The sequence below is a fragment of the Leptinotarsa decemlineata genome, unplaced genomic scaffold (assembly GCF_025532065.1).
Source record: "Leptinotarsa decemlineata unplaced genomic scaffold, Ldec_3_MD MMD2_P_RNA_scaffold_2, whole genome shotgun sequence".
Taxonomy (NCBI): Eukaryota; Metazoa; Arthropoda; class Insecta; order Coleoptera; family Chrysomelidae; genus Leptinotarsa; species Leptinotarsa decemlineata.
The window spans coordinates 22,267,163-22,322,626 of NW_027412529.1; the positions used below are offsets into that span (position 1 = coordinate 22,267,163).

Below are 55,464 nucleotides of genomic sequence, written 5' to 3' on the forward strand. Positions count from 1 at the left end.
CCACGGCCAGAAAACCCGGTAAATAGCAGTTATCTCCAGCCGTGAAAGTTTACATTCTATTGATATCTCATTTGAAAAAATGAGTTTTTTACACCATTGAATTCTACGTAAAAAAAAGATTTGTAAATGTTTTCATATAAACAAGAAATTTTTGACAAGAAAAAAGTTACAGCAACTTTTTGAAAATGCGCATGTTTTTCGAAAAATATGCTATAACTCGGAAACGATGATAGATATCAATATCACCATTTTTCACCATTAAGTTTGTCATAAAATCTGACCATCAGACACAGCCATCAGTTTTCATCTATCTAGTTCGGAAACAGGAGTTTACCTTTAAAAAAGTCCATTTTATTATTAGCAAATATGACTTATTAACAGATAATCCGGTTTGCACTCCACATAAAGCAAAGCTTGGTAGTTCGTACTGGGATCTCTGGCGTAAATTTAATCTATGACTCAGTCATAATGATCTCCTGGGGACGTTAAATCGGTTAGCGAAACGCGCGTCGAGAGACCATAATTTTTGTTCTGGTGTTGGGAAAGTGTTTTCAATAAATAAAGCAAAATGTTGATTAAAAGAAATATTTTTCATCAATTCAGTTCGAATTGTATAAAATAGTTTTTCTTATGTTTTTGAAGATATGTCGATTCACATTGATATTACAACTTGAAGCAAAAAGTTGAAGGCGGTGGCAAGTAATTGCGCGAGGTTCTTTGCCTCCGACACGAGTCAATTAAGAACGAGGCATTGAAGATGTTCCTGAAACTAGCAAGACTGATATACAATTAAGCACTGAAAACAACGTTTTACCCATGTTGGTAAGTTAAAGTTTTGTCGTTTGATTCAAATAAATCAATATTGTTGGTCCCTTGTATAAGCATTGCGGTAGTCAATACTAATATAGGAACTCACTCATAATATAAGTATGACATTATATATCTAAAATATATATTTTTAGGATGCCAAGTTATTGCATCAACGAATGCTGATCTGACTACTATAGATCCAGTAGAAGATCCTATAGGGCTAATGGATGTAAAAGCTTGGGTTAATGAGCTGCCGGATCTGTTGCTTCCAACATTATTTACCGACAAAGAAAGCACTAATGAAAATGTTACTAAAACTAGAAAGACTGATTTGACTGAACTACAAGCACTCTCTGATGATGAATGGGTGGAATGTGAACAACTGTAAACTCAAAGGCACTGAAAAATATAACACACAGGCAGTTGTTCCCAAGTATCGGAGGTTAACATTGAATTTTAAAAAGGAAAAGAGTATGCAAACAATTTTTAAAAAACACTTTTGACCTATCGGACATAGCTATTCGTACAACCTTTGAAGAAACAGACAAAAGCTCAGGTGTGCTAAGTTTGAAAATGAGGGGCAAGTATGAAAAGGATAGAAAGTTAAATAAAGAATTCGTGAAGAGTGCAAAGGTTCACATAGAAAAAATTCCCAGAATTCCTAGTCATTACTGCAGATCTGAAAGTTCTCAGGAGAATATCAGTGGGGGAAAATATATCGCCGAACTTCACATGAATTATATGAAAGAAAGGAGTCAAACCTTGCAGGAATCAGCCACTCCCAGTACAGAGCTATTTTCAAGTCATACAACCTTTCTTTTATGACACTGAAGAAAGATCAGTGTGATGTTTGTCTCGTTTACCAAAACACAAAACAAAATATGAGATTCATTGGGAGAGAATAGTTTCAGCTTTCTACTATAATCCATACTACAAAAAAAAATGGAATCTTCCAAAGAAAAAAAGAAAGCAATCAATTTCAAAATAAACTTCACAAAGATGTGTAAATCGTGCAAAGAAGTAACTTTCAGGCACAAACTGAAAAAAAAAGCCCTTTCGAAACAAAACTACTTTCATATAAACATTGAATTACACGAAACAATACTTTCGAAACCATTACTTTTATATAAAATTACTTTTATATAAGCATTTACATTGCATGATCCACACATCTCATTTTTAAATTGATTTCTTTCTTTGTTTCTTTGGAAGATTTCCAAATGTTTTGTATAAAGATGCGATCTACAGGTAGTGCTGTCAAGTCCGCAGCACTACCTGTGCTGCGGACTTGACAGCTAGCCGTTCACAATTTAACAATTGCCGAGCTGAAGGGCGACAAAACAGTAAACTGTTACATTTGGGATAAGATATAGGGAAAAATAGGCTTTATTGAGATTGGGAGCTGTGTTCTGAAATATCTGCAACATTTAAATGACCAAGCTGACTGTCCAATGCAAGACTATCCTCTTATACAGCGAGGATAGAGCTTCTCCTTGGGCCACACACACACGTTTTTTTTTGTCACTTCACTATCAGTTCACTATTCACCTGTATTTTTTTTGTGTGGCATGCGACCGCAACGCCTACTTTATTAGTAAGCCATACAAATTGTTTTTTTTTCTGTCACTTTGAAGGGCGCACAAATTGATTTGAAATGGTATTCTCACTCATGTATCAGTTCTCTATTCATCTGCATTTTTTTTCGTTGTGGCACGCGGCCTCCTCCTATTTCATTGGTGAGTCACACTAATAATATTTTTTTCACTGTGATGAGCGAACAAAATAATTGGAAGTGGTGTTTTCACTCGACCATCAGTCCTCTATTCAAGTGTATTTTTTGAGGCACGCAGCCCCCTTACCTAGTTTACTGGTGAGCCACACACATTTATTTTTCTGTTATTGTTGAACAAAATGAATTTGGGGGAACATTTCAACTCAACTGTCAACACCTTATCAAGTGGATTTTTCTAACCACCTTTATTTAGTTTTTCTGAACCTGAACGATCCAAAGCTTGAATCGGTATTTTAATTTTTGGTAATCGCGAAATATAATCACTAAACAATTATATTATGTGAAAACCAAATCTAATCTCATCACACAAATCTAATCTCTCACAGTCCAAACGGACTGTGATGAAATATTAAATTAATGGACTAGAAAACCAGACGACCATATTGATATGCAGAGAAACCACAATAATGATGATAATAATAATATGATGATGAACTCAGTTTAGTTTTTGACACTGAGCAAGGTGATCGCAACTATGTCACCGAGTTGGAGACCGTCCAGCAAAAGGGTCATAAAAAAGTCGCAGAGATCACATTGAAGACCTCTGCTTATCAAAGTGCCTGACCTTTGATATTCTCAGGTCTAGTGGGCTGCTAGGATGGTGTCGTCAACACCTTAGTCTACCGCGGTCGCGTGATTAGTTCAGAGGTTCCTGACCCAAGGTGCAGGGCATGCCGCGAGGCGTCAGAGACCCTAATGCATTTGCTGTCGGCATATCCAGCATATGCGGTCTCGGCCTATATTCATAGACATAACGCAGCTCTGAAACTGCTTTATTACCACTTACGGCACTCTTACGGTATTGACGAGACACCGGTGTTGCCCTATGCTTCGGGGGATATTGAATCCGTTGTGAGGAATGAAAAGTGGCACATTTATTGGAACTACTCGCTCCTCACCCTCAGGCTCGCGCAAGCTAATAAGTGATATAGTTCTTCTCGACCATCAGAGCAAGACGATATTTGTCATGAATTTTTCAGCTCCTTGCGAGACAAATATCGTCAGAAAAGATATTGGGAGTGCTTGGTGGAACGATGTCCTCTCTACTCTCGAATCTCAAGATCATGCTAGCTTGCCGCACTAAGGCAGAAATCTTGGTCAGACAAATGCAGACGGCTCTCATTCTTGAATCATTGTCTGCCTGAGGCACATGATTCTCAGACCAAATGATCCTAATGGTTATTGGTTGATGAAGCTGAAGCGCCATCCTGAATGTATCGGGGCTTCGAAAACAGGACCCAGTCAGCTTAACCTTCGGTAAATAAAATAATTATTCCATTATGGTCACTGCTTCATGACATTTAAAATATAAATGTAATTGAATTTGAATAACACATATCCGAAACATTCACATTGTGCAATTAAGTACAAAATAATATGTTACCAAAGATGTGTGGATTCCTAACACAAACGTGTTACTCCTAACACGAGTTGGACGATAGCAAGTGAAAATCGATCATTCAAACTAGGGCTTGAACCACCGACCAACACGGCAGTCAATTCGAGTGAGTGAACAAAGCACCGGCGTCGAACCGCCTGGCCACCGACCGACCAAAAGGAGAGTACTTTAAATTTTGGTAACTCCATCTTATTTGAGGGTTTAGAGATTGGAAGAGTCTTTCAACTTACAAATCATCAGTACATTTTCTGAATGTCCAGAAGTTCATGTGACCATTATTGTAATTCGGTAACATCTTTGAAGTAGTTCACTGTGACGGCGGAGTTGATACAAGAAAGTACACAATTATGGTGATTGCAGGTGGGTCTAACGTATAATTTAAAAAATTTCTCAAATAAAGTCCTGTAACATCCTGTATATATAAAAAAAAAGATTATTGAAACTTTCTCTGTTTTTAATCACTTTTATTTGTAACTAACGTTACTGCAGTGTCGTCCTATTTTCAAACTATTGATTACATTAGCCCTTATATAACACCACTGTATATATTTTGGCTATCCTGAATATTAACCGTAGACTTGATGAGAAATCAATGATTCAGTTATCTCTCAACAAAAAAAACTCCCAGACGCTGGTACTGAAAAGCCAATTGAGGAATTAGCTAGTCTTAGATTTCTTTTTCAATCATAACATATAACAGCCAAAATATTGGGTCATAATATTTAAAAAAATATGCCTGTGAAGAGTCAAAACCACTTCAAAAGGAAAAAAACGGGAGTTTCAAGAAAATCGTGTTTGGGCCAGAAACTCACGCAGTTCACTTTGGGCATAGTATTCAGCTTTGAAAGAAAAATTTTAATTCTTGTTATCGAAGAATAAACGATTGATTGAGTTGTTTTCTTTATCGTTTATTCATATTCAAAGTCGAGTTTTGAGTTGGGTATTTTTTTGGCATCGAGTCAAATTTTACTTCATTTTGGAATTTATTTGTAGGCCGTGATTTGATTATTCAATCAGGAGTTTCGTTTGTTTCATTCTTTGTGAAACACAAACAAGAAAAAGAAGACTCTTACACCTGAAGAAAAGGAAAATGGGTCAATGACCGTAGAATTCTGAATTACTAACTTCAGGGGTGAACTTTGTTTTTCTTTCAATTTAATGTACTTATTTCCACTACTGATATTGGGCGTGTTGTATATTTGGTCACACCAATGTTTTTTGGGAGGTATATTGGTCTCTCATCGTCGTTTGAATATAATCAGTTTCAAATAATTAAAATTTTATAATCAGTGAGACAATTAAATTTTGAGTTTTTCTCATTCAATTCACTTAATTTTTTCCTTCGAGTGTTGGGTATATCATATGAAATAGAAGAAAGTAAAGGCACTGTATAACTTTGGTATGACCTTGCTTTTGTCAAGGCTGAATTCGATTCCGGTGAACTCTAGTATACAGGATGTCATTTTCTAGTGACAATAGCCTAATAAACTAATCATTATCGATATTGAGTTTTCCCTTGATCAAACATCTCATAGTATGTGATTATTGAAAAGTAAACCACCCCTGAACCCTAGATCCAAAGAGGCGTGCATTACAGTCCATCAGATGTAGGAAGGAACGACGGGATTGAAAATATGATTCTGTGTTCAATTAGCATTTTTTTCATACCATGGATAAAAACTCCTATTTAGAAATGCTTATTTTGCAGAGTATTCCAAGACAAATAAACATTTTTATATTATAACATTTTATCATATCTTTGACAGTTTGTTTGGGACATATTTCAATTATTATATATCTTTATTATAAATTAATGTCGATTTTTTTAAAGAATAACAGGAAAAAAAATCAGAACATTTTCAAAAGAATTTTATCCTAAACAAAAAAGATTGCTCATTTTATCGTACTATTGAAAGTTGAGGTTATGTTTTCACGAAGCACAAAGGTTTTAAATTCTTTTAACCTTTGTGCTTAGAACTTAATGAGGTCTGCGCTCCATTGATATTCAGTTGAAAAAATATTAATAAATATCGTTGCTATAATAACAATCTGGAATAAAATGCAAACAGAATTTCATCATCATAGTAGTGGTCATATTTAAAAAAATTATATTTTTCCAAAATTGAAGGTGCACTCTCGTATACAGGGTGTCATTTTCTAGTGACAATAGCCTAATGAACTGATAATTATCGCTATTAAGTTTTCCCTTGATTCAAAAATATAATTATTAAATACATAAAGTATGACTTATAAAAAACAAACTGGACAATGTTTGATATAATGTGAATTAGCCTCAAGGTAGATGTCAGAAATGTCAATGACTGTAGGCAGATTTCCATATTAGTGAAAAACATGTCTCTCTATGTCTGAACACATTCATAATAATGTAGTATGTAGTTGTACTCACATAACTATTATTAAACGACTAAGCATCCATTTCAAGTAATTCATATTATTCATAAGTGTCTTATCTAACACCCCACACGTTGAACAGAAGACAAAGCAAACAGAATTTTGTCATCATAGTGGTGGTCATGATATTTCAAAAATTAATAAACAGGAAATACCTATTTGTATATAATTAAATAATAAACTTAAAATATTCATTGCTGAACTTTTACCTAAACAAAGATAATTTTCTAGTACTAGGAATTCGACCTTCACTATCTATGAGTCCTGCTTGAATATAATCTAATGATGGCACTCTTCTAAGATCTCCTCTGGCTGCAACGGCTGGTTGAGAGGAGAGAAGCCTTTTTGCCACATGAACAATGTGGTCCTTAGTTATTTTCTCTGGAATGTGATGGATTTTTTTAAGAAAATCATTTACGTGAACTGTTCAAAAATCAAGGTGAATGTTCAGATTTTGTGTACTACGTACATTCGATTTGCGATTTTTTAAATTTTTTTATGTTGGTACACTCGTCTCGAACATAAGTGCACAGTTTCAGCTGTTTAGCATGTTTAGTTTGGTGAGAGTCATGAAAGTTAGAAGTGTTTTGCGTGTTCATCGATTTTCTGCATTCAAAAAAATTAGATCAAAGAATTTGCATCAAATTTTTTGTAAGTGCTCATAAACACGTGAACTGCTGACAGTGGTATACCGTGATTGTACACTGAGTCATAAAAATGTTTACAATTGCTTCAAGCTTTTCACAGAAGATCCAGAAGATGTGAATGAGGAGACTCGCCCTGGACGTCTGAGCACATCAACAACTGATGAAAATGTTAAGAAAGTGAAGAAAATTGTCATGGAGAATCGTCGAATCACTTTCAGAGAAGTTGCTGAGGATGTAGGTATATCGGTTGGCTCATGTTATGCAATTTTTTTTCGGAATTTTGGGCATGACGCGTGTGGCAACAAAGTTCGTTCCAAAATTGCTGAATTTTAACCAAAAATACCATAGCATGAGCATCGCAACGGCGATCCAGATTTGCTTAAAAGGGTCATAACTGGTGACGAATCATGGGTATATGGTTACTGTCCCAATGGAGGGGCCCAGGAGAGCCGAGACCAAAAAAAGCACACCAAGTTCGATCAAATGTCAAAGTTTTGCTCACTGTTTTCTTCGATTACCGTGGCATATTGAACCAGGAGTGTTTGCCACATAACCATACGGTCAATAAGAAGTATTATCTTGAAGTTATGTATCGCTTGCGAGAAGCAGTATGAAGAAAACGTCCGGAATTGTGGAAAAAGGAAAAACAATTGATGGCTTTTGCATCACGATAATGCACCTGCTCATCACTGGTCATTGCTTGTTCTTAATCTTTTGGTCAAAAACAATACTGTAATCATGCCCCAGCCACCGTATTCACCAGATTTGGCCACCTGCGACTTTTTCCTGTTTCCAAGATTGGAGAGACCCATGAAAGGACGGCGTTTTGCAACGATTGAGGAGATAAAATCTGAATCACTGAAAGAGTTTTGAAGGGAGAAAAATAGAAATTGATGAATAAATAAATATTTTTTGAAGAAAATGAAAATTCACCTTATTTTTTGAAAAGACAGCGTATGTAGACATAATAAAGGTAATAACGTATTACACATGAGAGAGTAAAAGTTGGGTGTAATTGAAAATATGTTTTTTGGTGTCATTTGGGTTTCTAATTTTCCACAATCTGAAAAATAGATTAATATAGATCGACAGAAAATCTGCTCAAATGTAATAAAGAGCAACTGAAAAGTTCACCCTGAAAAGTTACTGCATAATATAAACCTTTACAGTATTCAATTAGTCAGTAATTTGTTGTATTCATGAGTTTTCGGAAACCCAAAAAACATCAATAAACATTAACTCCTCCATAAAAAAATTATCTTTCAAAATTATTCAGAAAATCAAAATGTTAGTGTTGAGAAACAAACAACATACCGATTTCATCAATGAAATATTTAGGTCGCTTTCTATGACCTGAAGCCAGAACTTGGCGTCCAATGTCTTCAAACATTACTGGTCTTGACTCCAAATTCATTAGTAACATAGACTGCAACTGTGTTTTGGCTCTCTGAAATTCAGAAAACATAATTTGTTTTGTTTATTCTAAGTATATATTTTTCAATTATGTTGAAGCATACCTTTCAACAATATTATAAAGCTTATAATCATGTAGCACATCTGCTGCTTGGTACAAACAAACAGAATTATGAACAATGTTGAATTCACAATGAACATATCATACAAATATTAACAATAGAAACAATTGCAACAGTATGATTCACTTATTTTCATTTCGATAATACTAATTTGAATTTTCCGTGATATACAGTCATACCACATAAGTTTTATAATTACTTTTAATAAATATTGCTGATTCTATTATTTTCCAAAAATTCTCACTAGTTCTTTTAGAAAAAAAAATGTTTTACTGTTTCTGTCAATTTATTCCAATCAATGTTTGAGGGGGTATACATGAATCTTAATTATTCTGTCCAATTCTTAGTGATTGGATGTACACTCACTGTACATATTTCAAACCTGTACTTATTTAGCACCCAGCTGCGTAATATCCATTCAAACATTCACTTTACATCGAATCTACAAGTCCATAACTACATTACCAGAAATAGGCAACAATCACGGACAGCTGCTATGAAGACTTCCGCTGGTCAGCAGACTATTACACATCAAGGCGTCAAATTCTAGAATTCAATTCCCGGGAATTTAGGGACTCTTGGAGTTTTTACAATTTTCATATTTTATTTTCTTCTGGTCGATTTATAAATGTGTCAATTTTATGACCTATATCCTTGAGCTCGAGGCCTATAACCATGATATATACCTTTTTTGAATTTCATACACATACTGTAATTTATGCAATTGATGGAATTAATAAATAAATTAATAAATAAATAAACAAATAAATATTGGACCACTATGGTGTTTCGACTGAAAACCCCCTATTTCCCCAACATAAATTTGGTGAGAGGGGTGTGAGATTTTCATCAGCAGAAAAGAAGAAAATTTCCTGTTAGTGCTTCCCCAAAATTAAAAATCATAAATTATATACATCGAGGAGAACATACGAGATCTGCACAATCTTGATCTGCTGAATCTATTTGTTTGGAAGGAAAATACTCGCTGTACCACCTAAAGATTGCAGTATTTCCTAAGTCCAGACAGTATACTTAGCCAATGCCAATCATTAAAATTATTGGCTGAGACTACCTATGCTAAGGTGATAACATGGTCAGACAAAAACCATTTAATAATTAATAAATCAAAGACTAATGCCTTGATGTTTTGTTCAAATAGTTGGGAACACCACCAGCTTTTGTTGTTTGAAAATACCAATAACGTCGTGTCTTCTTCTGAATCTATCAAAATGCTAGGAATTACCTTTGATTCAAAGCTCTCATAGATTTCACATATTGATATTGTCTGCGGCAAACTTAGAAAAGGATGTTATGCACTCAAGTTTATGTCGAGTCATTGCAGTGAAAATATCCATCTGCCTTTATACTTTGCCCACTTCCATTCTCATATGAGATACGGAATTTTAAACTGGGGAGCAAGTTCCTCTGTACAAAGGGTGTTTTTATTACAAAAATACGCAATCAGAATGATTGCAAAAGTGAGTAGAAAAGAGTCATGCAGAGAGATTTTCAAAAAATTTAATATTTTTACTGTTAGGGGCACATACATCCTCGAAGCGTGTTGTTTCGTTTTCAAAAATAAGGCCACTTATAATGCCATCAGAACACACCATGAACATGATACCAGACAAAAAACCTTATTTTACCCCACCGGCATACCACCGTCCGGTATCAAAAAAACTTTGAATATATTGGATGCAAATGCTATAATTCTCTGGCAGATCACATAAAGAATGCAGCTTCTTTAACAATTTTCAAAAATCTCCTGAAAAAACACTTACTCCGCAAAAACTGCTACACCATAGAAGAATTTTTTAATTAGCAAACTTGAATTTTAAATGGAATATGTAGGCAATATGCTTTTCATGTATATGCGAATTAATGTATTCATGTATGTAAACATGTATGTGTGTTTATGTGAATATCTATAACAATTTTTTCAATCTGTATTGTATTATGTTGTTATACCTATTACCTTTCGACATTTTTCACAATTTTCCTGTATTTTTTCAAAAGTTAATTGCTGAAAAAAAACCCTTCCTGGTTAATGGTGTTCAAATTTCTCCCTACTCTGTTGAGGAGCTTTTAGCATATTCTATATGAGTGATAGATACTCCTATTATGTAATGTACATACATCATTTTCAACTTTAAAATTTTTACTCTTTTACTGTGTAATTAACTTTTTATTGTATTGTATATTGCATTTCACATTTTATATGACTTGTTTTCTATGTAATCATCAAATGAAAATAAATTGATATTATTATTATTATTATTATATCAATCCGGGCGCACGCATATGGCGCAGAATGTGACTGCTGTTTAAAGCAGCTGCAGCGAAACGCTATTCTGTAAAATGTGATGAAGTCCTGTATTTTTAATATAATAATAATAATAATAATCATCATCATTTATTGATGCTAATATACAGCAGTATTTACACAAGTCGAAAAGAAAAGAAAAAAAAATACGTTATTAGATAAAAATTTACAATAAATGCATATAAACAAGTATACTTGACAACTAACACTTACAGATATAAAAAAAAATGATGTACAGACATTGTTAAAAAGAATTAAGTGATTTAATGCATGTCCCTAAAGTTATTTTGAAGGTACTCCTCAGTGCTATAGAACGCTTTTCTTTTTAGGTATAGTTTTATTTTGTTCTTAAACTGTGTGAAAGGTAAGTTTTTTACTTCTTCTGGAAGGACATTGTACATATTTATGCAATGATAGCTAGTTCCGTCTCTAGTACGGGAGAGTCGCAAATAGTTTTGTACAATTCTTTGACTGTTTCGAGTAGAATAGTTGTGTAAATCGCAATGTCTACTATACATGTTTTGATTTTGTTTCATATACAATAGACATTCCAATATGTAGACACATGGCAGGGTAAGTATACATAGTTCCATAAACTTTTGACGACAACATTCCCGGTAACCTATGTGAGCTATAATTCTGATGCATTTTCGCTGTAAACTAAATGCTTTGGATGCGTGGGTTGAGTGGCCCCAATTTAGTATAGCATATGACAAAGCTGAGTGAAAAAAACTATAGTAAGCTGTCATTAATACATTATGAGATACACTATATACTAGATTCCTTATTAGATAGATAGTTCTTGAGAGTTTACCCGAGAGGTACGCAATATGCTTTTCCCATGTCAGTACCGGATCAATATAAACGCCTAGGAATTTAACTGGTTCAGAATTAAAATAGCTGTCAGGTAAGTTTCGTAGCGTAAATATTAGCATTTGAGTCTTACTTTCATTTACGCTCAGAGCATTTGTCTCAAACCAGAACTTTACTTGTGAAAGTGTGTTATGCATATCACGTTGAATTATTTCTAAAGATTGGCGTTGTATAAGCTCAGTTGTATCATCTGCAAATAGAATGGATTCAGCATTCAGACAGCAGTTTGGCAGGTCATTGATGTAAATTAAGAAGAGAATGGGTCCTAGTACGGAGCCTTGCGGCACCCCATGTCTTACCAACTGCCGCTCGGAGGTGCTCATATTATAATTTACATACTGTAATCTGTCTGAAAGGTTAGACTTTTATTAGTGTTAGACTGTTATTCTCAAACTTATAAGCTTCGAGTTTTTTCAGTAAGATATCGTGAGACACACAATCAAAAGCTTTTGTCAGGTCTAAGAATGATGCATGAGTGTATATGTTTTCTTCATATCCGTTTAACACTATTTGTGTAAGATTATTTATTGCCAACGAGGTGGACCTATTGTTTCTGAAGCCATACTGACATGGAGAAAACAGCATATTCTCTTCAAAATACTGTGTAATTTGGATTTTTAAAGCAGCTTCTAGTATTTTTGCAAGAACAGGAACCAAGGAAATAGGTCTATAATTATTTATATCATCAATTGAACCCTTTTTGAAGATAGGAATAACTTTTGCAATTTTAAGGCATTTAGGAAATACTTGACAATGTATACATAGATTTATTAAATTGGTGAGAGGTACAATTATAATGTTAAGAAGAGTTTTTATGATTTTCACAGTTATATCATATGGATCTTTGCTTTTGCTATTTTTTAAATTACTTACTATTGATCTTATTTGGTTAAAAGTTACTTTCTTGAACTCAAATTTGACACTAGATCTGTTTATGGCATCGATATCAATATAATCTACTGGGCTTTTATCAGCTTTAGGTAATGCATTCACTATATTATCTGCAATACTGACAAAGAAATCATTGAAGTTGGCCGCATTGATGTTTGCAGTTTCAGATATGTTAAAAACTGGATTGTTATTTTTTATAATGTCCCACATAGCTGATTGACTGTTACTACTAATTCTTACATAACGGTCATTTGCTTTTTGCTTACTATCTGAAAGTGCCTTTTTATACTGGTTCCTGAAGGCTTTTAATTCCTTATTAGTTACAAGGTTTGGATTTTTTTTGTGGACATTACTGAGAAAATCAATATTTTCTCTCATTTGTTTAAGATTCTCATCGAACCAATCCACCTGGCCCTTTTTTTTAAAACTATTTACTGAGTTTGACTTAATAGGAAATGACATTTCAATGCCAGTGATTAATATGTCAATAAAATTTTGGAATTTTGTGTCGACATCTAGACTAGTGTCATCTAGAGATGACCAACATATGGTTTAAATGTGATTGTATAACAGAGTTAAGCCATAGTTCGTAATCGGTCTGTAGTTTACTCGCTTGTTACTAATACTTTTTTTGATTGTATGCTCAAAACTTAAGCTAATTCCTAAGTGATCGGAGAGATTGGAGTTAAATATTGATGCACAAAATTTTGAATCGTTCAGATTAGTAAAAATGTTATCAAGGCAGGAGTTATTTCTGGTGTTCTCCTTTATTGTTTGTTTTAAGCCGAATGATTCAAATAGATTGCATAATTGGAGGGCTCTTTGGTCGCCCGTGTTGAAATTTACATTAAAGTCTCCCGTTATTACAATATTTTTTTTAATATCTAAGTTTCCAAGTAATAAGGTGATTTTTCCAATGAAAATGTTAAAATCTCCCAAGGGGGATCTATATACTGTAATGATTTGAGTGTTTTGAAATTTAATCCCTGACATTTCACAATGTATCTCAACAGAGCCATTTTCCAAATTTGGAATAGGTGAACATTTTAGATTTTCACTTACTAGTATACCTACCCCACCATGTTTTCTTTCACACCTGCAAAAAGATGATACTAATTGATAGCCTTCAATTATTAAAGACTCAATTTCTCCTGTTGATAGTCAGTGTTCATTTACGCATGCAATTTGATATTTTTTTTCTTTAAGAAGTACGTTCAGTTCCAGCACCTTATTACGAATAGATTGGATATTAAGATGTAATAAATTTAGACATTGCTTTGAGGTGGTTTTTATATTCATTTTTTTATTATTACCTATTGTTCTTTCTTGTACACAAGCACTTTCTTCCTCCCCGTTTTTTTGCGTAATATGAATAACATTGCACAAATTGTCTCTCACATGCTGTTGACTAGCATTAGATATTGATAAGTTATTTAAATTTAAGTAATTGCTAAAAAAGCAGCTTCCCGAGATTGTTGAGCCTCATTTTGACTAGATGAAGAACTATAAGATTGCCTAGCATTCTGAATTTCCTGACTGTCAGAATCCTTGTGATTGATAACATCCTTTATCTGAAATTTCTCATAATACAACTTGAAGTCGAATCGACGGTAATATACTCCTTTAGGCCAGAAAGACAAGTCGTATAGTTTCTCCTTGAATTTGTAATCCGCAGCTACTAAAAAGCATTTAAATTTACCACCCATAGGTTGCAGCGTTTTTACAATAAAATCACTTTCTTCGTTGCCAGTTTTCTTTACCAAAAAATTTGTTATGTCTTGCTCTGTTACCTCTTTAAGTATTCGATATAAATAGAGCCACACCTTTTTGCTGGCCCCTTTGAAATTACCCCCATCATCTTCTGATTGACCTATATTTCTTTTATTAGTACTTTGCATTCCTCTCTTCCGAACCACCCGTGTCCAGCCATCTTCACTCAAATTGTCTGGTTTTGTTAATACTGGTGACTGGTCTAATGTTATAATATCATTCATTAAAGTTCTTTGCGCATTTTCCATTATAGATAAGTTACTTGGTGCTGCTATTAAGCTTGGACTTTTTGAACTATCCCCTGAATTCTTATTTCTTTTTGTTGTTTTGGAGAATAATGTTGGAGTTTTTGTACTATCATCAGTTCCTGCCAGTTTTTGTATAGTTGGGTTTTTTTGTTGAGCATTCTTATTTGGTTCATTATTTTTTTCATTCAGGCCAATTATTTTAGCTTCTAGGGATTTAAATTTATTTTCAATTGAAATATGCAATGTTTTTATAATACTGGTTAAATGTTCTTCTGGAATGTTTTTGTCTGAAACATCTTTTTGCTCCTTGTGAGAGAGAGATCTACTTAGAATGTCAATTTCAGTCTGCAAATTTTTTATTTTGTCCTTGAGAAGAAAATTATTTTCTCTTAGCTCTGTATTAATTTCTTTTAATAAAATATTTTCCTGATGCAAAGATTTATCCATAAATGTGTCACTTAAAACGGCCTGATTGGCCGTGTCTGGTTCATCACTTTGAGAATATTTACTTACTTCAGCATATGATTGATTTTCACAGCACTTTTTGGTTTTTTTAGTTGCACATGCAGTATGAAATGTAATTTTACAACTTTGACAAATTACTTTTTTGTTAACAGCCGGTTTTTTACAAAAACCACAGAGCACACTTTCACTAGCTTCTTCACCCATTCTAGGTTAGGTTAGAATATTAGTATTATTAAGTTGTATAGTTTCTTTATTTGTGTTTAACCTTGATTCAGCTTTGTTTATGTGTTGTTGAATTTATAAATCTAACAAGCAGCAAAGCTCTTCATGTTTGTGAAAAACATTTTAATGTAAGATTTACATATTATGATCTATCTGATTTGTGATTTAATTGTGTTCAGACTAGGGATATTGGAAAATTAGAAACATAATTAAATATTACAATTAATATTAATAAAAATAATTTTTATTGTCGTTTTCATTTTTATCATTGTTTTTTCTTAAATAAAATGTTTTATTGATATTAATTGTAAAGCTAATCAAGACTAACCAAACTGACACAGTTTATACATAGTGATTGAAATTACAACAAATAATAATTGTATTTACTTGTCTATTTTAACTCCACGTACTTCACCAAGAGAAAAATGTTCAGCTTCTTCAATGAATTTTGCTACCATAAAGAAATCAACAACTGGCAGATTGTCGGATTGACCTTTTGTAAATCCGTCGTTGGGCATGTTTGTTCAAATTTACACATTTAATAGTAAATAATACTGTGTAAAATTAACTAACTACAGTAAAAACCACAGATTTGGACAAAAATATCACAATAAACAACAGAAACTTCGAACCAGCAAATGCAAACAGTTCAACATAAATGGAATAGCGACTGGCGAAATACAGTATGACGTCACATCCAATGGCTGGGCGTTTCTGGTCACGTGACGAAATTTAAATTTTTAGTAAACTTTAATTGGTTCTATAGAACGAATAGCATTTAAAAAATAGTTTTTTTGGTAATAAAGGTTTTATTACAATGATATATTTTGATTCTCAATGTAATTTTCGAGATTAAATTTTTATGCAAATTCCCTATTGTTATTTGGCAATGATTATGTCATCTGCTATTATTTGTCCCAGTTATTTATTTTATTTTCCAACAAAATCTTCACAAGGTTATTCAAACTAATTGAAACAAGCGACATAAAAATAGTCTTCACACATGTTCACATATAAAACATCCAATTTCTTTAAGAGTAGATAGCAATCTGTTTTTATTCATAAATAAGGATGACAACAGATAGTTGTCCCTTTAATAGTTACAAAAGTGTAGGAAGATATGAGTGTTGTAGATTTGTTTTGAGGAAGGTATGAAGGTAATGGAAATACCTGTAATTCCTGGTCGGTGACATTTCCTGCCATGGCAACTAATTCTTTTACAATTACTTCCACCATATCACGAACATGAGTGGGCGGTGAACTTGCATGAATACAAAACAGGCCACTATCTGAATAAGCATGGTTGTAAGCAGTTGCACTATACATCCAATGATATCTGAAAATAAAATATATTGAAAATCGTGCATAGAATAATAAATCTGAGAATATTTCTTTTGAATAGTTTGGATCAACATTAAGGAAAGTGAAGTGTACACAGCAAAGAGCTCTTGCTTTTTTTCCATTTCAACAAGTAAAAAGTGAAATTTGATTATAGTTATATGTACTTATGTGTGTCTTTACACGACTAAATAAGCTATTGTATAGCGAAACACGTATTGCGGTTTTTGTAAAACTGTTTAATGAAAATCTCAGTGTTTCTTGAAAATGAGATTTAGAAACGTCAATGTAGAGGCAATAGATAACATAATGATCTTTAACTTGCCAGAGAGCAAAGGATATTCCAAACTAACTGATCTAACCAAAGTCAAGGAAATCTTCAGCCACATTTCCAACAACGAAGTCCAAGTTAACAGATCCTTACTCATATTTGGTAATAATGATAATATTAATATATTTCAGAGAATTCTCTACATTTCATAAAGAAAACATCAAACATAAAATGAAACGTCACACAATTTCTACATAAAGGTTTATAACTTATCTAGATTTTCCAGAAGTGAATGAGGTTCTAACTTGATCAAAAGCTCTTTGACACCTGTTTGAATTTTTTCTGGCTCTCTAACATTTTAAGTCTCTGTGATAATTTATTAAAAAACCTTATAGATGGATGCCTCTCTGACACTGACACAACGATAAAATCGTTGAGCAGGCGCTAAAGTTAATTTCAATCTCATATCGATAGAAATTTATATTCCGATGGTTTCAATATCAACAAAATTATTGAAACATATATCTGAATTATACAGGAGTGTACTTAGAGGTAACTCATAAAATGCTACCAATCTTGCTTATCTACTGATATCTTTACTATCATGTACATTTAAAGTAGCTTTCAGCATGGAATGATATAACCACATGGAAGAATTTAGATTTTTCCAGAAAATAGGCAGGAAATACACTCTCTGTGTAGTTCTTATTTTTATCATTGTTCCCGTTGCACCGCCTCACAAATTCTTCATACACTGTCATATATTTTCTTGGATTTACTTGGCAATAAACTCAATTTCGCATTCTCAGCTGCTTTACTTATTTCTGTGGAGTACAATTCAGACTTTCTTCGTCGCTTGAATCCATTTCAAAATCACTAATAAATTATCTGTGATCACAAAAATTGACAGCAAATATGGCAAGTAGCCTATATAATATTATTTCGAAAAACTTACTGAGTTGCTATGGTAATATTAATTCCATCACTTCTTGATTTATTCTGTTTCCGATATGATATGAATATGCAGCCTCACGGCAACCTTGATGTATTTCTATTGTGTTCTAGATATGACACCAAATATACTGGTCGTGCATAAAATGTTGTATGTATTTCGGGCGTGATTTGCTTTCACACTGCGGTCCATAAAAGCCTATTTTACGCCCTTGGTACATAAATAACTGTTACGGCATACTCTATTCTGTTTTTGACATCTTTGTCCCCAAGAAGAAACATTCTTCAACAAAATTTCCCGTTTGGTTCTCTTCCGAAATAAAGACTCTCATACTCAGGTTCTATACCTAATGAAATGCATTTTAACAACCCTCACGTAAACTCCGGTCAAGATATTGCTTACTTGTTCACTGACTACTTTGCATCAGTTTACTCAGATGCGATCTACCAATCACCTACCAACAAAACAACCCACAACATTAACATACTTAATTTCCACTTATCTGAAGAACAAAACGTGTCTGAAGACTGTAACAAGGAGAGATACATATATATAAGAAAAAATATTTCATAATAAAATCTTTAAATAATCATCTCTTCCAACTATCTACACAGTAGATATTGAATTATATTATATCAGAGTTAAAATCAATTGATACTGGGGTGCCACAAGGTAGTATAATTGGCCCAATGACGTTTATCATTTTTCTAAATAACCTGGAGATTTGTGGGGAAAATTGCAAAATGACAAATTATGCGGATGATACAGTAAACTATCCCGGTCTGATATTCATAACTGAAGAAGGCATCTGTAAGACAGATGAATGGTTCAGGAGAAACAAACTTGTATTGAATGACAATTAGACCAAAACTGTAATGTTCCAAACAAACCATGCAGGATTTGACTTACCTCAAGAAATTCGGCTGACGAATATTTCACTCAAAATAGAAAATGAGTGCAAATTCTTAGGACTGCACATAGAGAGCACACTGAGTTTCAACAGTCATATTCAAAATGTTTGTCAAAAGTTGAACTCAGTGTTGTATTCAATGAAAGTTACTGGTCAGTATGTTGACACAGATGTAATCCGAATGATCTATCATTCAAATTTTGAATCTGTTTGTAGGTATGGTATTATTTTTTATGGAGGTAGTAGAAATGCAGAGCAAATTTTTATTGTACAAAAAAGAGCCTTAAGAACTATGCTGAAACTAAACTCAAGAGAATCATGTAGAGGCAAATTCAGTAGTCTTAAAATACTTACACTTATAGGAGTCTATATACAGGAACTCTTGTTATTCCTTTTTAGAAACAAACATCTTTTTGAAAATAGTCTACCACAAAATATACATAACACTAGAAATTTTGACTATGTATACCCAAAACGGAATAACTGTTACAGAAAGGAGCCTGTTCTATCAAAGCATGAAAATGTTCAACAAACTAACTACCAGCATCAAACAAATGAATGAACTTGGTGAATTCAAAAAAGGAATTCATAAAATTCTAATCAATATAGAACCCTACACTATTGCTGAATACCCCAGCCATACTGTCTGACATAATCTATCTTACTGATGACGTTATTTCTGTTTTTGTATCTTTTTGCGATTATTCTTCAGAAATAAAGATATTTATTACCATTATTATTATTATATATCCAACACTCACTCAATTAATTTTACGGTAGCTCGACTGCATGTATGAAACCTTCGTGTAAGAGAAAGATGAATGAAATATAATGAAGTTAAAGCATCTTATCTTACTCAAATACTTAGTTTTCATAATAGATTATTCACCAACACTGAATAAAATTGATACCGGAGCACAAAACATGCATCACAACATGGATGCATTCGTAACTCACCTAAAAATATTCAGAGTGTTCGTTTTCATTACAGTAATACGCATTATTGCTAGTATTTTGTTATAGCATTGAAATCCGATTTTACCTACCTATTCAATACATTTGTGTATAACCGAGTATACATTCCTTTGCCAGGCCCACCAGCACTGAAAGAACCTCCTCCTCCCATCATCATATTCAAAACACACATTGCTATAAAGTCCACGTCTTGATGGGAACAACTTTCTAACCCTATCATAATATGTGATAAGACTGGAAGTCCCGCTGAGGCAAACTGAGGAATATCGCATTCTTCCTAAAAAAATTATACTCGATATAATAAATATAAAACCATGGGTACACATAGATGAAGGAAGAATATTATTTAGTCACCATATGAAAAAATCTCAAACCAAAATGGGAAAATGGCACTGACTGGAAGTTTTTTATACTGTCTGAAACTATGTCATATGTACGAGGTGTAACCATAATAGGTAGATCTACAATAGCTGTCTGTTCAAAATAGAAAAAATAATTCACTACTTGATTTCTATTGATAATATATATAATTAATAAAATAGATTCATTAATTAGAGTAACAATAGAAGAATATGGTATATGTCATACAATATGGGAAATATAAGGAGCATACAAAAAAGTATCGACAAAAAAAGTAAATATATTACAAATAACATTCCTATATAATACAAAAAAAAATTGTGAAAAAGTCGTTGGATCCAAACAATAATGATTGTTTATACAATGCTGGAAAGGAACCAAAACAATTCAAATTAATTTAAATTCATAGATGATGTTCAAACAACCTTCTATTTTGAGCTATGTATAAATTAGATATTCAATTTCTTTTCGAATTTCAATTAATGTTTAACATGTAATCACGTGAAAAAAATCTGTTTCTATTTTTTCTCTAGTGTCGTAGTAAACTCATCCCTTTATATATCTTCATATGATAGAATTCTATGGGAATGAGGTCCTCACTCAAGTGAAGATTTTGAGAAGTTCCGAACAAACTTTCATTCTATAACTTTCACGTTTTACTAATTTCTTGTGCTTTATACTTTTTATTTCGGGTTCTACATTCTTTGAATCAGGATTTCAAACTGCATACATTCTACTAGTTGAAAACAGATTATATAACATCTACTCAAGACTTAGATCATTTCAGATATACCAAATCGCCTTTGGAACATTTGAATGTTACAGAAATTGTTACATACTTGACATTTAATTATCGAAATAAAATTGTTCACCATAAAGAAATAATGTCTACATTTCGTGTGAATCTGACAGAAATTGTTTATTGGACAGTAAAATATATAACCAGAAAATTTTCTCAGTAAAAAAAATTGAAGAAACAGGCAGGCAGAAAAGCAATCAGCAGTTTGTGAAATTGATGACTTGTTTATTTTCTGAAAATTAATATTCACTTTAATGAAATGAATGAAAACACTTTTGCCTAATTTCCACTAGTTATTATATTTTTATGAGTCTTTCAAGGGTGAAAACACGTTTGTCTAATTTCCACTTACTAATTTTAGTTTTTATACTTGATAATGGGATAAAACCCGAAACCGGTCGTGAAAATAAAATAACTAGTGAAAATTAGACTTCAAATACTTCAGAACCGGTTTGCCAGGAAAATAATTTCAGCTTTTCATATGATGAAAGTTACTTGCGATATAGTTCAAAAGTGCCAAATTTGTTAAAAAATTACATGTGATATTATGCTGTATAATAAATTATTCAATCAATTACAGAATTCTTGCAGACTATAACATCCTTCTTGAAATGATCATGATTGTTTATTTAGGGAAAATTATTATTAGGTAAATGATTAAACATTCTACATTGATTATAAATGAGTGAATCCTTCACAAATGCCGAATTTGGTATAGGTAACTTTATTGTATTTTTTTCATATTGTTTAAAAGCTCAAAATACTTTGTTCTTTAAATGATCAACATTTTCATATGAAATGTAGAGTTTTTCATCACTATTTGAACCTTATCATGTGAATACCCTAATTTGAGTTTGATAACTTGTACCTTGCACTTATAGTTTCCCTATACAAAGTTATTTTTTGATTTCATCCAGTGAAGTCATCAACCACTTTGTCAAAATCACTTTAACATTTATGGGTAGTGTTATCAAAGACTTTAATCTTTTTGGTTAATGTATAATCTTAACACCCCAGTTGTTTCAACTTCAAAAGGAATAAGTTCACGAAGAACATTAACTTCTGTAAACAGTTCATTTCTTATTTCTAGTAAGAGACTGAGCTGTGTAATTTACAATGCAATAAAAATACTAAAATTTGAAGTTTTGCTTAGCAGATTCTGAAACACTCATCTTCTTCTTCATACTCAATAATTCTCATTTTCTTAAATTGTTACAAACTTTGAAATAACCATAATGTTATGCCAAGGAACATTTTTCATCCTATAAGTTTTTGCCCACAATATTTTCAGAAAAACACACTTCATTCCAACTAGGCAACGCTACTAAAAACTTGTAGCTACTTTTTTCATTTGCAACAGATCTAGCTTCATTTTTGCTTTGGGATCATCAGTGGTCTCTACAAATTCAATTAAAGCATATTGTACTTTTCCTAAACTGGTGACTAAACGCTTTAACACTTTGAAGTATGCTCTCCCCCACCTCATATCACATGACTTATACAGTGCATTTCTTTAATGTTTAATGTGTTTTGAAGTGAAATTGACAGATGAAACTTTCAAGATGGCGACTGGGCGCCATCTTGGTACCACGTCAACAATCTCTAAAATGGTCAATTCTCGTCCATTGGGAAAAAAAATTGAAGCAATTTTTGTTCGCGTAACTTTCACGAGACCGATAGTATTTTCATTGAACGTTTTCCGAATCGTCCTATCTGTAGAAAATATTTGAGGGAACTTGTATCCAAATTCGCAACTACCGGTAGTGTACATAACAAAAAGCCCCCAGGTCATCAGTCCATTCCGGAAGAACAGCAAGTGCAAATAATTGGTGAGATGGTAGTCAATCTTGAACAGTCTACTTATTCCGTCGCGAATGTTTGTGAGGTGTCTCCTTCTACTGTGTAGAGACTTTTGAAAAGGAATAGGTATCATCCATACAAAATTAAAATGGTACACCAATTAACTAAAGATGACCTTGATCAAAGAACAGAATTCTGCCAAATCATGGCGGAAACCATTGCAAGGCATCCTACCTATCTCCACAATATTTGCTTTAGTGACGAATATACATTTTTTTAACGGCAATGTTCACAGACAAAATTGCCGTTATTGGAGTGACAACAACCCCCACGTTTTCCGGGAAACACATATCCAATATCCAGAAAAAATTAACGTTTGGGCCGGAATATTGGGAAACCATATCCTAGGACCTCTATTTATTGATCAAAATTTAACAAGGGTACAGTATTTGGATATGCTGGAAACTACTGTTGACCCTCTCATCACTGAAATCGTCGAAGCTAATCTTAATGAATTCGATATGGATATTGTATTCCAACAAGATGAAGTACCACCACATTACTCCAGAGAAGTAAGAAACTATTTGGATACTACTTTTTCCGATCGTTGGATTGACCGTCGAGGTCCTACAGAATGGCCAGTCCGCTCGCCAGATTTGACACCTTTGGACTTTTTTTATGGGGCTATTTGAAGCAAAAGGTGTACGAAACTGAACCTGTTTCAATATTGGATATTCGGCAGAGAATAATGAATATTTGTAGAGATATTGACGTTACTGTGTTTGAAAATGTTCGGCGTGAAATATCGATAGGCTGTTCATATGTCAAGAAGTTCAAGGCAGCCATTTCGAGCATCTTCTGAACTGACCTCAAGCTTATTACCTCATATTATGTAAGTTAAATGTCAATATATTCAGGCAATTATTAAAAGTTCCGCCATTTTGTAGTAGTTGAAGATATTGACATTATATTCTAGGGTTGTGAAGCATTTGTTAGGAGCTTCAAAAAGATGTGTCACAAAACCACCCTTTCCAATTAATTTTTTCCCATATGTCGTCCAGTCGCCATCCTGAAAGTTTCATCTGTCAATTTCACTTCAAAATAAAGTATTCATGCATTAATTTCATTATCCCAAATTTCAATTTTTTGAGTTGACCCGTTAAAAAAATAAAAGGGGAGGGAGGGCATTAAATGAATGCATTGTATGTATGTGTTTGTGTAGTTTCTTTATAACATTAAAAAATAGTTTGATACCTTTTGGAATGCATTTATAATAAAATCTTACCCGAACCATTCCCCCAGTGTATTGGGGAATACTGTGATCACAACTCATATATTTTCTATTGCCATCATTCTCAGTTTCCCATATTGGTTTATCATCAACAAAATATTTTTCGACGGCCTCAAGAAGTCTTGCATGTTCCACGCCAACTCCAGCAACAACCATTCTCTTGGGAGTATAATGGTTACTCAAGTATGTTAACAACATTTCTCTGTCGATTTTGGAAACGTTTTCTGGGGGACAAAGTCTCGGAAGACCGAGAGTATTGTCTTTGTATGCAGCCTGAAATTTCAAAAATACATTTTTTTGCTATGAATCCATTTGTGGAATGAAAATGTATATTGAATCAATTTACATATCCTAGTGGAATATTCAATTGACAGACTTTAGGTTTTCATTTCTGATGTACCATTTCTCAATCTTTGGACCTCTACATTTATTCTTACTTTATTCTACATTTACTGTAACATTTATTTTACTTTGGCGTTGAAAATATTCCATTTTAGATTTACAACTTCTGTTTCTGTATGTTATGTCTATGCATTGTCAAATGAAAAAAAAAAATTTTGAAAAATAATGTACAATATAGATCTTCCAAATTTAAAAAAATACTCCCTGAATGGGAAAATTATCTATTAACCAGTTCGAACTGAAATCAGGAACTGTTTTTCAAACTACTTTGGGTTATCAACCTTCCACAATCTACTCATGTGAAATAAGGACGAACATAAGCTTTTGGGTTTTAAAAAAATATATAGCATACTTATTAATTAAATATCTTTATTTAAAGAGACAGAAGTACAACTTGAAACTAGTAGTATACAATAACTACGCTTCAAAAACAGTTCATGAAACAAACACTAGACTGCCTTTCTTATTCAAATGTTATTGCTTGTCCATCTAGTTTAAATCTGATCCGCCACCGCATTTGACAAAACCATAAATAACTAGATAAAAATGCTGAAATGTTCTAAAACCTCTAAAACAGCCTTTGTTGTCCTCTTCAAAAACATTCTTATCCATGTCAGGTAAACATGCTTTTCAATAACTGTCAGGACCCATCTCTCCACCCACTCAATTCGAATCATCTTTTTTTTTTCTAAAAGAGGAATATTTTTAGGGAATATAAGTTTTTTGGGAAAAAGCTTTTTCTCAGTCTGTCCTTTCTTACTATTATGCAAATTCTGTTATGTTAATTTATTTAGTTTTCATTTTTAATATATATGATGGAATTAGCCAATACTTGATGAAAATCCATAACTAACGTATACCAACGTATACCAATTTCAAGATTTAGTATAAATAATTCTTACCAATTAGTGAATAATATTAAAAACGTAATTCTTCCTGATAACGCAAAATAATATCGTTTGATGTCCAAAATGTATTTATCAGTATTCCGCCAATTGAAACAATTGGACTGGTTGAGCGTCTCTTGGACAAAAACCACATGAATCCACTAATAAAACAATAAATTTCAGATTGAATTACTATTTGTCTATCTCAAAATGATTTCCAATTTAACAAAAAAATGTATTCATGCCGTGAAGGACTAATAATGGGGAACCCTTTGAGTCCTTTGCTGGCTGAAATTTTCATGGATAACATAAAGTATGAAATCCATAATAATCAGTTAACAGTTTCTTGTACCGCTACAGATACATAGATGATATCTTAATCTGTTTAACTGGTACATAAAGGCAATTAGACAAGTTTATTGAATATGCCAATTCCATTCACCCGTCAATAAAATTCACCACTCAAAGGGAGGTAAATAATTCAATAAATTACCTTGACTTAACCATTACGAAAAATAACAATAAACATGATTTTGCACAAGCAATCTTACACGAACATTATCATACATTAGTCATTCTCAAAGTGGGTGAAACACCCTCTTGCGGGCGCTGGAGGCCTATATGGGGGCAATGAAGGGCACAGAGAAGATTGGTGGGCGTTGAAGCGGTTTAGGGGGGCGATGGCTAATTTAAAAATGTTTTTCTGCTTTTAACACAAACTTTACCGCTCCTTTACGCTTAACGGCGTTTCCTCGTGTAACGCCATCTAGGAGACTAGACAGCAACTATTTCCTGTCCGATAGTTGTCAAACTGTACAATAGATGGCGATAAGTTTTAATGCGAAGCGAGAAGTTTCTAGTCTCCATTCTCGAAAGTACTAGGCCCGCTCGCTGCCTCATATAAAAGCGCGCGCGATATCCAGCCAGTAATGTCACTCGACGATATTACGAAAAAAAGTGAATTTAGTTAGCGACTAGCTAGGTAAAGTGCCGTACGTACGGTGGTGAATACTGTGAGTGGTGTCATTAGCAAGTTTTTAATACTCGAATCTTTACTTCGGCATTTTTGAAGACAAAATTATGTCGGAAGCAAAAAAGAAGAAACGGCTGTATAGCACGGATTATATAAAATATGGATTTATTGAAAATCCCACAAATCCATCTTCGCCTGTGTGCCTTTTTTGTCAAAAAACATTTTCGAATGAAGCGATGAAACTTTCAAGGCTACAAGATCATTTGAATAAAATACATTCAGATAAAAAAGACGGATGGGTTCCCGCTATGACAGGACGTCACAAAGGCTTCATAGCATACTTAAAAAATAAAATTCCAGATGTGCTCAGTGTAATTCGCGTCATTCATAGACAACATTTGGATGCGAAAAAGTTAAGTGGGCACCTCTCTCAATCACTGCAATATATCATCAAAGCAGTCAATAAAATCCGAAACAGCTCTTTAAATGACAGATTATTTATTCAGCTTTGTGTTGCTAATGATGAAGATTTCAACCAATTGCTATTTCACACAGAAGTGCGTTGGTTATCAAGAGGTAACTGACTCGACAGACCTGCATAAATTATTTAATAATGTCAATCTCCAACTTCAATATGACGACTTGAATTTGATTAAAACAAAAAATGTCATTGCTGCTTTTGTAGCCAAATTGCTCTTATACAAGAATAATATCGACAGACGTGAGTTTCGCAATTTTCCTAATTTGTCAGCAGTATCCTTCAACAACAACGACTTGCTTGTTTACGGCCAACATTTGGAAAACCTCCATAGTGATTTCGCAAAACGATTCCAGGATATTTTAAAATTGGAAATACCGGACTGGGTGTTGCATCCTTTTTCAAATGTCAACACAGCAGGATCACCCCAGCTGGAAGAAGAACTCGTAGAACTGATAACGAACGAGGAAATAAAAATAAAATTAAAAAATGGATATCAAGATTTTAGGTACGAAATCCAATCCCGCAATTGTACCCTGGATTGTGGTCCATCGTTCAACGATTTTCGATAGCATTCCCATAATCGTATTTGTGTGAACGTGGATATAGTGCTGTAGTAACGTTGCTAACTAAAAAGAGAAATCGGTTGCAGATTACCGAACGCGGTGACATGGCTGTTTTGAATAAATTCGAGCCTGATATTATGAAACTTGTTGAAAATCATCAAATTCATCCATCACATTAGATTAGTTTTCAAATTCAAATTGAAATGTTTGTTTCAATAACATGAATAAGATGCGATAAAGTCAGTTATAGGACATTGTTATATTTGGGTGAACCCACCAATAATATTTCTCGTTTTTTTAATAAAGAATGTGTAAACGTAGCTTACAGAATGAATAAAAGTCTAAATAAATTAAAAAAAAAATAAAGACAAAACTTCGGTGTCGGATAGATCAGGAGTATATGAGCTGACTTGTGGCTCTTGCCCAAAACTGTATATTGGCCAAACGGGGAAAACGTTTTCTCAAAGAATTAAAGAGCATAGAAGTAGTTTTGTGAATAGAAAGACCAATTCCACATTTGCAAACCACCTTTTAGCAGAAGGACATGAGTTCAATCATGAATACGATGTGTTACATTTAGGAGAGAAAAGTTTCAAATTCCATCATCTAAAATGTTTAGAAATCAATAGATTGAAGAATTCGGGTAATTTACTGGATGATCAATGAGAATTGAATAACTCCCCGTTACTAAATATTTTTTGAAATGCGGAAACTGTAAATAAGCTCAGGTAATTTCATTCATTACAAACTCAGGTACACATCAAACATTAAATGACCAGGCAAAACTCAGGTAATGTAGGTACTTCAAATTGTAAAATTAGGTATACAAAGCATTGAATATTTAGAATATAGTTAGTAAAGACACGCCCGAAAAAGTCATTGTATGGCAAAACATGTGTTGTGTTTTTTTAAAACTGTTTAGTGAAAATCTCAAAATAAAGTGTTTTCTAATTCTTTCTTATTTATTATTTTGGAATTATAAAGAAGTTAGGAGGCATTGACTTAACAAAAATTAACTTTCAACTTTGAGTTGGATGTAACATCGTAAATATTAACCACCCTAGAAAATAGTAGAATTTCGTGACAGAAACAAAAATGTTCTAAATGTGTGCCCAAGTACTGTGAATTAAGAAAGCAGTAATAAATATCCTGAAGATCTCTATGATAGGAAATATATATATATATATATATATATATATATATATATATATATATATATATATATATATATATATAAATATATATATATATATATATATATATATATATATATATATATATATATATATATATAAATATATATATATATATATATATATATATATATATATATATATATATATATATAAATATATATATATATATATATATATATATATATATATATATATATATATATATAAATATATATATATATATATATATATATATATATATATATATATATATATATATATATATATGTATATATATTTTGATTGATTCAACTAATTTTCCTTTATTTTGAGTATTTGTTGAGTATAAAGCTTAAAATCCTTTTTGTAGAATTTAATATTGAAAAAAAAAATATATATATATATATATATATGCAAAAACTTACCGCATGAATCATATCCATCAAGATAGTTTCCTGTTCAGGTCTCATATTCAGTGTTTCCAATTCAAAATGTACAGCTTGTCGAGCTCCTTCTAGTTCATCGGGAGTTATCCGAGGCCTCAAAGTGGCTTCAGAAAGCAGCTGAATAATATCAGCTAATCCGGAAGTATATGCAGAGGCAGCATAAAGAAAAGTGTCTCTTGACGCTTGACTATCACATATTCCACCATGTTTTTCCAATTGTATTATCATATCATCACGATTCGGAAAATTTTTAGTCGACTGAAAATAATTTTACACATCAATATTTAATCAATATATAATTAGAATATATTGAAAGCAACAATTTTTCTCAAACATATTCAACCAGATATCTCTGTTGAGCAGTTGCAGACCAACCTCAAAGTCATACAAGATTAAGGAGAATGAAACATGGTCTGTCAACCTTGGAGTGGATATTTCTTACTAGAAATAGGGAAGAGGTATAGATTCAACAATCAGATCACACTATCTGAGCAATAAGATACGGCACTGAGCTGTATCGTCTGAACCGTTTCGTTCAAATCGTAGACATTCGATTCAATATCGAAACAGTTCTAAGACCAGTAGTGGAATATCCTGACTCCGAAGCTACTGATTGGAGTGATTATGAAAATTCCCTCCAATCGCACTTTGAATATGGATTCACTAAAATTCACAATTGTGATGGGATAGATGCAGTAGCGGAACAATTTCGTGAAGCAGTGATCTCTTTCTATCACGAGAACTGTCCATTGAGAACCAAAGGAAATAATCGAAACTCTTCTTCGTGGAATAAAAGTCTTGAAAAACTCGGAAAAAAAGTTAAACGATTATTCAATCAAGCTAAAGAGTCAGGTGTATTTCTGATTTACCTCACAGCACAAGAATCCGTAAGATTTTCGCTAGAGAGTCGACTGCTAAAACCGAGTTGATGAAATGACCCGATGGAACATTCACGGCCTCTAGAAAAAAACATTAGAGCTCTTGATAGAAGTCCACTTTTCTGAAAGTTTAACTCTTGATAACAATCAACTTCCTCTCTATGAGGGTGACGTCCAAATAAAGGACTGGGAGGTTGCCAAGAAAGTTATCACAGCTCCGCCCGTTGAAGGGGCTATTAAATATTTTTAGCCCTTCAAATCTCCCCGAAGAGGATGACATATTTCCAGCTTTGCTTCAAAACGGGCTGTAAATACTTTCACCCATACTCATAAATTTGTATATAGCCCGCCGTGGAATTACATATCACACAGTTGGCTGGGAGCAAGGGTGGTATTGTAAATCATCAGGGAAGAGGGTATTGTTGTAAATTATCCCCTGAAAAAAATTCCGCCGGCCGCTCGACTGTGACGTGGCCAAAATCACGCGCAACTCTTCTTGCATTCTCGATCCTACTCGGTGTCGAGTCGCTTCGAAAATGATCCCGATGGCTTCCGAAGACTTCCAAAGGGATATATAAGCATTATCAACACGTGGAGGAGTCGAGTCTAGTTGAAAGTGCGGTACGAAGTGAGCTAACAAGGCAACAGACATTTGTGTATTAGTCTGAAGTTCAGTTAGAGTTTGTATTGTATTGACAGTGTAGTAGTGAATTCAATTTGGGTTTAATTATACAGTGTGGTCAACTATTGTCGAACCCATGAGGAAAACGTAACATTTGATGTTGAAAGTGGAATAATTGGAAATTTTCTGTTTTATGGTGAAAACAAGGAGTGTGGATTACGACAAATGAAGGTGAGAATTCAAGGTCTATCAGATATTATGTAGGAGTGTGGAGCTGCAGTGGAAAATTTATTAAGACTGGCTTATCATGAAAACTGAAGGCACAGATCGATTCATGACAGGTCTGGAAGGACTCTTTAATTAAGAAATATTTGACGAATGTAACTGCATCCAGTGCAAGAAGGCAGCATAAATGCTTTGACTGTGGCATAGAGGGACATTTAAGGTGTAACTGTCTATCACGTTCAGGGCCCAAGAAGAGACTGCCGCTTAGGATCACCCGAACAAAAGTGATGGGGTTCGGAAAAACTAAATTCAGCCATTGTGAGGGGGGAACATTGGCTGCTAAATCCCAAGCCCCCATGTATTCGATTTCCACAATGAATAAATTTTTAAATAACTAGCGAACCGCCCTGGCTCTGCACGGGTGCAATGTTGTAGTAGTAGTGTAAGGTACTTAATTGGATAAGGATTAATGCTGTATTGCTTCGTAAATGAGCCGTTATTTCTCGAGAATAAAAAAATGGTTATTGTAGGTTATCCCTAAGAGATAGACATATGCCATCGCATACTTTTTTGAAGACCTTTCAAAGGTATATAATACTGTAGTTCATTTTTTATCTATCTCGCAGGGTTCACCCAGCGTTTGCAATGTAAATGCAAAAAAAAATTATTTTATTTACGATAGATAGACAATTATAGATACCTATAAAATTATCAGTGTTTCTCTGCTATATTATGCATGTTATATACATATAAACCTTCCTCTTGAATCACTCTATCCATTAAAAAAAAACCCGTAGTTTTGAAGATCAAAGCATACATAGGGACAGACAGCGGAAAGCGACTTTGTTTCACCATCGATACTAGTGCAACGAGGTCAGTAATTAAAGCCGATATTTCCAACACACACAGTTTGAAGGAGTAATCAGTAATAACCGCTCTGGAAATAGCCACTGGAGATAAACTGGCGGTTTATGAAGAAGATGAAGTGAGACTTAGGCTTGTAAATTGTGTGATAGAAATTAAGGTATTAGTCGACGGAATCGTCGTCGACGGATTCGTCGACGGATTCGTTTTGGGACTAGACATCATGCCCTCCTACGGATTCATGAAGATATAAGAAACATACTAGTGAAAGTTGGGAATAAGAAAATAATGTCCGATATGCTGCCCTCTCAGCCTTACAACAGTGAAAAGGTAGTAATACTGTAAAACTCCAGAATCTCCCCCACCACCAAGAGAATTATTCAAGCCGAGATTGCTAGATCTAGTGGCTTGGGCAGAAAAACGACTCTGAAGTAGGAATTTTTGTGGCTATTGGGTCAATTGCCGCCGAGACGTGGAGAAGTAGTCAAGTGGTGTGACATGTGCTCTTCGATAAAGGGTCCGAAGACAAGGCTAAGGGGAGTGTTGAAGCAGAAACTCAGTGGATGCCCTTTCTAGATGATCGCCGTTGGGTAACATGTACCCAACCATTTTTTCGAAGGCTTTACAGAAAATGGCCCAAGCGAAGCTCTCTGGCTTACAGAGACAGGGTTGCCTGGCTATCAGTTGTGCCATCAGTACCACACCGTCAGCGGCCATGGAGATCCTTCTAGATCTACCTCCTCTCCACATTTTTCTGAAAAGAGAGGCTAGATGAACTGCATACAGACTTGTGCACATTGCTAATTGCACAAATCAATTCAATGCAGAGTGTAATAGACTGTTGGTTGACATTGGAAATCACAGCATTCTGGAAATGACCTCTGACTTTATGCCTCCAACTGTCACCTACGAACTGCCTTATAAAGTACTATTCCCGAGTAGAGAGGACTGGATCCTGCGGGAGAAGGAAATATTAAGAGCAGATAGTTGTTGGTTTACAGATGGATCGAAAACACCTTCCGGTTCTGGTGCAGGTGTTTTCAGTCGCAGAACCAGGACAGAATTATCTACCTGCCTAGGAACTTATGTGACTGTATTTTATGAGGAAATTTACGCTATTGAATTGTGTGCGGAGAGATTGGATAAATCCAATCTCACTCACAAGTCAATAAAAATATTCTCGGACAGTCAAGCGGCGTTCGAAGCTCTTGGCTCCTACCGAGCAACGTCTAAATTGGTAGCAAACTGCCAAAAAATACTCTCCTCAACAGGAATACTAAACAGATTGTCTCTGGTCTGGATTCCTGGCCATACTGGTCTGGAAGACAATGAAGCTGCTGACTCTCTTGCAAAGGAGGGTGCTGCAAGCGGCTTCATTGGACCAGAACCTGTCATTGGCATCGCTTTGGGCTTTGCCAAACAAACACTGAACACCTGGATGACAAGAAGAGTTATGGACTTCTGGCAGAATCTTCCAGGATTGGCTCACTCCAAGGCGTTTATTCACCCTTCGAAGCTTGATTCCAAACAGTTGTTGGACTACACTAGGGATGAACTCCGATGTCTAACAGGCCTTCTTACACGTCACTGTCGTTTGAATCATCACTTGCAGAGACTTGGACTGTCGGAAGACAGTCTGTGTCGCCTTTGTGCCTGCCTCGCTGGCAGCGGGGCAGGCACAAAGTACCGGGGACCGAATCAGGTTCTTTGAGTTCGGCAGATCCGTACTCTCACCATCTGACCTGAAAGACCACTCACCATACAAACTAATCGGCTTCGTTAAGAAGCTGGGTTTATTTGGCCGAGTGCGAATAGGTGTGAGCCACAATAAACCCTTAGGGGTTGCGGTGGAGGGTCGAATAGACCCACCTACAACAGTGAAAAGGTGGTAATACTGGAAAACTCCAGAATCTCCCCCACCACCAAGAGAATTATTCAAGCCGAGATTGCTAGATCTAGTGGCTTGGGCAGAACAACGACTCTGAAGTAGGAATTTTTGTGGCTATTGGGTCAATTGCCGCCGAGACGTGGAGAAGTAGTCAAGTGGTGTGACATGTGCTCTTCGATGAAGGGTCCGAAGACAAGGCTAAGGGGAGTGTTGAAGCAGAAACTCAGTGGATGCCCTTTCTAGATGATCGCCGTTGGGTAACATGTACCCAACAATTTTTTCGTGAATTTTGGGCATGGAACGTGTGGCAGCGAAGTTCGTTTCGAAATTGCTGAATTTTGACAAAAAAAAACCATCGCAAAAGTATCACAACGGCGATTCAGATTCGCTCAAAAAGGTCATAACTGGTAACGAATCATTAGTATATGGTTATGACATTGAAACCATAGACCAATTATCCCAATGAAAGAGTCCTGAAGAGCCAAGATCAAAAAAAAAGGTAGCCAAGACAAAAAAGGAGAGCCAACCCCAAAAAAGGCAAGCCAAGACCAAAAAAAGAACGCCAAGTTCGATCAAACTCGGATAAAATGTAATTTTTAGTCATTACGTACGTAGAAGTTGATATGATCCAAATTGTCATTAAATAAAGCACAAATCAAGTAGAATTTAGTGAGTGTAAAAACACTTGAGAGAGCTATTGTATGGTGTTACTTGAACTCAAGAATTGTTTGACAATAATTTGTTCATTCCCTTGTTATTAATACCAATCTACAAACATGAGCATTTCTAAAAGAGTAATTCACAATCAAGATCGTGAGATTACTCAAAATGTATATAAATATATTCAAACTGAGAAAGATTGACAAGCTCTATCATTACTGTGGAAAGCATTATTACTGAAGTTAATAACAAGTCATCTGCTGCTTCCCTCAAGTAACCAAGGAAATCCATTAACAAACCATCAACTTCCAAAGGATCAATTGATGAATTTGAGGAAGAAATGATCAGAAAAATCATTGACTCATAGAATGAAATGGTAAATTTATCCCTAATGCTTCAAAACGAGCATTTCAATTATGGATAATGCCAATGTTCAGGTTGATCCTAGGGTTGATATGGGTACCAGTAAAGAATGAAGTAGCAACCTGTAATGTCTCATTCAAACTAGCTGATGTGCGGAGTCTAACAGAAGTGAAAGTTCAAGAAGTGACGACTCAAAACCGGCAACACATTTGCCGTAGAGAAGATTGAAGGAGAATATATTGAAAGAGAACACATTATGGATGAGGTGGAAAAATTCAGTTCATAGTATATGTTGGAAGGATACCAGTTAGAGTGAATCAAAACTGCCTGACAATGAAACAGATTGCGATGAGTAAGGTTGCCAATATTAGCTTTTTTTTTGTAAATGCCGTAATAATAAAATGTTAACTTTTTATGCTGCTTCCGTGGTGGCCGTGGTAGTGGACGGACGTGCTGATAACGTCCGCCCACAAAGAAAGTACGCGGATGCCATGTGCTATCGTGGGACTCCGTTTTTGTGTTGTGCCAGTCCATTATGTTGATTAAGAAAATGTGTGTCATCAAAAAAAGTGATGAATAAAGGGCCCCCTTTATTCACCCCGGTGTCCAGGCCGGGGTAGTTCGGATAACCACGTAAAGGGGGCTGTATATGTGAAAAAACCCAAAAGGTCTCCCAAGCAGGAGGCAACTCCATAAAAAACCAAATTGTTTTTGTTAATCAAGAATTGTTTTTATAATGAAAAAAAGAAGTTGAAAAAAAATGGGTGGCAGCATTGCTTCGTGCAAGACCACTACGCCCCCCGACGAAGCTCCTGTTAACTAACAGGAGGAGCATTGGTCAAATGCGCCAGACGATAGGAAGCATCGACCATCCAAAATAGAGAGAGAGAGAGAACTTTTTATGTAAGTGTAGTTTTCTTTTACCTTTCAAATGGTGTCCGGCCGAAAGTTTGGTTTCGGTCGAGTTTCGGCAAAAAAACGGTTCAGTTTCGGCGACAAACCTGCCGAAACTACGACCGAAACCGAAACTGCATTCGGGAGTTCCCGCGCTATGATCGGTCATGTTCGGCTCGTTGAATTTCATACAAGCGACGAAGACATCTCTGTATCTGTAGAGTAGGGAAGGTGAGTGTAAGCCCACGCACTTAGGCCACATGTGACCCATTGTACATCCTCTCGAGGAGTTGTCCTCCTAGGTCATCGTCCATTCTGTCCTTTCCAGGAAGGTGGGCAGGTCGCTGGGAGACATCTCCTTTATATCGGCAGGTGTAGGCCAAGACTCGCCGAACACACACTCTATTATTGACGATAACTCCGGGCACTCGCACAGGACATGCCTGACAGTCTCATCTTCCTGTTCACACATCCTGCATAGAGGTGTGTCCACTAGCCCCATATTATGGAGGTGTTTCCTTAGTTGAAAGTGGCCAGTCAGAAATCCTACTGTAAGGAGTAGATTTTTCCTGGTCATCGCCAGATATTTCTTCGGCGCCAGCTTCCCAGGGTCGCCCAAGGTGATCCTGGCAAGATTAGATCCTTCAATTCCATCCCATCTCTTTAAGCATTGAGCATGGGTGTAACATTTGACTAGTTCCGCAATTATCGAAGTCATCAGGCCGTGGGTGCCACTGGGTCCTAAAATTCTTAGTTCAGCCGCTTCCTTGGCTGAAGAGTCGGCAATGCGATTACCTTTACTCCTGTCGTGTCCTTTAATCCACCTCAGGATAATGTTATTACCTACCGAGGCTTTGGCTAAATCTTGGTGGCACTCTAGTACTATCCCTGAGGTAACACACTGTCTGTTAAAGGCTAATAGTGCTTATCTGCTATCAGTGCAGATTGTTATGTTTTTGCCAGAAATTCCTTTCTTGGTTATTTCTTTTGTGGCGATTGAGATACCAGCCAGTTTTGTTTGGACCACGCTGGTATTTCTTCCCATTCCCCACTTAATCCTTAGGCTTAGTGATCTGGAGTACAGTCCACGACCTGAGCCTTTTTTGGTTTTTGAGCCGTGTGTATAAATCCGTATTGCATTTGTAGCATCTGACTCTTTGTTCTGCTTAATTTGTATTTTGTAGGGTTTATTAAACACAAACCTGAGGTTGCGCAGTAAACGCTTCCCGCCATAGGCCCAGCCTCAAATGACCCATTCCTACTTCAAGGTTCACACCAGCCATGGCAACGCATTAACGCAACCTCCTTAACGTACAGCGACGAAGACATTTTACCGAGCCCACGTGCCTAATCATATCATGACTCGTGACGTACTTTGTGATTTACTTTGTTTATTACATTAATATTAAGCACCTATTGTGATATTAGATAACAACTTAAATAAATAATTTTATGTTCAATATATTTGAAAAAATATCAATAATATTCAAAAGAAGGATCTACATCTACTCAAATAAACACCTCACCTATTTTAAGTATTTTCAAGGTGCAATGAATATTTTTTCTTAAATAAGGGTTTGTTATGTTCGTTGTGAAATTAGCCGCGGTGGTAGTGCGCCTGACTCACGATCGGAAGGCCGTGGGTTCGATTCCCGCCTCAACCAGATATTTTTCTCGAGAGAATTTATCTGGTTGAAGCTGGAATGATTCTGCAACCATGTTAGGAATCACACGTTAACTCAGAGTTGTCGTTCGCATGGGGACGACAGCTGATTAACGTAAAAACAGATTTTAAACAGATTTTTATGTTGATTATCAATGAGTAAAAATGTCAAAGACTGCATAACGTTGTGATTTAAAGATAAAAAACAAAAACTGACTGATTGTTATAACGTTTTCTTTATTTTTCCCTCAAATCATAATCCTTGTAAGGAAGTTTCGGTTTCAGCCGAAACTGTTTTCGGTTTCGGCCGTAAAAACCAGTTTCGGTCGGACACTACTTTCAAAAATGTATCTACTTATATAATGATAATTTCTGCAAATCCACTTTTCAACTTGGCCAGTGTGAACTTTGTCTGGACTATTGCAGTTCTATTAAACTAATAATTGAGTCAATGTTTTTTCAGTTTTCACTCGAATAATGTTGTTTCTTACCATCGAAGCGACGCGCATATATTTTCAAGGTCATAGACGGTAAGAAAATCAAATACCTCTAGCAATAGGTTAGGTAATAATAGTTGCAGATATTATTCACAACACAAATGGAGTGAGAAAACTTTTTTCCTGAGAATAAGGCAGTAAATCTGAATATCATTGACAAACACATGTCCAAAATGCTGTATTCCAATTGTTTAGAAGAGTTTTGATTTCTATGAAATCATATCAAATTCAGTTGGAGAGAATAGGATCTGGGCTGGTAGACCACGATTGAATGGAACTTGTAGTATCAAAAGTTTTGTCTCGAACTGTGGCAGATATCATCAGTGGTATATACGTTTAATGCGAGGACTAAGGTTATATCTCGGAGTTTCAGCAGTGACTGATAGCCCGGATTTTGACACAATTATGACACAATGCTCAATTTACATAGCCCGTCAAGTTTTTCAACATATAGGAACGGATTTGTGAGACCCGAAGGGAGCAATAATGTCAAACATTTGAGCACAAGTATTGGATGGTTGAGATGAAAAACTTTTTGTCGGCAAAGATGTGCATTGTCAGATGCATTCTTCATTTTTTCCAATGAGTATAGCATATGAAGGACTGGATCAATTGTAATTTCTAAGAACAATATTTTAGTAACCTGTGAGACAGGTATTTCACAATTATGGATTAATAAGGAATCGCTAATGCAACACTGTCGTATTAACTGGAAATATCAAATCTAACGATCTAGCATCTTTGTGTTTCTAGACAATATTTATTTATTTATTAATTTACGGCAATGCCTATGTTTTACAAAATAATTAACAAGTTTATACATATGTATTTAACAATAATCTGAGCTAGTTTTAAGGAAACAATATAAAAGATAAAATTTTAAAAAACTTAAAAATAAGTTAATGAATTACAATCCTTTCAGTCTTTTTAAATGTTTCCAAATAATTATTAAAAAATTCTAAATCTACAAGTCTAAATTTGCAAGTCTCAAAATTCTACCTACAGATTCATTCCAGCCATAGTTGGTGTGATAAAAGGGTACTTTGAAGATTTCCGAATTTCTTGTTCTCCTTGGATTCACATTTAAAGTAGTAAGTTCGACAAGTTCCGTGAAATTGATTCCGTGAAATTGATTCCGTGAAATTGATTATTTTATGAATTAGTGTAAGATCTGATTCTAATCTATTATGAGTCAGAGTATTCAAGATAACAATGTCCAATATAATTTAAGTCATATTCACCAATATGATATTCCCAGTTTATATGCAGAGTATCTTATAAACTTATTTTGAACACTTTCAAGCATATCAATATCCACCTGATATGAATTAATCCAGGGATGACAGAATGTTGGTCTTAATCTTATATGGCTTGCGAAAACCACATTGATGGTTGCTGATTTATCTTAAACATATTCTCGATGTCAGTTGCAGTGAGGCAACTCACGTGGTTTTCCAATGGGAAGGAATTTTTTTTTGTAAGACAAGTTGAAAAGTATTCAGTCATGAACGGAAGCTTCATCAATATTTAGTCGTTTCGGTACTTGTTTTATTAAACACTGTCGAAATATAATTTTGCGCATTATGGAATTGATGACATTAATGGAAGAGTTTTGAGATCAGTTGTGGATTTAATCTGTGAACCACTGGCATATCTCATAAACGAGTCATTTTCAAGTGGTATCTTTCCGGGCCTAAAACAATCAAAATGTATACCAATATTTAAAAATGAAGGTTCCGAACATGATGCTGCAAACTATCGCGCTATTTGTGTTCAGAATCAAATTTCCAAAGCGTTTGAAGCTGCCTACTCTGTCTGGCTGATCTCCTACCTTGAACATTACAAAATCATCTCCAATGACCAAAACGAATTCAGGAAAGCTAAATCAACTTCAACGGCTATTGAACAAGCTCTGGATTTTATCTATGAACAGCTTAACAACAAAAAGAATGTACCAGGTATATTCTATGATTTAACTCGTGCATTTGATATGGTTAACCACAACTTACTCTTTCGTAAATTATACAGCAAAGGAATTCGTGGAATACCACATGATTGGATAGTATCATATTTGACAAATCGTTCTCAAGTGACAGTAATATATAATAGCAAATCTGACTGTAAGAGTGCTGAGTTAGGAGTGCCCCAGGGGTCTATATTGGGACCAACTCTTTTTATAATATTTTCAAATGACATCTACGATACATGTACCACATCAAATAGAATGATACTTTATGCTGATGACACAAATATACTCTTAGCCCATAAAAACTTGGGAAGTCTGGTAAACTTAGGTAATTATGCATGTGATGAATTCAGTAAATACTGTAGCGAAAATGACCTTGTCTGCAATATGAAGAAAACTATATTTATCAATTTTTTACCCAAGAACGGTACCTCGAATCCAGATCTAATGAACAAAATCAATATGTGTGGTGAAACTCTGGAATACTGTCAGGTAGCTAGATTTTTAGGAATACTCCTGGATCAAAAGCTAACATGGGAAGCATATATCGACAGTTTATGTGTGAAGGTTGGCAGTGCAAACTACGCAATTCAGAATCATGGACTGGTACAATCAAGGATACAGTATGGATTGATCTTCTGGGGTAACTCTGCATATACTGACCGCATTTTTAAGGTTCAGAAAAGAGTCATTCGCTGTATGGACAAGTCTCGTCCACTGGACTCTTGTAAACCACTGTTTAAAAAATTCAACATCCTACCATTGCCGTACCTACACATATTACAGCTAGTGTTATTTATCTATGATAATAAGCACCTATATCCAAAAAACTCTGATGTACATAGTTACTCTACTCGGGGTGAACATACTCTATACCACCCCTAGTCTCGCTTGAGTGTGAGTCAAAATTCCCCAAAATACTTGGGTATTAAATGTTTCAATAAAATAACAACTTTTATAGGGACCAATAAAAGTAGAACTGTAATGAGGAATGAACTATATGATTTCTTGTTGGATAACTGCTTCTACAGTATGGATGAATTTCTTGCTTTTAGTGTTTAGATAAATGACTTAGTTTATTTTATACACGTAGTCTTCTTTTTTAAGTTTGTTCAAGATCAAACATTTGTGTTTTGCTTTTAGCTTTTTACTTTTGACTAGTCCAATAAGTTTTCTCATGTATTTAGTCTTGTAATTATGCATGTGTGAAAATTTTAGTGTTGAATAAAACTATTTCTATTTCTATAGCAAAAATAATGATAGGTGTTTTCCCCTGAAAATTACCATCTTATGTTACAGATGGAATTGTGGATTCAGTTAATTTTTAACAAACTGTCTTAGAATAATAATTGGCTAAATATGAAATATGTTAATTAAAATAAAAAAATATTACTCACATTGAATGCTAATTTTTCCAAAAAATGGGAAATTCCACTTGGATACGCCACTTCGTACCTTGGACCAGAATCGACAACAACTGTAAATAAAGTAATATAACATTATGTAACAATTTCAGATTTGACAATAATTTTTATTGAAAAAATAGTCCAGCAAACATATGCAATGTTCTGATATCTTTCAACCATTTGCCATGTTGACATTTGCTCATTGTTATTTTAATGAGGAACGTTTCAGAAATTAATAATGAATTGCTGCAAAATATACAAAATTCAAACAAAATTTCCATTTGACAAGAACAACAGGGAAATTCATCATCCAGATATGCCGTCTATCAGAAATATTAGAACTAAGTTAAAAACAACTTCCTAGCAGCTGGATTCAACCAATTGCTGTATAATTTCTTGTGCTTCATGTTTGCAGAAGTATTTTACATTGCTTTCATATATTACTGTTACTTCCACTTTTCATTAGTTTATAAGTTAATTATAAAGTTTTATATTTATCTCTATTACTTTTACAAAGTTGTTGAATTTCTCACATTGTATAAGGACATTTTTCGCATATCTATGAGTTTTTCATGTTCGCTCCGATACAGGACCTAACTAAAAAAGATAGTACCCAGTAGTCTTCGAACCAACACCAAACCTCTTTTTTAACACCTCGACACGTGTTTCAATTACCAAGTGATTATCTTTAAGAAGATCAATCTTTGATCCATAAATTAAAGAGCTGAACAAAATACGCGCGGCAGGTTTCTTGCACCATCTATCAACATGTGTACAAAGTTGTTTCAATCACATTTCTCGCGTCGAGACTTTTTGACAAAACAAAAAACAATATTATTAGAGTTTAATCCCAACACCAAACCTCTTTTTAAACACTTTGACACGTGTTTCAATCACCAAGTGATCATCTTCAAGAAGAAGATTAAAATTTAATCCATAAATTAAAGAGCTGAACACAATACACGCGACAGATTTCGCTTCTTGCACCATCTATCAACATGTGTACAAAGTTGTGTCAATCACATTTCTCGCGTCGAGACTTTTTGACAAAACAAAAAGCAATATTACTGGAGTTTAATCCCAACACCAAACTTCTTTTTTAACACCTCGACAAGTATTTCAATCACCAAGTGCTTCAGCTTCAAGAGGAAGGTTAGACTTCAATCTTCCTCTTGAAGATAATCACTTGGTGATTAAACACGTGTCAAGATGTTGAAAATAACGGTTTGGTGTTGGATTAAATTCCAGTAATATTCATTACTACATCAAAGGTTCCAAACAGTGCATCACAAAAAAACAAAAGGGACAAAATGGTCAAGGCTTTCGCGGCCAAAGTTTTCAATGTCACTATATTTCGGGTTTGAAGACCGTCAATTTTTGGAATATCTTCCTGACGTTTCGCTGACGCGAGTGGCTAGCTTCTTTAGAGGTTTATATATCCTGAGTTTTTCTCTGATGACTGGATATTACGGCTGCATAAAGCGTATTTTATGTTGACTCCGGTAGTTTGGTGTGCTAATGTGGGACCGGTTCTGCTCCTTATTTTTATATATATATATATATATATATATATATATATATATATATATATATATATATTTATTTATTTATTTATTTATATATATATATATATATATATATATATATATATATATTTATTTATGTATATATATATATATATATATATATCAGCCCTAATTCGAATATTTTCCTATTTGCTGAATGCCTTCAAGATGCAGAATCTTTGATTAGCAACCAACTATGCGATAAAACCAATATAAAACCAATACAATTAATTCACTTCAGTATATTTAAATGATCCACCTTTCAGAAATAAAATCCTACTGTGAAGTTTATGGGTATATCTGTAGATCAAAGCTTCACTGGAAATATCACAACAACTTCTGAGCTGACTTTCCTGTTGAGACGTTTATGCAACATGGCGTCAAAAACTTTCTCGTAACAGCCTATTTCTGATTCATTCAATCAAGAATTGGATATATCTTATTGGCAATGGGCATGCAGCATCTGCATAGAATATTCGATTTACAACGTAAAGCAGAAAACATTGTGGATGATCTTGGCCATAAAGCTGATTGCAAAGATGTTTTCGTGAACCTCAATATATTAACACTGCCTCCTTTATGATACAACGATCATATTTAAATTGATTTCCATCATTTGAGTAAAACACATACAGATGTGAACTATTTTGCTCCAAAAATATTTAATAAATTGACAGACTCCCTTAGGTCTCAATCTAAATAACTTTCAATTGAAATTAAAAAATTACCTAATGAAGAAATGTTTTTACTCTTTCAATGAACATTTTATCAATCATTTTAATGACATTGGATGATTAATCACAAGATATGGTGTTTGTGAAGTTCTAGTTTAAATTTTTGTTTTTAGTAATTGGGTCAAGTTTCTTATGATTTGTGAAAAAAAATATGTATGGCACCAATAAATTTATCTATAAAATGTATTTCATAAGTTTTGGACAAGTCAGATTTACCTATTAATTAATTAATAAAAAAAACTGACTTATTATAGAGATAAAACGGACTAAAATTGAGACAAAGAAAACACACACTAGCAGTCTTCAAGCAAGTCTTTTATTGTTATTATGAAATCACTGTATTAATAGGTATATACATGTATTGTACATGTACATGTATTACATGTATTAACCATACTTTATCAACAAAAGTTTTCCCTCTTAGACAATGAAGTACATTGTTGATTGATTGATTGATTGATTGTCCTGTTTTTGTCATATTACATACAGCTGTTTCTGAAATATGAAAACTCTTCAATGGTATTGAACCATTGTTTGACATAATCATTGATGTTTGTTAATACAGTATCCTCATCAGCATTCCTATGTACAGAAAGAGAAAAAGATGTTTCAGATACATATATAAACGTAAGTCAGTGACATAAATTAGAAAGAGGGAAGGACCCAGTAGGATCTCTGTGATAAGTCCCTCTATAGTAAACCCTTTTTGATAGAGCGTTCCTGTCATAAAACATTGTAGTAATACACCCTGTGTATTATGTTACTTAGATGATTCAATTATTATAATTATTATATAATTAGATATGACTTAATTATTATATTGGGAATACCTCTGATTTTGTAACCTTCCAATTTATCTCATTACTCAATCTCATTACACAATCAAAGGCCTTCAATATATCCCTATAAATAGCTAAACATGATTGTTTATTTGCAAAAACTTCAAGAATATTGTTAGATAACTTGTTTATAACATCTATAGTACTTTCACTTCTTCTAAATCCAAACTGATGGTTGAATATGAAATTGATAAGTGCAGTTTATTGTATGATTTTCACTATAAAGGGTTTTACAAAAACCACTACACGTGTTTCGCTATACAATAACTTTCTCAAGCATAAACTAAAAGTTACTTCTAAATTACAACCATTTTATACTCTAACCTATTACTCATATGCCTAATTTCTAATGAATGAATCTACCTGAATAGGTCAGGTATGAATTCATTAACTATATCAATAAATTTTTTTTAGAAAGTATGGAAAATATACCTAGGTATTTTTACCTGGATATGAACAGATTCAATAATGGCAAATTATTCAATTCAGTTTGATCATTCATAAGATATTGAGATTTTCTGAATTTGTTTATTTCCATACTCTCCAAGAGGTTGAGTTTCAAACCTTCCTTCTGGAAATGGGAGGGGCTTGTATTCATGGTTGAATTCATGTCCCTCTGTGATTAAATGAGTGGCATACTTATGTGGAATTTATTTTTCCATTCTGGAAACTATATTTGTGTTCCTTTATGCAGGCTTTGAACGTTTTTCCAGTTGGCATATGTGGAATTTATTTTTCCATTCTGGAAACTATATTTGTGTTCCTTTATGCAGGCTTTGAACGTTTTTCCAGTTGGCATATGTGGAATTTATTTTTCCATTCTGGAAACTATATTTGTATTCCTTTATGCAGGCTTTGAACTTTGTTCCAGTTTGAGAACGTTCTCAACGTTCTCATTTAATCACAGAGGGACATGAGTTCAACCATGAATACAAGCCCCTCCATTTCCAGAAGAAAAGTTTGAAACTTAACCTGTTGGAAAGTATGGAAATAAACAAATTCAAAATTCCTCAATATCTTATGAACGATTAAACTGAATTGGATAATTCGCCATTACTAAATAGTTAGGTATATTTACGGTACTTTTGAAAAAAAAAAAAATATATATATATATATATATATATATATATATATATATATATATATATATATATATATATATATATATATATATATATATGTGTATGTGTGTGTGTGTGTGTATGTATATGTAATACCTATTATATCCTATTAGTTGCCTATCCCATTGGATAGGCAACTATTTATAATAAATGTGAGAGTTTAAGTGATATACACTGTTTGAAAAGATCAGAGATCTCAATATTATTAACAATATTCTCCATAAAATAATTTACATAAATTTCATATTAAGATGAGGCATCAGATCTATATTTTTCCCATTCTGTATAATGAGTCACATGTTAAAAGGTTTGACCATCTTAATCCTTATCTCGCACAAGTTTCGACTTCTGAGGGTTGTCGTTCGTAGGGGTGCGACAGCTGGTTAACGGAAAAACAGATTTGAACAGATTTTCTATATTGTTTTGTTTTTATTAATAGTTGAGGGATTATATGTAAATTCAACATTTGATTTCTGATTTTCAACAATTAAAATATGTGTTTTACGATTTTAATTTTATGAGAATCAAGAGTAGTATAAATAACGTGAAAGCTTTTTTGAAAGTCTCCGTCATGATCACCCAATTAACAGAAAGTCTCACCTCCAACAGTGCAAAACTCTCCAAATCTGTCTTCTGATGCCACGGTGAGACCATTGGATAAAATTGTGACTTTGGTTTTCTGATCTTCCTCCTTGAAATTAGAGTAAATAGGTTTTGGTAAATCCTTGACAGGTATGTCCATAGGTGGCATTTCAGTTACTTTATTTTTAGGTCTTTCGGTCAAGTTTGTCCATTCTGTTGATGTATAATATCTTTGAAAATACTTCCCAATAGTTTGTTTTGATTGCCATGATCTTGAAAATAAGAATGAACATGAATTAAAATCAATTACAAAATTTCTGATAAAAAATGTAACTATTCAAAAATGAGGTTGTTTATGTAAAACTTACCTATTGTTTGAATTTACAATAACTTTAGTAAGTTTTCTACTCATTTGGAGCGTCATTGATAAAAAAAGATAATAGGAGTTGGGATTGTTATGTCTTCAAAAAATAGTTTCAAATGGTTTGTGTATGTAAATTTTTATTTATAACTCAGAATTTTGACAAATGGAAGATGAAAATGAAATATAAACATATAAGTAGTGTTGCCAATAGAGAAAAATGTTTACCGATGATGGCGCTAGTTTATACAACAAATGGTAACATAACGATAATCAACTGATCGGCACCAGTTACCGGTTATGTTAATTGTGTTGATGTTTACTATATTTTGAGTTGTTCAATTGTGAGTTTATGATAGTAATTTTCTTGGTGTAATCATTGTTGATATGATAAATTGAAGAATATGTGAAATAATTACTTTCGTTGGCGGAAAGCACAAGAAATGACGCTTTCGGGACTTTTTTGTTTCACAGTTTGGCACAAAATACTTGTGTTTTATGAAAAATGAGAATTGAAACTTCTCATGTTTTTATAACACCTTCTTTTGTAACTAACGTTACTACAGTTTCATCCTACAAGGACATTTCCAAACGAATAAGTGCAATTTTTTTTATTCATTTATTTTTAATTTATTATATTCGTTTGAAAATGTCCTTGTAGGACGAAACTGCAGTAATGTTAGTTACAAATAGAAGTGTTATAAAAACATAGGAAGTTTCAATTCTCCTTTTTCATAATGATCTCACACCACGTAGTATCGGCTACATCCATCAATCTACTTATATTTTACTCACACAATCCTCACAGTTTTTGAATATACCAATAATTTTGTTTCAAAATTCATACAAAAGTCAAAGATTGGACTGGGATGAATAAAATAGCAACAAGTGGGTAATAGGGATTTCAAAATGGACACTCCTCCTGATTTCAATTTTGTGAACTAGAGACAATTACATTGTTTGTCTAGTAGTCATTAATGAGGTTATTTTTGTCGCTCTTACATTGATTCTTCTAGTGAATTGGTGAAAATTTTATTGACTATCACTTTTTCTCGGTTCAAATATGAGCGAATCAGAATCAAGATAGAACTATCAATACTATATGTCCTGGGGTTTTTAGACATGTTAATGTCCTGCAATGTAACCTGTGGGCAAAAGAATCTCGATGCTGTCGAAAAGTATGTGTTCCTAAATAAATATGGTGAAAATTAGAAAATTTTTATTTATTTTCCATCCATTTTTTATGACTGGAAAAACCTTCAACAAACATGTTTCTCTTCACACAAATCTGCAATACTCTAACCTTACCCACCTGAAATTCAATCAATTAATTGCTCCCGAAACAAACTATTTTGCTATAATAGGATATAATAGGTATTACATATATATACAGGGTGTCCCTGGACTTACTCTTTTCCTCTCGGGAATGTATAGATGGGGTCAAAATATCACCAGTACTTCATATAACTTTTTTTCCTAAAATCCTTCGTTACCAAGTAACGGGCCCTCGAAGTTACAAAATGAAAAATGTTTTTCTTTGATAACTTTTCAAGTGAATATTCAAAATCATCCAAATTTTGGTAATTGACTAAACAAATGAATTCCTTCGATGAGCTTTCATGCAGGAGTCAGTTGTTTTGCTACAAAGTCTGGAACGAACTACCCCCGATGGTCCACACCCCAAAACTTTGAAATGACAGATATTTTTCAATATTTTTCAACAAATTAAGGTTACTTGGACAATTTTATGAATAAAAGTACTCGTGTGGAAAGTCGATCGGAGCAACGAGTCTTGATAAAAATGTAGTTTCACTCGACGACATCAAACCCGCTCGTCCACCATTATTTGAAATGAATAATTATCAAAGCAGAAATAATAATGATAACGTTAATTCAACATTTATCCTGAGATGTCTACCATTATTCGAAAATATTAGTTTTTAAGGAAAATGGAAATGATAGGAAAAATGTTCATAACGAATTTTTATAATGCAAACACGTTTAACTAACGAAACTCAAGAGCCTCAAGAGCAAACAGAAATGAAAAATCCGCCACAGAAACTGCTCGATATGACCACCTTCTCTCTCTATACATTTTCTTAGTCTGCGAAGACACCCTCTCTGTACTTGAAATAGCATTCCAGGGTCGTTTCGTATGGCTTCACAATGTAATGTTATTTATTCTATTCAACAATGCATCTCTTGTGTGAATAGGTGTAGCGTAAACAAGACTTTTTAGATGCCCCCACAGAAAGAAATCCAATGGATTTAAATCCGGAGACCGCGATGGCCATGAATATGGCCCACCTCTACCAATTGTGGAAAATATGGTTCAGATGGTCACGCACAATCAAACTAAAATGAGGAGGAGCGCCATCATGCATAAAAATGTTCCAAAAGTCCATTCAAATCGTTCTGAATGAACTCCAAATAACGTTCTCCATTCAATCGGTCCTGTAGAACGAATGGTCCTATAAGATGGTTTCCTATGATACCAGCCCAAACATTCACGTTGAATTTCCGTTGGTGTTTGGTTTGCAATATCCCATGGGGATTTTCTTCGGCCCATATATGGAGATTATGAGAGTTGATAACTCCATCTCTACTGAAACCTGCTTCATCAGTGAATAAAACTCGATTAATAAAAGTCATATCCTCTCTTTGCCTATCCATGAACTAATTGGCATATTCCAGTCGTGCTGGAAAATCTTGAGGTGTCATGGCATGTACCTTCTGGATGTGAAATGGGTGGAGCAGTTGTTCCCTAATTATTCTATGAATAGTGGACTTGGATGTATGTAACTGTTCTGATAGATTTCTGATGCTCATTGAAGGATCATCAGCGACGGCTTCCAAAATATTTTCCTCCAATACAACGGTACGTACAGTCCTAGGAGCGCCCTCACCACCTCGTTTTGGCAAAACTGTACCTACAATAATATCGAAATAAAACAACGTGCTCAAATTAATTATCAATTATTACATACCTGTCTCCCTCAAGCTGCGATCGACACGCTCGAATGTTTCTCTTGACGGTACCGTTCGATTGGGAAAATGCTCGGAATACAGACGACGAGCTTCTGCAGCATTACAAAATGCTCGTCCATAAAATACATGCATATCTGCATATTCATTGAATGTAAACTGTTCGGCCATATCAAAAAAATTAAAAATATCCTATAGAATATTGACAATACAATGATAGTCATATGACAACGCACCACTCAACAAAACAAAATCGCATTCCAGTTTCTCATTTTTTATCAAAACTTTCTAAAAGGTTTTTTTGTCAACATCTGTGAAAGAAATGGAACATAATTATTCCCTGGATATTTTTCACCTGATCATGTGCAGCCGTTTTTGTAGTTCATTCGTTTGCTTTTTATTAGTATAGTAAATATTTTTTCCGATGTGCGTTTTTTCAGCTAAATTTAGATTCGTGTTAGAGAATTTCTCCCATAAAATTATAATTATCAGTGAAACTCCTCAACAGTTTAGCTGTGAAGAAGAATTTGAAACATTCGAATGTTGAGTTTCATGAGATTCAGATAACTGATCAACACGAAACGTGATTATTCCACACGTATTATGTACATACAAAATATGGAATGAATTCGATATTTCATTGTAGAGTAGCTTGTTAGTTTAAAAAGACCACGAATCTACAGAACTTGATATTTCTTTTGAAAAAATATCTGCTATCACAATTGTGACTTAAACTTCCATATTATTCCTGTTATAAATGCTGTTGAATTAACGTTATCATTATTATTTCTGCTTTGATAATTATTCATTTCAAATAATGGTGGACGAGCGGGTTTGATGTCGTCGAGTAGAACTACATTTTTATCAAGACTCGTTGCTATATATATATATATATATATATATATATATATATATATATATATATATATATATATATATATATATATATATATATATATATATATATATGTATATAAAACTAAAACAATGCCATTCTATTTCATTTGCACAAAATGCTCAAGTATATTTCACAAAGCATGTGTGATACGTTGTAAAAATGCATACAAATTCGTCAAGGATCACAAAATAATTTGCTGCCAAAATACTTCAGAAGATACTGAACAGAGTTCCCTTTTTGAAAAAAGTATGTTGGAGAAAACTATTGATGAGTTAACTGAAGATACGGATGCTAAGGACAGGCACATAAACAAATTGAAAAATGAAATGAATGAATTCATGGAAAATGCTATAAAATCGGAAGAGGAATTGTGTATTTCAATAAAAAATCAAGAAAAAATTATACTGGAAGCAAAATTGCAGATAAAAGAACTGCAAAAAATAATTGAGCAACTGAGCAGTAGACCTACTTGTTCAGTTTCAACACAAACTATTTCTGGAACTACGAAGCAAATTGGTGTTCAAACCAGTATTGAAAAAAAAAGCACATCTGCACAAACAGAATATGATAAAGAAGAAATGGCAGAGATGGGAATAGAAACCTGAAACGAATATGAACAAGTAGTAAGTAGACATTCGATTGAACCCTCACAGATAGCAGGAAGCAGGCCTCGACAAGCGGAGAATCAGAGGCCTCGGCAGCAAACAGCTCAAAGGAAACCAGCACCGAAGGCACAACAAACCGGAGGAAGCGAGCTGGTCCAAATCTTAGGAAATCTGACGACTGAGCAGCAAAAGATCGCGCAAGCGGTCTTAGCCGCCTTAATACAAATACCCGGGCGACAGTAATGCCTGCACGAATCCCGGGAAGCTTACTAGTAGGATCATGGAACATAAATGGTTCCATAGATAGACGAAACGAGCTACTGGAACTGCTGTCACGGCTAGACATAGACGTCATGGCACTACAGGAGACACGATTAAGAAGCGAAAAGAGCTATCGAATCCCAGGATACAACATATATAGGACAGGGGGGCGCATCGCCCCCCTGGCCTGTCTGATCTAGCGCAAAACGAAGAAAGAAGACCAGAAATCCAAATCGGCGAAGCAGTAGCGGTCAGAGTCAACGTGAGACGCTACGAGCAGCTGAAAATATCATCGGTATACCTACCTCCGCAAGGTAGAAGAATAGAAAGAACCGACATGGCAGAATTATTCCCAGATCACCATCCCACAGTGACCATCGGCGACTTCAACGCAAAGTCGCCAGAATGGAATTGCAGATTTGCAAACACAAGAGGTAGAGATATAGTAAGATTACTAGAAGAATTTGAGGACATCGAGGTGGTAGCATCAAACAGCCCAACGTACTATCCACAAGCAAACGCAGTCCCAAGCACTCTTGACATCGCACTAGTACAGAACGTCGATACTACGGAGATGGAAGTACTAGATGAAGGTTCATCAGACCACAACCCCATTCTATTCACAATAGGAAGGGGAGAAGTGGAAACAGACAACCCAACGAAGCGAATCATAGACTGGACAAGATTCCAGCAAGCCATACACGACGCGCTGGGTGAGATACCACGCATCGAAACAAAAACAGATCTGGAGAACGCCACGGACCAGCTTCAGCAGGCGATCACACAAACAACGGAAAGAAGCGCGAGGGAAGTCCCATCAGCCACGCGCTATAACTTCCAAGAGCACCTTCCACCAGAAACGATGGAACTAATCAGAATAAGAAGACGCCTGAAAAGACAGTACCAAAGAACACGTGCACCGATGGACAAAAGGTGCATGCATAGAGCAAACAGGATACTGAAAGAAGAGCTGAAAACGATCCGAGAAAGACAGTGGACCACCCGTCTGGAAGAACTGAGCACAGAAGATAGATCTGCGTGGCAAATGCAGAAAAAACTCAGAAACGGACCTCGACAACCCTGCCCACCAATACATGGCGAGCAAGGAATTGTCTACACTGACCATGAGAAGGCGGAAGCATTCGTGGACAACTTCGAAAGGCAGTGCAAAGAGAATGACGTCCCGTTCACAGACGAGGTAGAAGAAATAGAAAACCAGGTGGAAAGAACGGTACGGAGGCTCAACCGACGGACAGATAATGCGCAACCCCTGGCCCCGACATCGCCTGAGGAAGTGAAGGACATTCTGAGACGCCTTATCACTCGGAAAGCACCAGGCCCAGATATTATAACAAATCAAGCACTGAAAGTGCTGCCACGAAAGGGTATAGCAGCCATAACCAACATCAGTAATGCTATACTCAGACTGCAACACTTCCCGTACCAGTTCAAAGAGGCAACGGTAATCCACATACAAAAGCCCAAGAAGAACCACCTGTTTCCAGCGAACCACCGGCCAATAAGCTTACTGCCATCCGTAAGCAAAGTGGCGGAACGCGTCATCCTGAAGAGACTAGAAGAACAAACCAGAGAGTTAGGGATCCTCCCCGACGAACAATTCGGTTTTAGATCAGAACACTCAACAGAGCTACAAGTCCTGAGGGTAGTGGACTTTGCGACAGAAGGCTTCAACCTTGGCAAAGGACACAACACCGGAGCTATCTTCTTAGACGTCTCCAAGGCGTTCGACAGAGTTTGGCACGACGGGCTACTAGCCAAGATGAGCGATTTTGGATACTCAAAACCAACGCTAAGATTAATTCAGTCTTTTCTAGCTGACAGGCGATGCCGCTGCAAAGTAGGAGACGAACTATCAACAGTTCGACTACTGGAGGCAGGAGTCCCGCAAGGTGCAGTCCTTTCACCACACCTCTACTCCATATACACGGCAGACGTGCCCAAGCCAGAGAACAACTTTAACAAGTTGGCACTCTACGCGGACGACACGGCCCTGCTGGCGAGATCTAGTAGTCAAGCACTCGTTACGAGATACCTACAACAACAGGCAGACAGATTAGAGGAGTGGGCTAACCTGTGGAAGATCAGTATCAGCCCTGACAAGAGTCAGGCGATACTGTTCACCCGCAGGTTCGTACAACCGGAAGGCAACGTCATCTTCAACGGACAAGAGATTCCGTGGACAAACAAAGAGACATATCTCGGGGTCATCCTAGACAAGAAGCTAACATTCCAGGACCACGTACAGCAGAGAATAGGAATGGCCAAACAGGCCAGAAGACGCCTGGCGCCGATCATAGGAAGAAGTAGCAACATGGCACTGAAAGTCAAGCTACTGATGATCAGAACGATCCTAATGCCAATAATACTGTATGCATGCACTGCCTGGGGCCAGTGTGCGCAAACATACAGAAAGAAGATCCAAGCATTTATGAATACGAGCGTAAGGGCCGTCGTAAATGCACCTTACTATATCCCAAACAGATACATATACAGAGATCTAGACCTGGACACGCAATATGTGGACGTGTATATGAGAGAACATGCAGAAAGCACGTTCGATAGAATCAGATCGCACTTAAATCCAGCGTTTCGCGATCTACACGAGGCGTTGAACATGGATGACCCCAGGTTCCGAGAAAGGGACAAACATCCAAGGCCGACTAAACAAAACCAGAGACCGCCCCCACGAGTCGCCGTCAGGCGGCTCCGGCAAGTATAACATTTCAAAGTGTACTAACCATATAATCTCTTTCAGGAAAACCGCGATTCACTTTCAAATCATATTTCTCAGCTTCACTGAGAAACGCCCGTCAATCATAATTCTGGCCGCCGTTAGTTTTGGGGCCCCCATGCAAAAATTCAATTAGGAATACCGCGACAAACAAGAGCCAAATAAAATTTAAAACGAGAAGTTAGATAGGGAAATAAAAGCACCTAAAGGCTGATTTCCAACCAAAAGAGGTTAGATATCAATCTTGCTGAAGTGCCTAGCAGCTGGATTGAGGACCGTTTCCTTGAGAAACGGGGGTGGAAGGAAAGGGTCGACAGGTCCAAACCTGCGGAAGCGATTCCGTAGGAGGGAGCTTGCGACCTGGGCACACAACCCGGGAGGGGGCATGGGGGACATTCGATTGAAGTTGTAACTCAACCTAAATTGAACATGCAGCCATCTGAAAATAACATTGTCATGGATGATCTAGATGCAACTACAAATGATAATTTCAGAAAAAAAATATTCATCACTGGGGATGAGTATGCACTGAATTTTTCACATATTCTACAGAAAGTTTTGGACACTGACAAATATCGAATAAAAGAAAATGTTAAGCCCTTCTCTGAAATTTCTGACCTGAAGAATATTTCACTAACTATAAAGTAGTTACAATTTTCACTAGACAGAACCACATTCGTGGGGGAGTTCTTATTCTAGCAAAGAAGTAAAATCAGCAAATTGACGAAATTTCTGTTATCAAAAATTTATCTGTAGAATCTCATATTGAAATGTGTGCGGTTTGTTTGAGAATTGATGGTGAAAAAATTTGCGTAATAACTGTGTATAGGCCACCCGATGGCTACATAAATATGTTTATCAATTGCTTGACCCAGGCAATTAGCACGGCTACGGATCGTTCAGATTATTTGATATTGTGTGGAGATTTTAATATAGATTTTCTCAAGTCATCAGACAAAGATACAAAACTTCTTAAAGATATTTTTGATTGTTACCTTCTAGAAAACCACTATATGGGCCCAACTAGAATTTTTACTTATAGGAATGGTCATACTAGTTCTACTTGTATCGACTATATGGTCACTACCCTACCTAATGATACTTTCAAATGTGAATTGGTTCAGCCAAATGTAGCTGACCACTTAGGCCAACTTTTGACTTACTCTTTGAGTAGTGTTGCCATTGAGGATGGGGGCATGTGTGTCAAAAGTGTAGCGAAGCGTCAATTGTATTCCGAAAACATTATGGAGCTTCGAACATATCTGATGTCTGTCGACTGGATATAATTATACTACCAGGATGTGACAACTTGTTTTTCTAATTTTCTGGACCAGATTTCATGGTACTTCAATGTCTCGTGCCCTATCAAGAATATAAAACTCAAACAAAAAATTTCCAAGCCATGGATAACAAATGATATCATACGAGAAGGAAAAACATTAAAAGTCATGTTTTGGCTTATTTCTTCTAGTAACACTGTAGACCCTGATATGATGCATAGTTATAGGGCAAAACTAAAAAATCACAGATTAAAAATCAAACAAGGAAAGACCAACTATTATAATGCAAAAATATATAACTCCAACAATAAAACTAAACAAGTATGGACTATCATAAATAATTATCTTGGGAAGAAAACTAAAAATAAAAATCCAGCATGTATAGCTTTGAAATATAACAATCAAGAAATTGAAGATCAACATACGGTTGCAGATTATTTGTTTGCTAGGCATTTCTCTTCAGCGGCTGCAACAGCAATTTCGGATCATTTTGGATGTAACTTAATTCTACCATGTACTTTTGCCAAGAATATTGTCGTTCAAAA

The 55,464-nt window shown here is 34.9% G+C and overlaps 1 protein-coding gene across 1 annotated transcript; it reads right to left on the reverse strand.

The window, feature by feature from the left end:
• Window positions 1–6,565: 6,565 nt before the first annotated feature.
• Window positions 6,566–46,320, reverse strand: LOC111507834 (mitochondrial-processing peptidase subunit alpha). Its single transcript, XM_074185710.1, has 9 exons — window positions 46,146–46,320; window positions 45,796–46,049; window positions 40,928–41,007; window positions 28,990–29,268; window positions 24,078–24,356; window positions 19,905–20,110; window positions 16,558–16,723; window positions 8,375–8,507; window positions 6,566–6,794 (listed from the first exon to the last, which is right to left on the reverse strand). The coding sequence occupies exons 1-9, from the start codon at window positions 46,199–46,201 to the stop codon at window positions 6,619–6,621; spliced, it is 1,629 nt and encodes a 542-aa protein (XP_074041811.1). The 5' UTR covers window positions 46,202–46,320; the 3' UTR covers window positions 6,566–6,618.
• Between the last annotated feature and the right edge of the window lie 9,144 nt (window positions 46,321–55,464).

What these genes read in the sequence shown, in the direction of transcription:
- LOC111507834 (XM_074185710.1), bottom strand. Translation starts at nt 46,201, where the DNA reads ATGACGCTCCAAATGAGTAGAAAACTTACTAAAGTTATTGTAAATTCA. An exon ending in AGAGTTTTGCACTGTTGGAG is followed by an intron (nt 41,008 to 45,795) that starts GTGAGACTTTCT and finishes CTTTATTTACAG; the next exon opens with TTGTTGTCGATTCTGGTCCA. An exon ending in TCACCGACCAGGAATTACAG is followed by an intron (nt 8,508 to 16,557) that starts GTATTTCCATTA and finishes TCTGAATTTCAG; the next exon opens with AGAGCCAAAACACAGTTGCA.